The sequence below is a fragment of the Zea mays genome, chromosome 7 (genome assembly GCF_902167145.1).
Source record: "Zea mays cultivar B73 chromosome 7, Zm-B73-REFERENCE-NAM-5.0, whole genome shotgun sequence".
In the NCBI taxonomy this organism is placed as follows: Eukaryota; Viridiplantae; Streptophyta; class Magnoliopsida; order Poales; family Poaceae; genus Zea; species Zea mays.
In genome coordinates this window covers 123,804,992-123,877,080 of record NC_050102.1, presented here as the reverse complement: position 1 = coordinate 123,877,080, position 72,089 = coordinate 123,804,992, and the positions used below count along the sequence as shown (strand labels likewise).

Genomic DNA, 72,089 nt, shown 5'->3' with positions numbered 1-72,089 from the left:
GGTAGTAAGTATGGTTTAGTCATTGTTGATGATTTTTCTCGATTCACCTGGGTTTTCTTTTTGAGTGATAAAGGTGAAACTCAAGAAATATTGAAGAAATTCATGAGAAGAGCTCAAAATGAGTTTGAGCTCAAAATCAAGAAAGTGAGAACTGATAATGGGATGGAATTCAAGAACACAGGTGTTGAAGAATTCTTAGGCGAAGAAGGAATCAAACATGAGTTCTCGGTTCCTTACACTCCACAACAAAATGGTGTTGTGGAAAGAAAGAACCGAACTTTAATTGAAGCAGCTAGAACCATGTTGGATGAGTACAAGACACCTGACAACTTTTGGGCAGAGGCAGTCAACACCGCCTGTCATGCAATCAACTGTCTCTATCTTCACAAGATCTACAAAAAGACTGCTTATGAGCTTCTCACTGGTAACAAACCTAAAATTGATTATTTTAGAGTATTTGGTTGTAAGTGTTTTATTCTTAACAAGAAAGTCAAGAGCTCAAAGTTTGCTCCTAGAGTGGACGAGGGCTTCTTGCTTGGTTATGCATCAAATGCGCATGGATATCGTGTTTTCAACAATACCACCGGTCTTGTTGAAATAGCGATAGACGTGACATTTGATGAGTCTAATGGCTCGCAAGGGCATGGTTCTAATGGCACTGCAGGAAATGAAGAACTACCTTGTGAGGCCATAAAGAAACTTGCCATAGGTGAAGTGAGACCTCAAGAAAAGGATGATGAGGAAGGAACTTTGTGGATGACCAATGAGGTTGTTGATGTGGGTGCAAAGGTGGTGGGTGACAAATCCTCCACCCAAGCAAACCCATCAACCTCAAGTCATCCAAGTCTTGAAGAAAATCATCAATCCCAAAGGATGCCAACTGTGGTAGAAGATGAACACGAAAGTGTTAATGGTGAAGTGCCTCTTGATCAAGTGAATGATGAGGAGGAGCAAATACAAAGACAACCATCAGTGCCTCATCCTAGAGTCCATCATACCATTCAAAGGGATCATACGGTGGACAACAACCTGGGTAGCATCAGGAGAGGGGCAACTACTCGATCTCGTTTAGCTAATTTTTGTGAATTTTACTCGTTTGTTTCCTCTCTTGAGCCACTTAAGGTTGAAGAAGCATTGGGTGATCCGGATTGGATAATTGCCATGCAAGAGGAGTTGAACAACTTCACCCGGAATGAAGTTTGGTCCTTAGTTCAAAGACCCAAACAAAATGTGATTGGGACAAAATGGGTCTTTAGGAACAAACAAGATGAACATGGCATGGTTACAAGAAACAAAGCACGGTTGGTTGCCCAAGGTTACACTCAAGTGGAAGGACTTGATTTTGGGGAAACATATGCGCCGGTAGCAAGGTTAGAGTCAATTAGAATATTAATTGCCTATGCTACTAACCATGATTTCAAGTTATATCAAATGGATGTCAAGAGCGCATTTCTAAATGGACCACTACAAGAGAGGGTCTATGTGGAGCAACCACCTGGCTTTGAAGATCCAAAGAAGCCAAACCACGTTTACCTACTTCACAAGGCACTCTACGGGCTTAAACAAGCCCCTAGAGCTTGGTATGATTACCTTAAAGATTTCTTGCTTAAAAATGGTTTTGAAATAGGAAAAGTAGACTCTACTTTATTCACTCGCAAAATTGACAATCAATTATTTGTTTGTCAAATATATGTCGACGACATTATATTTGGCAGTACTGATGAAACTTTTTGTGAGGAATTTAGTAGGGTTATGACAAATAGGTTTGAGATGTCCATGATGGGTGAGCTCAAGTACTTCTTGGGTTTTCAAGTTAAACAACTCAAGGAAGGAACCTTTCTGTGCCAAACCAAGTACACACAAGACATGCTCAAAAAGTTTGGCATGGAAAAGGCAAAGCACGCCAAGACACCAATGGCTTCAAGTGGTCATCTCGACTTAAATGAAGAAGGTAAAACTGTAGATCAAAAGCTTTATAGATCAATGATAGGATCTCTACTATATTTATGTGCATCTAGGCCAGATATCATGCTTAGTGTGTGTATGTGTGCTCGTTTTCAAGCAAAACCAAAAGAGTGTCACTTAGTGGCCGTTAAGAGAATTTTGAGATATCTAGTTCACACCCAAAATCTAGGTCTCTGGTATCCCAAGGGCTCCTTTTTCGATTTATTTGGCTACTCTGATTCAGACTATGCTGGTTGTAAAGTAGATCGAAAAAGCACCTCGGGGACTTGCCAATTCCTTGGGCGATCCCTGGTGTCTTGGAGCTCTAAGAAGCAAAACTGTGTTGCACTTTCCACTGCCGAGGCTGAATACATAGCTGCTGGTGCTTGTTGTGCTCAGTTGCTATGGATGAAGCAAACCTTGAGAGATTTTGGCTGTGATTTTAAAAGAATCCCATTACTTTGTGACAATGAGAGCGCCATTAAACTAGCCAACCATCCCGTGCAACACTCTAGAACCAAACACATATATATAAGACACCATTTTCTGAGGGACCACGAAGCAAAAGGAGATATCGAATTATGTCATGTAAACACAGAAAATCAACTAGCCGATATCTTCACAAAACCACTCGATGAGACTAGATTTTGCTTTCTTAGGAGTGAGCTAAATATCTTGGATTCTCGAAATGTGTCTTAAAAACTAAAATTTTGATCAAGTTTGATGGATATAAATTGATTGTTTGCGCAATATGTCATGAGAAATACTTTCAATTGGTATTTTATCATTAAAATCACTCATGTCATATTTGCTAAATGCTATTATAGCCTTTCCGGTCAATATTTGAAAACAGGTTGAGTGAATCGGCTGAGTAGGTCACTCAACCAGTTTTCCCCTGGTGGTAACCGGTTGAACCGGTTTTCTGTCTGCTGACCGGCCGGCGCCTCCCCTATTTCTCTCCCTTTCCTCTCTTCTCTTCTTCTCAGTTCCTCTTTCCAACCGACGCCGCCCACTCTTTTTCCTCTCTCTCCTCCACACTTTCTCCACTCCAAAACCCACTTGTGCCATCCAATCTTTGGAAGCTTTTGTTGGAGATTAGTTCATCTTGGTGTTCTCCATCATCTCTCTCGATCTTGTTGGGATTTCTTGATTCAAACTCCGGATCGAGGTATTGCCCTATTTCATTTCTTTATACTCGATCTTACCCGTTCTTGATTATCTAGTGTATCATTCGTTGGGTACATTTTAGTTTAAGTGCTTGCAACACTTAGATTATCTTCATTTGTCACGAACATTGTTAGAGTTTAGCGGTTTGATATTGTTCGTTGTAGTTGAACCGCTCGCATGAACGGTTGAAGTGCATGCTCAATATCATACGTGTCTCTACTCAAACGTGTTTATTAAGATCTTTGCTCATCATAGGTTCTATCTTCTCTGTTTAAGGATGGTGCGTAGGAGGAATCCTTCTGTGGTTGAATCCGACTCCTCTGATGACCAAGAGATTCATGGAGATACTCCCCCATGCGCAAGATCCAAGCATGGGCGAGGAAGTGGCAACGTCATGCAAGGTGGTGAGGCCTCCGGGTCTCAAGGAGCTTGCGGTCGGACAGCCCGGAATCCCTCCGGTCGGTCCCGACTCGCGACAAATCCGCAGGCTTGGGAAGCAACAAGTGATGATGAGGGCGGGAAAGATGATGAAATTGATCTTCCCCCTGCCCACGCCTCTGTTATTCGAGGTTGGTCCTCCACCGGGCGGAGGCTCGGCGTGCTGGCAATGAGCCAGTGACTGATTTCACTGCCAGCGGAGGTTCTGCTCTCCTTCAGGATATCCGTTTCCAGAATCCTGCATTGCGCATTCGTGATGCCAGGATTGATGGGAACCGTTTTTGGACGCTCTAGCATGTGGATTTTTACAACTCAGTGATCCTCCCCAAGAAACATCAACCCATACTACATCAACGCTATATCAACTGGGAAGGATGTGAGGCTATTGGGGACCCAGAGATGACACAGGCGTTGAGGGCCTGTGAAAGAAAGAGGATGAAGAATATAATGACATTCCAATATGATTGGAATGATGAAGTTATTGCCCAGTTTTACTCAACTCTGTGGATCAAGCTGGCGGATGAGGAAAGTCCATACAACTATCCTTATCTTAACTTCTACATTGAAGGGAGCTAGTACAAGGTGAACTACCGTCGGTTTGCTCACATTCTTGGATTCACTAACAATGATATTTCTGGTGATAAGATCAAGATCCATGATTTCTGCCAACCTACCAGAGATGAAGCCAGAGATCTTCATCTCTCTGAGTCTGGGAAATATTGGGAGTCCACCAACATGCACAAGTATTATAGATACATCAACTCCCTCAGCAGGATGACCCTCATTCCTAAAGGGGGAAATTAGATGAATATTCTTGGAGAGAGTAAGGTTTTGCTCTCATTCATGAAGCCCAGCAGCTCAGAGAGTATCAATGTCTTTGATATGATCTGGCAGGAAATCATCCATGCTGCCTGTTTTCCATTGAAGGGATGTCTTCATGCACCTTTTATCATGAAGATGATTGAAGTTGTGACGCAGTTTCGATATGATAAAGGTACAAGACATCAATCCTATACCCCTTTCTGGATTGATCCCAACAATCCAGCAGGGTGCTTAAGGAAAGCCCCTTCCAGCTCCCGTGCTCATACCTCTGCTGGTTCGTCTGCTGGTCCTGCTGCTGCTGCCGGTGCCTCGCGTCCCTCCCCTGGCCGCGGATCTCCCACGCCACGTGGTCGTGGTCGTGGTCGAGGTCGTGGCCGAGGGATGGGTGTCCGCTTGGCCCACGGGATTGCGGCATTTTTCTCTATGTGCCGGAACATTTCTGCTGATGTACATGAGCTGGCAAGGCGTCAGCGGGAGACTGACGACAATCTTCGTCGTCAAGCTTCCACTATGGGTATGCCCTTTGCCCCTCGCTCGCCTGACGTACCTCTCCATCATCCTCCCCTGGAGATCAATGAGTGGCACCAGCAGGCCTACGGGGTGCCATTTATGTTAGCAGACGAAGAAGAAGAAGAAGAAGTCTATTTTGATGATCGCGAGCAGTTTGCCCCGCCTCCCTATCACGGGGATCCGGGTCAATCATCCTCTCACCCTCCGCCCCAGGATCCTTCTGGCAGTGCTCCTCCCCCGGATCAGTCTGGGGAAGAACACTTTGCCTCTCACCTGGCGCACCACTTCTTTGCTCCTCATCAGCCTCCTCCTAACTGGTGATCTTTGGATTGGCGGCTCTCTCTCTTTTTGGTTCTTGTTGCCAAAAAGGGGGAGAAGGTTTCTTAGCCTGGCAGTACCTTCTATTTATGTAACGAACATTGGTTTGTAATAATTATTTGTCTATCGTATGATGCATGCATGGCTCTGAAGCCATAAACTTTTTTAATGATGTGATGAGATGTGATATCATTATTGTAATAGCAGTAGTAACTTTTCATATCATATGCTATGCAATAATGAGCTTGTATGTGTAATTTTACTCTTTCTATCATCACACTCTATAATTGTGTTTCATCCCTCATTGTTTTGTGTATGGTGTTGATTGTTCTCTCTCTAAATATGTTGCAAATTGACATATCAAGTCAATGTTAATATCATAAAACTAATGCACATATTTAGGGGGAGCTACACATACACAAAGGCTTTTATCTCGCAAGTACTTGTAATTTTTAATTTTTATCTCTACTCTAGTTTGTTTTGGCATCAATCACCAAAAAGGGGGAGATTGTAAGTGCAATCAACCCTAATTGAGGGTTTTGGTGATTAAATGACAAAACAAACAGAGATTCTAACAAGTTTGCTCCTAGCATGTACACAGTAATTCTACAGACAGGAGAAGCACAGATCTTACGAGCATAAAAATAGAAAGCATAGTGGATTTAAAATTCCACATCAAATGGCGTGCTCCAAGTGCTTAGAAACATCGGCGGTGCTCAATTTATAATTCTTGAATCATAGGAATCGCCGTGCAATTAAGAGGGATCCGCGATGGTTAAGTAAGTTATGCAATGAGCTAAGTTCAAAATCCCTTGAAAACATCTTCGAGAACATTTTTCCAGATCATGAATGCCCTTGAGAAAAACAAATTTTACTTCCCACAAAAACTCCACTTTTGTTCTCTTCAAAATACTCAAAATTTGGTTTCAGCCCTGGAAACCAGTTCAGCCGGTCCTGAAACCGGTTCAACCGATTTTGGGACTGCTCCTCTGCCATCCCTGCTCTGACCTGTCTGACAGTCAGAGCTGTCAGAAAAGTCGCTGCAGATCTTTTGGGAAAACCGGTTCAACCGGATTTTTTCCCTACTCAACCGGTTTTGAATCCGGTCGAGTAGGTTAGTGAACCAGGATCTCCCTGGTAGAAACCGGTTCAAACGGTCTGAAAACCGGTTCAACCGGTTTTTACTCCTTTTCTCCCAACGGCTGCCAGCTTTTGGGGGATCCTTTATATACCCCCCCCCCCACACTCTCTCTCTCATTTACTTCTGCCTCTCCCACGAAATCTTGGCTGACCAAACTCCCAACAAGTGCATTCATTTCACCTTTCACACCCGCAATCGCATCTCCTTCAATCATTTGAAGGACCCTTGGTGTGAGGTGAACTCGATCGAACACGCTGTTAATTTCATCTCGATTCTCCTACTCTCTTTGTTCTTGAGCTCGTTGCAAACTTAACCTTATGCGGATTTGTTACTCTTGGAACCTCATGTTCCTTGACGGTTAGAGGTTGCTTGGGAGTCTCCAAATTTGTGGATGACCCCAAGAAGTTTGTATCACCCGCTCTTTGAGCTTATTTGAGAAGAGATTGCCTTAACCCTTGTGGTCGGCTTGTGGAGGATTAGGGTTCGAAAAGACCCGGCCCTTTGTGGGCTCCTCAACGAGGAGTAGGACACCTTTGTGGTGGTTGCCGAACCTCGGGTTATATTGCGTGTTCTTGTGTGTTCTTGTTAAGTGCTTTAAATTCGTTGGTTGGTTCATATTATCCATTCGAGTAGATTTTGTGTAGGGCAAGTCTTTAGCTAAATCCTTCACTACTTCGTATTTGTTTAACAGATTATCTAATCTAAGTTGAGCAGGTTCAAACTTGTTCAGTTGTAATCAAAATCAACTGAACCGGTTTGCACCAGTGCAACTTTAATTTAACCCATTTCGAAGTTTTTAGTGAAAAATTTCAGGTCTAGCCTATTCACCCCCCTCTAGGCTACTTTCAAATATCCAGCCATTCCAATGAAGCTCTTGATTCCTCGAGCATCTGTTGGCGCTTTCTAGTTCAAAATATCTGCCACTTTCTTCGGATCCACAGCCAATCCTTCTTTGTTTATTATGTGACCCAAGAACAGGACTTCATCAATCCAGAACTCGCACTTGCTCAACTTTGCATATAGCTGGTGCTCTCGCAATCTCTGCAATACCATCTTCAAATGATCTGCATGCTCTTCTTCTCTTTGAGAATATATAAGAATATCGTCAATAAATACCACCACAAACTTGTCGAGATAATCCATGAATACACTATTCATCAGGTTCATGAAGAAGGCTGGTGCATTCGTTAGGCCAAAAGGCATAACAGTGAACTCATACAACCCATACTTGGTAATAAATGTTGTCTTCGGAATGTCTGAAGGTCGAATCCTGAGCTGGTGATAACCTTACCTTAGATCTATCTTTGAAAACACGCTGGCTCCTCTCAACTGGTCGAACAGATCTTCTATTCTGGGCAAGGGGTACTTGTTCTTGATTGTGACTTCATTCAGAGCTCGATAATCGATACACATCCTTCTAGTGCCATCCTTCTTCTCCACGAATAGGACAGGGGCGGCCCAAGGTGAGGTGCTTGGCCTAATGTAACCTTTCTCTGACAGCTCATCGATCTGCTTCTTGAGTTCAACCAATTCTGATCCAGATACTCTACAGGCTCTCTTAAAGATGGGAGCGGTTCCAGGAAGAAGCTCTATGGAAAACTCAACTTTCCGCTCAGGTGGCATGCCTGGTAAGTCTTTCGGGAACACGTCCGGAAATTTTGACACCACTTTGATAATCTCGAGTGGATCTGCTTCACTGCTATCAATAGCCATCTGATAACAACTGCCTTTCCTTGGCTCGGGCGGGACTAACTCGGTCATCACTTCCTCCCCTAGTGGGGACATCAACTTAATGGTCCTCTTATCACAACTAATAACTGCCCAGTACTTATCTAGCCAGTTTATCCCTAGGATAACATCTATTCCCTGAGTACTCATTACTATGAGGTTAGCAGGAAACTCTATCCCCCTTATTTTCACACTTATATTCAAGCAAACGTTATCAGCTCGAACTCTACCACCGGCTGAATCAATTTGGATGGGTGTTGACATGGTAGTTGTTGGAAGATTATGTGCTTCTACCCATGATGCAGTAATAAATGAATGCATTGCTCCAGTATCAAATAACACTTCTGCAATATGGAAGTCGACTGGAAACATACCTACTATCATGCCGGGGGTTTCCTGAACTGCTTCAACCTCCAAGTGGTTCAGTTTCCCATGGTTGTAGCGTGGTTGGGAGCGGTTGCCTACTCCAGGCTGAGACACATTCTGCTTTGCTGGGGCACTATGGCCTGACTGCTATTGGGCTGCCTTCTTCGGACATGCATCACCCAATGACCTTGCTCTCCACAGTGGAAACATGCTCTGCCTCTGCCTTGAACTGGGGCTGCTTGACTGTTCTGTTGGGTTGCTGGGGCAGGAAGACAAGGTGTCTGCTGATTCTGCCTCTAGAACTGACTTCCTCCTGACTGGTTGTTCTAGCAATTCTGCTGCTGACACTGAGGGTATTGCTTATGAAACTGCTGCTGCTCAGGCGGGCGTTGGTTCTGTCTAAACTATTGAGGTGGGTTGCCTGAGAAACTAGGGCGATTGCTGCTCCCAGGCTGAGGCCCACTGATCTTGCGCTTGCGATCCTCCATATCCTTGCGCTTCTTCTCCGTCACGATCGCTCTATCGATCAGGTGCTGAAATGTGGGGAAGGTGTGGTTCATCAGCTGATAATGCAGCGGGTCAACTAAGCCTCTCAGGAAACGATACTGCCTCTTGGCGTCTACATTGACATCTTCAGGAGCATGGCGGGACAGCTGCAGAAACCTATCTCGGTACTCACTGACGGACATAGACCCTTGCTTGAGTGCCAGGAACTCCTCCTTCTTCACTGTCATCAGACCTACTGGAACATGATACTGACGGAAGTTATCTCTGAATTCTTCCCAGGTAATAGTGTCAGGGTTGGCATGGGTGGCGAGATAGGACTCCCACCAAGACTGAGCTGCTCCTCTCAACAAACGGGGACCATACAGAACTTTCTCCCTGTCATCGCATTGAGCGGTGTGCAACTCCCGCTCCATGGTACGCAGCCAATCTTCAGCATCCATGGGGTCAGAAGAGTGAGCGAACACTGGGGATGACCTCTCATGAATTCAGCACGCTTGTCCCTGGGCATCTGAGGCATCTGAGGCTGAGGTGGGGGCTGATGTTGCTGCTGCATAGCGGCCAGAGTCTGATCGATGGCTTGAACCGCCTGAATCTGCATTAGGAACATCTGCTCGATGGTCATCGGGGGCGGTGGTGGCAGCTGTTGTTGCTGGGGTGCTTCATCCTGCGGGGCTTCCTGCTCCTTCTGAGCACGCCTTCCTCCTCTGTGTCTGTTTTCTGATGTCTGTAGAATGCAATCACACATCAGAACTGGTCTTGCAAGCTTGCAGCATAAGAAAAGAGTATGGAATTCCTTCCACAATACTGAACAGATGAACATCTTCACTGATCTCCCACACAAGTAAGCACAGCTTCTCAGATAAAAAGGAAAGTGGAATAAAAAGGGCTTCCCAACTAGATAACTAATTTCATTAACATTTAACAGGTAAACCAAGGTGCAGGGAATACCCACACCCTGGCGACAATCATTACAAAGATCCAAATCCATCATAGTTCATCATGACAAGCATAAAAGCACAGGATAAGCAAACTACCTTGTCTAACTAAGACTAACTAAAAGTAAGACTGAGACTAAGACTAAGATTTCTATTTTAAACTTTCATTACAGGACCTCACACTGACGATCTATGGTTCTAAATTTATCTTGGTCCTGCAGTCGGGGTTGCCATAAACCTGGTGTCCACGCTGAGGTGAGTGGTACGGGTGCTGAGTCCCGATGGGAGCGAGGGAGCCATCCTCCAGGTGACGACGCTCCGCGCGCTCAGCTCGCAGCTGGGCGATCTCAGCACGAGCCCTACTTAGCTCGTCTAATGCATGGTACAGCTCCGTGTTTAGCACGACAGCTAGGTTGACTGTGCTGCTCAACCTAGGGTTGTCCTCACCGACATGTGAGACAACCCCGCCTCCTGTGCTGCCAGATGGACGGCGGGGGTGATACCTCAGGTTAAGACCGTCAGCTACCCCACCGAACACTGAGCAGTAGCGCGAAAGCGCACGCCGTGTGGCATCTTGCATGGCCGTCTCAGCTGAGTCCCGCTCAGAGATAGAGTAGTGCTCTGAGTAGACCTCCGCACCCCGGAGACTGTTCTCCGGACGACGCACCAAGCAGGTTACCTCCCAGCGGTCCGGGTAAACCCCGCGACTATGCTAGAAGACAACACAGCGATACTCGATGGACCAAGTACGCCGGTCGAGTGCCTGGCGTAGCAGGGTGTCGAGCGCGTCGTGGAAGTGACACCCGCGAGCAGCGTCGCGAGTGATGGGTCAAGCGACCCATCCTTCCGGCTCCTGCTCGGCAGAAAGGTCGGTGCTGAAGCTCGAGCTGCTGTCGCCACCTCCGTCGTCGGGGTCTCCTCCGACAGCTACTCCAGCGGCTGGGGCGCTCAGTGGTGGTGCAGGGGGCGCCTCCAGCGGGAGCACAGGGGAGCATCTCCTCACAGACTCTATCTCCTGATGAAGCGAGAAAGAAGAGCCCTGCTGCTCCAGCTCCTGTCGTCGACGCTCCTGCTCCTCGTGCAGGCGGTGGTGCAGCCTCTCCAAATGGCTAGACTGACCAGTCACTAGACGGCAAAGTGGACGCTCAGCGAGACGAGAGGGCAAGAAGAGGATGATGGACTTCCGTGCGGTGTGTCTAAGACGAGCCATCTACAAAAGACACCATAAGCATAAGAGTGAGAATAGAACTAATATGACCAGCAAGTAAACCATAAATAAATAAGGGATTAGAATAAAACAAGATTTTCAGCAAGGTATAATATATATAGTAGAACATAGGTTTGGTCGATATGACCAACTTTTGAAGGGATACCAAATTCAAGGTGAGAATACGGGTCTATAATCCTTAGTACGAACATTCTACTCTAGGTTAGCGATCCTACAGTCAGCACAGCTTTGATACCACCTATGTCACACTCGGTTTTAGAAGGCAAACCGAATGCGAACCATGTACGTGCCAGGATCAGCAATTCACGCACACAGTAGTTACATAACTGGACATCATCACACAGTGCTCAAATAATAATATAAAGGGAAATAATAGTCGATTACATCATATGTCTGAGACATTCACATAGTCTTTAACAATAATCAAAGTGCGAAAACGAAACATAGATACACGCGGCCTTCACAGGCAGCCGACTGGGGGTTGCCGCTAACCCACGCCTAAAACTCGTCGTACTCTTGGAACTCCTGGAAGTCTTCCTCCACGGCTTCATCTTCTCCTGAGCAGTGGTTGCAGCGAGGACAACCTGGGGGGATTTGGTGTGTAGAGCAAGGGTGAGTACACATCAACATACTCAGCAAATGTCATGTTTGGCTGTAGTGGACTAGCTTTATGTGGGGTTAAGTCAAGCAGTTGCTTTTAGTTGGTCAGGTTATTATTACTATTAGAGAGAGCCAGATTTTAGTATTAACCCAAGTTGTTAACCCAAAAGTACCCTTTCCAAACGGAAAGAATACCACTTACCATTACCATAGTCATAAACATCATCCTCGTCACCACCTGTAATCCAAACATCTCTAATCAAGTATCAGTTTCATAACACTCTACAGAGGTTGCGCACTTTACCCACGAGTTGTGATTCCCTTTCTGCCCGGAGAGAGCTACTCCCCATTGACCACTACCTAGGAGGCCTAGCAGGGTATCACTACGTAGCCTTTACAAAGATTCCCCGAGGTTGTAGCCGCCCGTTAGGTTTCCTAAATGTACCGCACTCCTCCCCAAGGGGTAAACCAACCTTGGCAGAGTGAGCCGCATACACCGAGCCCCATTAATGGCACGACGGTGAAGCGAACTACACCCCGGTTCCTCTAATTATTAAGCTAAGGGCGTCCCATTCCACCCTCATGGTTGCACTGTTTTCCCGGGTGGTCATCCAACGAACAGGTCCTTACGAAGAGGCACTCAAGAAACCGCTCGAGTCCCCTTAAATGCCACAAGTATATCATCATAACAAAAAGGGAAAACAGCGTATCATAGATAATCTCATCATGTTCATTGATTAATGTGAAGCACTAGCATAAAGCTAAACCAAAATAACCCAACTCAAATAGGTAAGCAAGGACATGATAAACAAAGCTAGTCAATCCTTAGGTATAAACTGTATAAATGCGGAAAGTGAATTATAGAATGTATAGGACATAGATGGGTCAAGGGACACTTGCCTCCACCAACCAGCTGCTGCTCAGGGTCTTCTCCTGCGAGCTCTTCGGACTCCGTAACCAGACCGTTATCTATGTGAATGCAAACATGTCCTTGAATTAGGAAATAAATAGTACACCATACAAGAAAGCAGATCAATTGAACATGCACATGACATATGATTTGCATTCGTAATTACGAGAAACAGAAAAAGGAATTCACAACGGCTAAAGTTAGAGTCGAGAAATACTACGTGTAGGTTTTCGCGAATAATCATTATAACATTTAATCCTACCTAGTCATACTGATAGGTATTAATCACATGCACTAATAGAGTTACAATTATTCCAATTGACCGACATTAATTAAGTCGTCGTTTAACTACGTGAGATAATTAACATGATCAATTCTAAGTGGAGTTCAACTACATAAAATAATCAACACGCTCAACGCGCATAAAATACTCGAGGGGTAGACAGGGCGTCTAGGGGTAGACGGGCACATCGCATGCGCGGCGAGGCACTACGCGCCGTGTCGGGCGAGCAGACCGCGCCGTGCCGGGGCCACGCCGCGCCAAGCCAGGGCGAGCGCGCCGGGACCACGCCGAGGGCGGGCGCGCCAGGACCGGGGCCACAACCGCGCTAGAGGGCAGCGGCCACGCCGCGGGGAGGCGGGAGCGCGCGTGCAAGGGCCGCGCCGGGCACGCCGCGCGCAGGCAGCAGGGAGCCTGCGGCGGGGCGGGCACGCCGCGCGTGCAGGGCGGGGGGCGCGCCATGGCCGGCCGTGACGAGCACTCGGGGCTGCGCCGAGCGCCGCGCCATGGTCAGGCCACGCCACGGCCGCGCCAAGCAGGGGGTCGGGCACGCCACGCGGGGAGAGGGCCGCCGAGCCGGGCGGGCGCGCCGCGCGGGGAGGGGGGCGAGTGCGCGCGTAGGGGCCACGTCGGGGCAGGGGGCCACGCCGGGGCTGTGAACATGGCGGGGGGCACGCGCCATGGCCGCGGCAAGCAGGGGCCGGGACCGGGGAAGAAGAGGGGGGCGAGGAAGATGAGGGAGATGGGGAGGCGGGGAACTCACCACGGGGACGAGGACGGAGCGGACGGCGATTCCGAGCGGCGAGGGCGTCGTGGAGGGGAGAGAGAGAGGCGTTGGGCGACGTGGGAGGGAGAAGGGAGCAGGGGCGTCGGGCTAAGCGGAGGTGGGCACGTGCGGGCCCACCGGCCAGTGGTGGCGGCGGCGCTAACCGCCCATGCGCGCGGGGGACGTGGGGGGGCTGGGTCGTGCGCCGCAAGGCCGGCCTAGGACAGGGGGAGGGTGGGCCACGCGCGAGGGGGGGAGCCGCGGCTGGCTGGGCCGCAAGGAGAAGGGGAGAAAAGGGAAGGGAAAAATGTTTTCCCCTTTTTAATCTATTTTCTAAATGCATGATTTCACAAATTCACCCAACAAACAAAATAGATGCATGGTCCGGCATGGTGCAACAACCAAAAGATTTAACCCTATGGTTTTTCTTACACAAGATGCCGAGCTAATTCTCGCTAGAACTTTGAAAAAGAACAAGGCATAGCGAGAAGAAAAAGAAGAAAGAAAGGTAACGCCCGAATTTGGGGAGTGCTAGAGAAAGAAAAAATTCAACTCTAAAATTCGGGGTGTTACAAGACTCTAAAATAAGATATATTGGATTTGTTACCAGTTAGGAGTTCATACAAAATCTTCTAGAGGAGTCAGTGTAGATATAACTAGTTGATGTATGGCAAGTTGTGTTGATCGCGTCTGCCCAAAACCGATCTAACGTATTATACTCTTTAAGCATGGTCCTTGCCATATCGATCAAAGTTCTATTCTTCCTTTCCGCCATACCATTTTGTTGTGGTGTATAAGAAGATAAGTCGTGCTTGATCCCTTCCTCATCAAGATATTATTGGACTTGTGTGTTCTTAAACTTCGTTCCATTATCGCTTCTAATCTTCTTAATTCTTAAGTTGAACACATTTTGAGCTCTTCTCAAGAATCACTTTAACGTGCCTTGGGTCTCACTTTTGTCCTGCAAAAAGAATACCCAAGTAAAGCATGTATAGTCATCAACAATGACAAGACCATACTTACTCTCGTCGATGCTTATATAAGCAACAGAGCCAAATAGATCCAAGTGCAATATCTCTAATGGTCTTGATATAGTCATTACTTTCTTGGTATGATGACTTAGTTCCAACTTGCTTTCTTGCTTGGCATGCCCCACATGGCCTATCTTTCTCAAAGCAAACATTGGTTAGTCCTAAAATGTGTTCACCCTTTAGAAGCTTATGAAGGTTCTTCATTCCAACATGAGCATGGTCTTTGCAATCAAGCATGCATCGAGGTTAATTTTATCATTCAAAAATCTACTAGATAAAGCTTTCCCTTTAGCACACCCTTAAAGGCATTTGAACTATCACTTCTTCTAAAGACCGTAAAACCAATATCGGTAAATAAGCAATTATAACCAGTTTGACATAATTGAGAAATAGAAAGCAAGTTATAGTCTAGGTTATTCACCAATAATACATTAGAAATAAAGTGTTTGGTGGTGTAGCAGTTTTACCTAAATCATTTACCTTTCCTTGACTCCCATCTCCAAATGTGATTGCATTCTAGGAGTCTTTGTTCTTTCATAGGATGAGAACATTTTCTTCTCACATGTCATGTGGTTTGTGCATCCGCTATCAATAACCCATCTTGTGCCCTAGGATGCATAAACCTACAAAACTAGTTTAGGCTTTTGTTTTAGGTACGCAATCCGAGTTGGGTCCTTTGAGGTTAATTACATGAGATTTTGGTACCCAAACACAAGTTTTACCATTATTGATCCTAGGCCCAACATGAGTAGCAACAATTTTACCAGATTTGCAAGATAACACATAGGAAGCATCAAAAGTTTGACAAGGAACAAATGGACCGTTTGATGTATTCTTTTTCTTAGCATTTGACATATGAACAAATTTAGCATGAGGAACATGATCCCTATGCCTTGCATGAGATGCTCTTGCAAATGAATTGTGAGAAGTGCTTGCAATCAGGGCTTGAGAAACATAGACATTTTTAACATGAGCATTATGAGCATTATCACAAGAAGAATGGACATTATGAATTATATGTGTTTTCTCTTTCTCCTTAATGAATTTTGAGAAATTATGGCCATTATCTTGGATCTTAGTGTTCTCTTTTGTTCCCTTTGGAAACCAACACTATCCTTGATCATGGGATGTCTACCACTCAAATAGGCTCCCTTAGCATATTTTAGTTTCTCTAATTCATCCTTGCAAGTTTAGCTTGAATAGATAATTTAGCAATTTCATCATTCAAGCCAGCAATCATAGTAATATTAGAGATGCAAGAATCAATATCAACATCTTTACATCTATTGTCAATTGAAACATGTTCAATAGAAGATGAAAATGCATGACATTCATTCAATTTCACAATCTTAGCATTCAAATCATCATTAGCATATTTAAGACTAGAAATTGAATAATTGCAACCAACTAGCTCTTTAGATTAAAAAAATGTTTTCTCCTTCATGAGCTAGGGCCTTTTCTAAATTGACAAGTTTATTTTGTTCATGAAAGAGTAGGTCCTATTGCTTCTCTAAGAATTCACCCTTCTCATTGATGGATTTAATTAATTCATTGATTTTGTCAATTTTAACTCTATCAAGGCCTTTAAAAAGCATACTCATATGTTCCTCATCATATCTAGAGGAAGTATATTTAGGAGTATCTCTAGATTGCACCTTTTTCTCCTTCGCCATCAAGCAAGTGTGGTGGACCTTGGGGAAGAGAGAAGACTTGTTGAAGGCAATTGTGGCGAGGCCTTCATCATCGGAGTTAGAGGAGCTAGTGACCGAATCCCACTCCTTGCTAATGTGGGCTTCACCTTTTTCTTCCTATAGAATTTTTTCTTTTCTATCTTCTTCCCTTTCTTGTCCACTTCCTGGTAATCATTATCATTATATGGACAATTAGCTATAAAGTGACTAGTCTTACCACATTTGAAACATGTATGCTTCCCCTTGGTTTGTTAACATTGTTCTTCCGGTCCTTTGACACTTGCTTGAACCTCTTGATGACAATGCCTCTCCTCATCATTGAGGTCAGCCGCCTCAATTTATACCACTTTCTTAGGGTCTCCTCCTTCTCATTTGTTGCCTTGAAGGCAACGACCTGTGGTTCATTGGATGAGACGTTCCCTTGAGCCATGTCTTCAATATACTTGGAGTCCCTTACCAATACCTCATGGCTAAGGAACTTTCCAAGCACTTCCTTGGGAGATATTTTCTTATGCATAGGATTCTCAAGAACCAAAGATACAAGAGTAGCATTGTGTGAAGTGAAAGATCTTAACATAAGTTTTACCACTTCATGGTCCATCCACTTCTCGCTCCTAAGGTCGCTGACTTGATTTATTACCAGGATTTTAAGGTGATTTTACATCTCTTGCATGCCTTCTCCCTTAAGCACAGAGAATCTCCCTAGCTCCCCTTCTAGGAGCTCCATCTTGGTAAACTTAGTGATCTTGTCACCTTCATGTGCCATCTTTAGAGTGTACTATATATCCTTGGCGCTTTCCAAGCCATTCATCTTATTGTATCCTTCCTTACATAGAGAAGCAAGTAATATTGTGGTGGCTTGGGAGTTATGGTGAATGATTTCTACCATCTCCATAGGATTATAGTTCTCATCGTCAATGTCGGGGATCTCCATTCCTATCTCAACAATATCACAAATACTTGGGTGGAGTGAGTATAAATTACTCTTCATTTTATGAATCCACCAAACATAATCCTCACCATCTAAGTTATGTGGTTTACCAAGAGGTATAGAAATTAATTGGGCATTTGAATTTTGAGAAATAATAGAATGGTTAAATGGAGTGTGATTAAAACTAGATTTAGCCATCTTTTGTTGGTGATGACGTTTGGATGAAGATTTGCCACTACTTGATGGTGACTTAGATGAGTTTGTCTCGTAGTAGACGATCTTCTTCATCTTTTCTTTTTTCCACCCTTCTTCTTGTGGTTCGAGTCGGTGGGTTTCTCATTCTTATTTGTGGATTCTCCACTTTATTCTCTTTGTTGTTGTCCACCTCCTTCCCCTTCATCTTTTGGAATTCATCTTGCAACATCGCTTTGGGTTGTTAGACCCTCAAATGAAGTGTTGGCCGCTGATACCAATTGATAGTTTCTTAGAGGGAGGTGAATAAGCAACGCCTGTATTTTTACAACTTAAAACAAACTCGAATCCCAAATTAGTTGTTAGCTCAAAATCTAGATCAAATGGCGTAAGGCAAGAGAGAAGTTCTTGAAGTTGATCCTCTTCTTGATTGCGGAATTAATACAAGAGCAATACCACAAGTAAAGATATAGAAATAACTTAGAGAGAGAACAAATTGCAGAAAGTAAAGAATACAAGGCACAACAATTTGTTTACCGAGGTTTGACTCTGAAGAACCTACGTCCCCATTGAGGTGTCCCAAAGGACTAGGTCTCTCTCGACCTTCTCAAGCGATCTAAGGATCAAGCTTGAGCCCTTGGTTCCTTTGATTCAATGTTCCTTCTTGCAAGGTACTCTATAGAGATTGGAGACTCTTGCAAGACATACACAATGAATGGGAGTTCGAACTCTAGTGGAAGCAAGAGGGCGGAGGAACACACACAAGAGCACAACAACAACACTAAAGAACCAAGAACACACACAACTTGCAGCACATCTCTCTCTAGGCTACTCTTGCAAATCTGGGTACTTGGATCTCTCCAGAGTGTTGCTCTAATGATTAGGAATGAATGTGTTGCTCTTGAGTGAATTGGGTGCTCGACTAGGCTGATGGGAGGGGTATTTATAGCCCCAAATGCCCCCAAAGAGCCGTCGTGCAGATTGCAGAAAAATTGCTTTCTGCGAATGCACCAGACTGGTCTGATGCACCACTAGACCTCCATCGTTTGCCCGCCATCAATGGGATTTGTCTCGGATAATCCTTCTTGAGGAGCACCCGCCCCTTCCGATGCACCACTAGACCGATCACATGTTAACTAGTCGTTGAGATGATCATCGAGAGTTGAAGTAGCCATTGGACCAGATGGTCCGATGCACCACCAGACTAGGCTGGTGTGCCATCCGCTCGAGTACACCAGTTCCAGACCTCTCTGGAAAAGTGGTTTGGTGCACCCCTGGTGAGCCCTCGAAGCGCTAGGTCAAAACTCCATTTTTAGGAGCTCTCTGACAAAGCGGTCTGGTGCACTACCGAACTGGTCTGATGCGCTAGGCCACCAAAGCCCTTCTGCAGGGCTCTCTACGCACTCGGTCCAGTCCACCACTAGACCGATCTGGTGCGCCACAACATATCTCAATCTTGGTTTCTTTTGAATTTTCTTCTCTAATTCAATTTGGTTGTCTTTGAGAGATTTCCTATAACTTAGACAAACTTGTTTAGAGTATGTCTAGTTGGTCTAAGTCATAGATTCATACATGTAGCTCATCTCCAACTTAGAATCCATATTATAGCTCAAAACAGACACCAAAAGGCACTTTCTCCAAATACTGACTTTCTAAACACATTTAACTGCTCAAAAACATACCTGAGGGCATTTAGAACTTATCCAAACCTGTGAACTACTCATAGCTCACCTCATCCAAGTTTTACCCTATTTTGCCTCTGTTTGAGCAGTAAGTCAAGTTGGATTCTGTAATCTGACACTTATGAACCTACAAGTACACACTTAGCAAAATAGTTAATACTCAGAATTGAGTTGACCAGTAATCACCAAAACTAGGCTAGAAATGGTATATAACATATTTCCCTTTCACCTATAAATGACATGTGGCATTCGTTTACTATTTTAAATGGGCTAAACGGCCATTTAGATGAAGAGATGGTCATGGACATAGGATATATGAGCATATTTATATCTACTACTATAAAGCATTAACACCCACCGTAGTCATGCTTATTCCTTTCTGTTCATCTTTTTGTACTCTCCGTATTTAAATGTAAATAGAAACAATAGCAATGTACATACACACCTAACTAGTACAAGTAAATATACCACTGTCTGCATCGATCAAAAGTAAGTATCCTGGTCCTGTTTGAAACCCCTAGAGCTAATAATTAGTCAGCTAACAAATTGTTAACTAGATTGAGCCAACTAATAAACTAATTGTTAGCTTTAGCTAGGATATTAGTTAATGGTGTTTGAAACCTTTACAGCTAATTTTAGCAGCTATAGTTCTAGAGGTTCTAAGGCCCTGTTTAGTAGCTAAGAGCATCTCCAACAACAAACCCTAAAATAGAGTCCTAAAATTTGAATTAGAACCATATTTAGAATATTTAGGGTCTCAAAAGAAATGTTTACTCCAACAGTCAGGCCTTAAATAATGCTATTTAGGAAATAAATCATAATATTAGGAAATAAATGGTTGGAGATTAAGTGGAAATGAGGATATGGCTCCAGTATATGGGTACTATATTTAGGACCCGAGAGACCGAGCCCTATAACCATTTGATGAAATTTTATAAAATAGAGCCGCTGTTGGAAGGATGTTTTATTGTTTTGAGCCCTATATTTAAAATAGGATCATGTTTAGAGCCTCTCTTGGAGATGCTCTAACAAATTGTTAGTTGGGTTGAGCTAGTTAATAAACTAATTGTTAGTTGTGAGTCAACTAAGTATATTAGCTAAGGTGATTGGAAGCTAATTTTAGCAGCTAAAGTGTTGTTTTGTTCGCGAAATATAATGTAAATGATAATGGTAACGATTCACACTCGAATACTGGCGGCAACAAATTTTAATAAAGCGGTATTCATTTATAGTGTAGTATTGATTACGGTTGGACTTAAACAAACATGATTTAACGTTTTTTTTTTTACCCATTACGTTAACAATATGTGAACCAAATGTTACCTAACTATTAACTTCCAAACAATACCTGCACATGGCCTAAATGATATAACCCAAAAATAGATTCGCTGCCTTGAGCCGGGCGGTGTCTGCTTCAAGGCCCATGAGACCATGGAAGGACAAGGGAGGCAGAGGACCCGCTGAACGTTGGTATTGGGCATGCCCATGGCCATGGGCCATGCATGAAGAAACAAACGCCGCGTCCGAGAGCCACCACCGGCGCGGCGGCGCCACAACAAGTATGGCTTACGTTTTTCCTCCCCGTCGAAGCAAAAACAGGAGCGCCGATGAGCATAACGAAATCGAAGCTGCACATTCTGCCAAATGAAAATATCACTACTTCTCTCATCATGCAATTGCTATTCCGTTGCGTGAAATGCAGTAATTTGACCATTTCATTCAGTTTGTTTAGCCTTTTTTCGCAAGGATTTAATTCGTTTAGCAGGCACATGTAAATTCGCTGTGATACTCTGAAACGTTTGCGAAAAGAAGCGTCGGCACCATTTCCTCACTACATTATAGAAAAAGAAAAGATCACAAATAATCGGATCGCCCTTAGTTGTCGTTTTCAGAGCAGATCGGGGGGTGCCTTTCTCTGTGCAAGTTGAATTTCCAAGGATAGCAGCAGCCTTTGAATACGCATGCATGGGGCATACGTGTAGATGAAAAAGTCAGAAGAATTAAGCCTACGGATCACCGTTCTGAACGATTTCCTCTAGCAATCTCAAGTACTACCAGATGCACCAACTAAAGAATGAAACCGTGTTATGCAGCACATATTTCAAAAGTCAACAATCACCGATCAGATTATCTTAACGTACAGCGTGATGCTTCAATTCCCTCGAGGTCACTCGTCAGTTCGTACTTACCCTCACAACAAAGCTAAGCCCCCACTGACTTGGCTATGGTCAACACTTTCTTGATTGGTTCTGGACGGACGGAAATCTCATGCTTCAACCCGCAGGATTGCCAGCAGTGAGTTCATTTTGACCTTTCTCCTCGCAATTATATTACCACTTGAGGGCCAAAGATTGGCTTGGTCAGAGATCCTGTCGGTTGTTACCAGGAATTTCCTTGAATCTCTGAGCAGCTATCAGCTTCCCAATGCAGGTATTCCAAAACCCATTGAATTCTAAATTTGTAAATAGAATGTCAACTCTTTCACAAGGAAAGGGAAGAAATAATGGAAGGATAAAATGTTAATTCAGAGCTTACAGCAGTCCAGATCATTCTTGGTTTACTCGCTAGGGATTTCCTTGAATCTCCACTGCCACCGGCTTCAGCATGTAGGTAATCAGATACGTCCCACGTTATATATTTGAGGTTAGCACCTTTCACAAGAAAAAAAAAAAGATATGGAAGAGTTTTAAATTGTATTTCAGAGCTTACAGAACTGAAGCGTAACTGGAGCAAGTCAAAGCAAATAAAAAAATCCAGACCTATAAGATTTTCCATATAAGACTGCATTGGCACACACACATTCTCTAAAACTTGCACAGCTTAAGGGCATGGAGTTAGCAGCTAGAACCACCTCCTTTGTGGTGTTCTTTATCCTCAGTTTTGCTCAAAGAGCTCCCACAAGTGAAGCAGCAACACTCAATGTTGGAGTGATCCTCAACTTGCAGTCATTGGTGGGTAAGATGGCACGAACCAGTATTTTGATGGCCATGGAAGATTTCTATGCAGTTCACAGGAACTATACGACAAAGCTGGTCCTTCACATCAGAGATTCCAGTGCAGACAGTGTCCAAGCTGCATCAGAAGGTAACCTTTGGGTTATATGTAACTGTCAATAAATTTTACTGGGTGGAAATTATGAAACAAAAACACCAGTTGTATTTTCTTTTGTGTACTCTCTCTGGCCCAAATTAGTATTCGTCTTAGCTCTTGATTTTTATGTTTATATTCAAATGGATGATGATAAATCTAGACACATATACAAAACACATGCATCAATTATTGTATGAATTCAGTAAAAGTCTAAAATGAATTTTAATTTGGGACGGAGGGAGTATCATAAAGAGGTTAATCCATTTTGGTCCATAGTAAACACATTGAAGGAGCAGGTTCTAGTGTATTTTAACAACAAACTATCTATTATGTGCTCTATGTTAGCAGCTGGCGAGTTTGCACCACCAATGTCTGAAAAACCTGAATCCAATCATCCACCATTATCCTAAGAAATGTCTAGACAGCATATGTCATTGCATCATCTCTACTTGAAATCTATATTATTAACCACAGTAGAATCTTCATATATGTTCTTAAAATGATTCTTTCCTAATTCAAATTATACAGCTGTTGACCTGCTGAAGAATTACAATGTCAGAGCCATAATTGGACCACAAAAATCTTCAGAGGCTACTTTTGTGGCTAATCTTGGGAACAAGAGTCAAGTACCAGTTATCTCCTTCACTGCAACTAGTCCCACACTTACATCTGGCTCCATGCCTTACTTTTTGCGTGCAACACCAAGTGATACAGCTCAAGTGAACTGTATTGCTGCTCTAATTAAGGGATACGGATGGAGAGAAGTGGTACCGATCTATGAAGACACAGACTATGGTAGGGGTATCATACCATACTTAGTTGATTCCCTCCAAGAATTTGGAGCTTCTGTACCTTATCGTAGTGTGATCTCTGTATCAGCAAGCAGTGACCAAGTTGAGCAAGAACTCTACAAGCTAATGACAATGCAAACAAGGGTCTACGTTGTGCACATGTTATCCTCAATTGCCTCTACTCTCTTCATGAAGGCCAATGAGTTGGGAATGATGAGTGAAATGTATGCATGGGTTTTAACAGATGGGATTGCGAATATCATTGACTCACTCAACCCTTCAATTCTTGATTCAATGAACGGTGCACTGGGTGTCAAATTCTATGTGCCTAAATCAAAGGAACTTGATGACTTCACTCCAAGATGGACTAAGAGATTCAAACAGGACTACCCAAATGATCCGTCAGCTCAGTTAGGCATCTTTGGACTCTGGGGTTATGATACTATTTGGGCATTGGCACAAGCAGCAGAAAAGGTTAACATGGTCGATGACATGTTTCAGAAGCAGCAGGACAAGAAGCCATCAACATGTTTCGGAACTCTCGGTATCTCTACTGTTGGTCCAAAACTCATAGATGCAATCTTACATAATACGTTCAGAGGCCTAAGTGGAGACTTTGACCTTAAAAAGAGGCAGCTACAACCTTCCACATTCCAGATAATTAACATTGTTGGAAGAAGTTCACAACAGATAGGCTTTTGGACAGCAAAGCATGGAATCATCAGAACACTGGATCAAAATGGATCAAAAACAACAAATGCAAACTCTATGCCTGAACTTAATCCAGTGATTTGGCCAGGAAAAGTATATGTTGTGCCAAAAGGATGGCAGCTTCCTACTAATGGAAATAAGCTCCGAGTAGGTGTAACGTCTAGTGGATATCCTGAATTTATGAAGGCAGAAAGGGATCCTATCACCAACGCGACAATTGCTACCGGATATGCCATTGATGTATTTGAAGAGGTGCTGAAGGGACTACCATATGCAATACCTTATGAATATGTAGCGTTTGATTTTGAAGGGGCGAGCTATAATGATTTTGTCTACCAAGTTCATCTTGGAGTAAGAAATTTCTATTCCCATTTTGGTAGTAAGAACAAGGTGCATATATTGGTTATTTTCTCTGGAGTTCTTTTTTTCAAAAATGCTTTTTTAAGAATTTAGCAATTACAAGTGAATTGGTGCTAGAATCATATATGCAGGTAGACAATTAATAGGATGTATAAAAAGTGAAAACTAAGGCAATAATTCATTGTTTTATTAGCACAGATCTAAAACCATATTTATTCAGCATTATTATTTGTATGAATCCACTAGATAAGGCATAACTCACTGGATATTTATTCAAAGCATAACAGCAATATAAGTCGCTTTCAGTTTGCAAAAGAATGACACAATGTAAGTTGTAACTGTTGACATTATCTGTTTTGTTGTCCAGAAACCCTAATAATTGTCAGTGTGCAAAGATCAAGGAGTTACATACTGATCATTCAGTAATTCAAGTAAAACTAACATCATTGTATTTAATAACACCAAAGGTCATGTTAACAGGTATATGATGTGGCAATCGGAGATATAACCATCAGGTACAATAGAACTTCCTATGTTGACTTTACCCTACCTTACACCGAGTCTGGAGTAGCAATGATTGTGCAAGTGAAGGATGACACCAATAAGAACACATGGGTTTTCTTAAAGCCATTAACTACTGATTTGTGGCTTGGAAGCATCGCATTTTTCATTTACACAGGGATTGTCATCTGGTTATTGGAGCGACGAATCAATAATGCTGAACTGACTGGTTCATTTTTTCGCCAGCTTGGGATAGCAATATATTTCTCCTTTTTTGCAGATAGTGAGTGATGATATCTGAACTTCTTTTCGTTCTAACATACTGCATTGTGTGGAAAAGAGACATAAGTCTGACTTTTATATTTACTAAAGTTAGGATGAGCAGGAAGGTCAAAATAAGTAAAATATTCTCCTATATTATCACACAATTCATTTTTCATAAATGTTTGAAAAATACATTATTTAGGAAGTACAAGAAGGATATTTTCATAACAAGAAGCGTTCATATTTAATTTGAAGTTCCTTATTTGGCAGTTTCCCATCATTTTGCAGGGGAGAGGATAGACAGTATTTTATCTAGATTGGTTGTCATTGTATGGGTCTTTGTACTTCTTGTGATTACGTCAAGTTATACGGCCAATCTATCATCAATTCTCACTGTACAACAGCTTCAACCCACAGTAACTGATGTTCATGAACTCATTAGAGAAGGTGAATATGTAGGGTATCATAATGGTTCTTATGTGGGGAATCTATTAGAAGTACTTGGCTTTGACAGAACAAAGATCAGGGCATACAAAACTTCAGAAGATTTTGCTATGCACTCTCTAAAGGGGGCAAAAATGGTGGTGTTGCTGCTGTCATACATGAAGTTCCCTACATCAAGCTATTTCTTGCAAAGCATTGCAAAGGTTACACAATGGTTGGACCAATTTACAAATCCGAAGGCTTTGGCTTTGTAAGTTAACTACACTAGATATGTTTATTTGTATGCTATAGCAAAATGTATACTTTCAAGCTTCTCGGGATCAAGAAACAGAGAACTACTGAAAAATACTTATTAAAACAGAGAGCACATTTGGAAATAGGAATATAAACTAATGCACTTTCTAAGAGCCTAAGACCCCAGAAATAACAAACAGGTCTACTCAAACAAGGCCAGGATGGATAGTTCTGCACGATCAGTTATCACAAAAGGGACTATATGAATATTCAAGTCATACAATCACTTGTAAGAAACTTTTTGTTATTATAGGAAAATTATGGTAACAGAAACCATTGAAAAATGTTGCGAGTTAATGCACTGACGACTGGCAGCTATTTGCTATTATCTTTCTTGCTATTACAAACTGAATAATGGCATGCAAAATCTAACTTATAAATATATGTATAAGATAGTATGAGCAAACATAATGGAAGTCATGCAAAGGTAGTTTGGGTGGGTTGGGGTTGGGTACCTTGGGTTTGTAATGGTTCTCTCTCTTTACTGAAATGGTACACAACTCTCCAGCACATTGATAAAAAATAATTAAATGAAAATTGTTCAAGAGAACTTCGATAAAAAATAAATCTGATCCTAATCGGGATGAAAAAGAATTGGAAATAATATTGCAAAACATAAACAGCCAGGTCAGGATTTTCCCATGTTTGTGCAATAGAACAGTTAAGTGCCAGTTGCAAGTGAAATTGGTTTAAAGTGGCAACTTTAATGTTTTTAAAGAAAAAAAATCGGAATAATGCAGAAAATGATATTGGACAGTGACAGAATTTCTCATACCTGCTTTCACCCCTAATCCTAATAAACTAGGAAAAGGAGAAGCAACATCCATTCACCAGCTTTTAAAGATACCATCCACAGATTTATGTTTATTATAAATCACTCAAATTTGAATCTGGAAATAATAATGATAAATGTAACCACAAAAATGAATTTGCAATAACTGGAGACAAAAATGAAATTCTTTAACCTTACCCTTTTTTGGATGATTATTGAGGATCTTAGAATGCTAGCCATTTTAACTTTTAGAAGAATTAACACATTCCTTAATCAATCTGTATATTGCTGAAATTAAATTAATTGTTGATTAGGCATTCCCCAAGAGATCCCCTATGATCAATGACTTCTCCAGGAGAATCCTCAGCATAACAGAAGGAGATGTCATCATTCAGATAGAAAATAAATGGATTGGGGATCAACATGTCTGTCAAACTGATGGTGCCATCGCCAGCCCCAGCAGTCTAAACTTCAGAAGCTTTTCTGGACTCTTTCTGGTCACAGGTGTTGCTTCAACTTCTGCCCTTTTTATAGCCCTCATGATGTTCCTCTACAAGAATAAGCACAAGATAAGGGACAGTATAAGTCGAGTCCAGACTCGTGGAGGATATGGATCTGCGCATGCAAACAGACAGAATCAAGAAAGAGAAGTAGATTCCAACCAGGCCCAGAGCATGCACGTGACAGTGCCAAATGATCTAGAAGACGATACATGCCAACAAGAGATAGAAGTATCCATAGAAATCACTAGTCCTGTTCTGGATTCCCATCGAGGCCAGGCTTTGCACAGTGTTGCGCAATGAGCCAATGACAGGTCACCATAATCCAGATTTGTCCCACCTCCATTCGCCATAATTTACCATTAGACAAGCACACGCGCATGTACATCAACCAGACATAACTGTAATCCAAGACCGTCAGACTAAATAAACTAGTAAGATGGTTATTCACATGTTTGTACAGGATTAACTAGCCCTTATACATTCAGAGATGTAAGCATAAGAACTGTTGTAAATTTAGAGGAATAAGTGACATGCTTTCTACATATTTAAATAGATTAAATATTCTAATTCCGAATAAAACAAGAATATAACTCAGACAAATGCCATATGTAATTATTGCAGCAATGAACAGTAGCAATTCTAGAACATGTAAACATGTAAAATAGCTACTCAGATCCATTTTATAATTAAACATGGCTTGCAGATGAAGAAGGCAGATTAAACTAATAAACATGATTGTTTATCTCAAAATATTGCTCTCAAAATAGCGGGTTGCTGCACTAAACAGCCCTCCAACGCTAAGTGGTGATCAAAGATCCTCGACTAACGTGACAGTCCTATCTTACCAAATCAGGGTTTTAGATCAAATATTATAAGCCTAGAAATCAAGCATGAATATCAAGATCAAAACAGTGTGCACAGGAATTAAGGAACAATAATGAACTTAAATAATCAGCCTGCACAATATAGTGAAAGAGATGACTAGGCACAAATAATATCAATGCTGAAAATTAACAACACACTAAAACCCAGACTGTCACGTTGTCTCACTACACCGCTATCATCATTGAGCTAATAAATCCGCCCACAAATTGTGCAATCACACCCAAGTAAATAATACTAGCAGATTGCACAAAATTACTCAATAAATAAATAGAGGCAACGGGTAACTCACAGCACGTAGATTGTCTACGTGGGAAGACCAGCTCAGCGAACACGAGGTTCTGTCCCAGAAAACCAATTCCGCCGCCCACGTCCGGACCTGCACGGCGGGAGGTTGACGGAGATACTAGAGCCGCTGCCGGAGTCGAGGGAGACGTCCTCGACACCAGCCCTAGAAGATGAACACCGCGCTGCAGGGAGCCCAAGCACCAGGCCACGGTGGACAATAATCAGAACAGACCGAACACCACACAGGCGCACGGATCGAGCAACAGGGCACAAGAGAGCCACCAACGCAGCTCTACTCTCTTCCACTCCCAATCACCACTGGCAAGAATCACCACAAGAACACCAGGAACGAACAAATCGCTCCAAATCGCGACTGTAACTGAGAGGGGAAGAAGAACAGAGAAACTTGCGTCTCTGCGAGCTGGCCTGAACAGGGGGCAAGACGCTATACTTATGGAGCCGGGCGAGCAGCAGGTGGTTGCAGAGGAGCAGCGGAGAAGCCGGCCGGCCGTGCGAGCAAGCCGTAGGATACGGCTGGGCGTTGAACGCCGCCGCCACCAGGCGCTCGGCCTCATCCCTATCCGCTGAAACCGTCCGCTCGACTCTCGTTCGCGTCCGTCCATTTCCCACGGGCATAAGCATCCGATCCCTTAGCCTCTCAGCCGCTCGCTCAACGCGCATACGCGATGGGGATAGCCCAGCCGGCTGGGCTGCTCGGCAGCGGCCTGCCAGCGGCCCAGCTCGGCTGGCATTTTTCATTTTTTTTCAATCTGAAAATAAAAGAGAAAATCTCTCATAAATGAACAGCAATCCCCACCATTTTCACTCTTATTTTCTGATCAATGTCAATGAGCTCCCGTACTGTTTATATACTACTTTTCGGCAGAGGTACTTGTTAGGTTTGAACCAAAGCCTATCCCAGTGTACTCCAACCCTGCACGAGTAAGCGGAGGACTACGCCTTGATCCACAAACCCTAGTGTGAGAATCTTCGCACAAAAGGCACATAGTACTAGGCAGATTATCTGCTTCTCTTACGGGGCAGGGCGTTACGGTCATGCCCTTTAATATCTATTCATGAGCTCACTAGAGAGAAAACCCCATTCTCTCCTGGACTGCGACCCCACAGTCAGCTCATATAGGTGAAATCGTTAAGGAAATTATGTAGGACAATTTCCCTGCTTATAGCATTGACTTCATTAAGAGCATATCGCTCAACCTGCCATACAATCAGAGCACAGCAGCTCATGAGACTCTTTATCTTTTGTGCTCTTGGTTCCACAGTGCTTCGTTTCCTGGAGCCTGGATCTCGGGATCTCCGGTCACACAGGACAGTTATCCGCAGTTGAAACCGCTAACAGGGTACGAGTCCCATTCCAATGCACGCTGCTTGGATTGGCTTTTGAGCCAGTCCTTTGGTGAAAGGATCAGCAAGGTTCCTTTCAGACTTGATGTAATCTACGGTTATTACACCCGTCTCTCTAGCATGCCGACATGAATCAAGTCGTCTTCTGATATGCCTCGAGGATTTTTGGTTGTCCTTTCTACTGTTCACTTTTAGCAACACAGAAGTGTTGTCACAGTATACTAGGACAGCCGGTATCGGCTTTGCTAGCATTGGAAGGTCTGACAACAGGTCTCTCAACCATTCAGCCTCCAATGGTGCTGAATCAAGTGCAACTAATTCAGCCTCCTTGGTGGAACGTGTCGACACTGATTGTTTAGACGATCTCCATGACACGGCCCCACCAGCTAAAGTGAACACATAGCCACTTGTAGACTTCATTTGATCCGAGTCAGAGATCCAGTTTGCATCACTGAATCCTTCAAGTACTGACGGAAATCCGGTATATTTAATACCAAGATTCATCGCTCCCTTCAAATACCGAAGCACTCTGTACAAGGCTACCCAGTGTCTATCTCCTGGACTGGCCGAATAACGAGCCAGTCTGCATACTGCATATGAGATATCTGGTCTAGTTGCACTGCTCAGGTACATGAGAGATCCGATGATCTGTGAATATAGTAGCTGGTTCACAGGCTCGCCTTCATATTTACTGAGCGTGTAGGATGGATCATAGGGCGTGGTGACTGGTTTACAGTCCATATGTCCAAAGCGAGTCAGGACCTTTTCCACATAATGGGATTGTGACAAAGTAATCCCATCCTCACCCTTTATCAGCTTGATGTTCAGTATAACATCAGCTTCACCCAAGTCCTTCATATCAAAGTTCTTGGAGAGGAATAATTTTGTCTCCATGATAGCCTCCAAATCGGTCCCAAATATCAATATGTCATCAACGTATAAACACATGATGACACCTTTGCCCCCAGAGAAGCGATAATACACACACTTGTCGGCTTCGTTTACACAAAACCCGGCAGTGGTCAGAGTATTATTAAACTTCTCATGCCATTGTCTGGGAGCTTGCTTCAGACCATATAAGGATTTAATCAAGCGACACACTTTGCTCTCTTGTCCTTTAACCACAAATCCTTCTGGTTGCTGCATATAAATTTCCTCTTCCAGCTCTACATTTAGGAATGCTGTCTTTACGTCCATTTGATGAACAAGAAGTTTATACGCAGCTGCCAACGCTAAAAGCACACGGATTGTGGGCAATCGAGCCACCGGAGAATAAGTATCAAAATAATCCTCCTCTTTCTTTTGAGTAAAACCCTTAGCCACAAGACGGGCCTTGTACTTTTCAATAGTACCATCAGGTCTCCTCTTCCTCCTAAAGATCCATTTACAGCCCACAGGCTTGCAACCAGCTGGGAGATCAGTTATCTCCCAAGTTCCGTTCGAGATGATTGAATCCATCTCGCTACGGACAGCCTCCCTCCAGTACTCTGCATCCGGAGATGTATATGCCTCTGTGAGGGAGCGTGGTTCTTCATCCACTAGATAGATAATATAATCATCACCCAGAGACTTTTCAGTCCTTTGTCTCTTACTCCTCCTTAACTCCAAATCTGGAGTCTGGTCATGGACACTCGAGGGCAGAGAATATGTCCGAGATGGACCATCTGGGGCTACTACTTCCTTATCCCGCATAGGGAAGATGCTCTCAAAGAATGTCACATCCCGAGACTCCATTATTACATTTACAGCGATTTCGCTTGTCTCGGAATGGACCACTAGAAATCTATAAGCTGCACTGTTATGTGCATAACCCAAGAAGACGCAATCTACGGTCTTAGGGCCTAGCTTTCTCTTCTTCGGCAACGGGACATTCACCTTTGCAAGGCAGCCCCAAGTCCGAAGATGCGAAAGATCTGGCTTCCTTCCTTTAAATCCTTCATAGGGTGTGGCCTCACGGTTGCGAGGCGGCACCCTGTTCAGGACATAGCATACTGTGAGTACTGCCTCGCCCCACCATATGTCAGGCATCCCCGAACTTTGCAACAAAGCATTAGCTAAGTCACACACCGTTCGGTTCTTCCTTTCAGCTACCCCATTTGACTGAGGTGAATATGGAGCAGTGGTTTCATGAATGATTCCACACTCTTTGCAGTACTCATCAAAAAGGTTGGAAAGGTATTCACCTCCTCTATCAGACCGTAACCTTTTAATTTTCTTGTCTAGCTGGTTTTCAACTTCAGTCTTATAGATCTTAAAGTGTTCTAGTGCTTCATCTTTAGTTCTGAGTAAGTAAATATAACAGAACCTAGTAGCATCATCTATCAAGGTAAGAAAGTATCTTTTACCGCCTTTTGTGATTATACCATTCATCTCACAGATATCTGAGTGAATTAGTTCTAAAGGAGTGGTACTTCTGCCTTCAACCGTATGAAACGGTTTTCTGGGCTGCTTAGCTTGCACACAAATACCACATTTTACACCTTTAACATGTTTATATTCAGGAATTAAAGACGTGTCACTTAATCTCTTAATGGCCTCAAAATTCACATGACACAAACGGGAATGCCATATATTATTAATGGAATCGTTATTACAGACCACATTAACATGGTAAGAAGAATGATTATTCAAAACAGAAAGACGGAACAAACCGCCTCACTCATATGACTTTCCAACAAAAGTACCAAACTTAGACAGGACCACTTTATTAGACTCAAACACTAATTTGAGACCCTGTCGACATAACAGCGACACTGAAATGAGGTTCCGGCTCATCGAGGGCACATAGAGTACGTCCTTCAGCACGAGCGTCTTTCCTGAAGTTAACTTCAGGTAGACCTGTCCAGTACCTCGAACTGCTGCCGGAACACCATTTCCCATCAAGACTGGTGCGCTGTTGAATCCCTGGAATGAAGAGAACATGGATCGATCAGCACAAATATGAACAGTAGCACCGGAATCCATCCACCAGTCATCTGATGGACTTGCCATAAAGGCCTGAAGTGCATACCCTGGGGTGGAGTTAACCACCACGTTCCCTTCTTTGCGCTGAGGTGGAGGACCTTTTCCCTTCCTAAGTTTGCACCTCCGAGCTGTATGCCCGGAGACACCACAAACGTAGCAGATAAAGTCCTCCTTTTTCTTCTTCATCTTTTTGGACTTAGGTTGGTTCATATTCTTCTGTGGAGAGTTCTTCTTCTTCTTCTGGAATTTTCTATCTCCACCCTTCTCAACAACGTGAGCCTGGAGTTGCTGGGATGGCTTGTTACTGGACCTCGCACGCTCTTCCACATTTATCGCAGCTGACAACTCAGTGAGAGTCATTTGCTTCTTCATGTGGCGGCGTGAAGTCACAAAGTCTCGCCAAGAAGGCGGGAGCTTTGCCAGTATTGCATTCACCTGAAAACTGTCTGGTAGGACGCAGCCATATTGGACCAAGTCCCTAACAAGGAGTTGAATCTCCTGTAGCTGCTCCATAACAGACCTTCCCTCAACCATTTTATAGTTGAGGTAGTTTTCCGTTGTGAATGACTCATTGCCATTGTCAACTTCAGAGAACTCGTTCTCAAGATCAGTCCATAGACCCTTAGCGGAGGTAAAAGCAGAGTATACGTCAAATAAGCGGTTCGACAAAACGTTCAGCAGACGAGACAAGCATGCCTCATTGGCTTCGTCCCACTTGGCCTTCTCCGCTAGTGCGGTGGCCTTCGCTGCATCATCAGAATCATCTGATGCAGCCTGGGGAACAGCCGACGTCACTACCCAAAATAATTTTAGGTCAGTGAGCCACATGCGAGTCTTAATCTGCCAGCGCTTAAAGCTAGCGCCGTCGAACGCTTCAGGCTTAATGACATCAGAACTGGAGGCCATTATACGAATTGGTTTTCTGGATTGTTGAAAATTTAGAGGAATAAGTGACATGCTTTCTACATATTTAAATAGATTAAATATTCTAATTCCGAATAAAACAAGCATATAACTCAGACAAATGCCATATGTAATTATTGCAGCAATGAACAGTAGCAATTCTAGAACATGTAAACATGTAAAATAGCTACTCAGATCCATTTTATAATTAAACATGGCTTGCAGATGAAGAAGGCAGATTAAACTAATAAACATGATTGTTTATCTCAAAATATTGCTCTCAAAATAGCGGGTTGCTGCACTAAACAGCCCTCCAACGCTAAGTGGTGATCAAAGATCCTCGACTAACGTGGCAGTCCTATCTTACCAAATCAGGGTTTTAGATCAAATATTATAAGCCTAGAAATCAAGCATGAATATCAAGATCAAAACAGTGTGCACAGGAATTAAGGAACAATAATGAACTTAAATAATCAGCCTGCACAATATAGTGAAAGAGATGACTAGGCACAAATAATATCAATGCTGAAAATTAACAACACACTAAAACCCAGACTGTCACGTTGTCTCACTACACCGCTATCATCATTGAGCTAATAAATCCGCCCACAAATTGTGCAATCACACCCAAGTAAATAATACTAGCAGATTGCACAAAATTACTCAATAAATAAATAGAGGCAACGGGTAACTCACAGCACGTAGATTGTCTACGTGGGAAGACCAGCTCAGCGAACACGAGGTTCTGTCCCAGAAAACCAATTCCGCCGCCCACGTCCGGACCTGCACGGCGGGAGGTTGACGGAGATACTAGAGCCGCTGCCGGAGTCGAGGGAGACGTCCTCGACACCAGCCCGAGAAGATGAACACCGTGCAGCAGGGAGCCCAAGCACCAGGCCACGGTGGACAATAATCAGAACAGACCGAACACCACACAGGCGCACGGATCGAGCAACAGGGCACAAGAGAGCCACCAACGCAGCTCTACTCTCTTCCACTCCCAATCACCACTGGCAAGAATCACCACAAGAACACCAGGAACGAACAAATCGCTCCAAATCGTGACTGTAACTGAGAGGGGAAGAAGAACAGAGAAACTTGCGTCTCTGCGAGCTGGCCTGAACAGGGGGCAAGACGCTATACTTATGGAGCCGGGCGAGCAGCAGGTGGTTGCAGAGGAGCAGCGGAGAAGCCGGCCGGCCGTGCGAGCAAGCCGTAGGATACGGCTGGGCGTTGAACGCCGCCGCCACCAGGCGCTCGGCCTCATCCCTATCCGCTGAAACCGTCCGCTCGACTCTCGTTCGCGTCCGTCCATTTCCCACGGGCATAAGCATCCGATCCCTTAGCCTCTCAGCCGCTCGCTCAACGCGCATACGCGATGGGGATAGCCCAGCCGGCTGGGCTGCTCGGCAGCGGCCTGCCAGCGGCCCAGCTCGGCTGGCATTTTTCATTTTTTTTTTCAATCTGAAAATAAAAGAGAAAATCTCTCATAAATGAACAGCAAGAACAACTAGGCAATGTACCCTAAAGGAAACAGGAATCTAGCATGAGTGCGTGCAAATGCGCCCGCGAGCTTGTGCTCACCTAACTTCCCATGGGCGTCGTTGAGCAGGAACAATCCTCAATTCCTCATCGCCTCCCGCCAGGCCGCCACATCTGCATTCCTGCCGTCGCATGCTGCAAAGTGCAGGGCCCCCCTCCCGCCCGATAGACTACATCGTGGCCTAACCCTCCACAACAACCATAGATGTTTAGAAAACAGGTGGCCCGTTAGCGCGGCACGAAACACGTTTTTTTAGTACGACACGAGCCTGGCACTGCACGGCACAGCACGACACAGATTAACGCGGGCCCAGGCTCAGCCCGGCTTGGAGAGCTGCTGGGATTGACAGACATCTGAGCCCGTTGGGCTGGCCCAACGACCCGGTGGATGATAGACTTAGAAACCGGCCCGCTACAATTTGGCGGCAAGCTGGCTCACCATAGCCATTGGCCCATTGGCCATTAGCCCCCTTCCCAGTCCCCACTCGTCGCACTCTGCCGAGTCTCCAACCTCTGTCGATGGCTGATCGGCGATCCAGCGCCTCCGTGGACTTGTCCTCCTCCTCCCTCTCGGTCTCGGTACACCACACGGTACCCCAACTCGAACACTACGACGCTGGATCTCGGTGCTCGTGCTCATGCTCCTCCTGTCCTCCACTCCTCCCCCTCTCTAGTCTCTACCCTGACCTCAAAGGCGCCAGCGACGTGAACCGGTGCTCTGGATCTGCTGCTCATCGGTGAAGGTAAGGTAATGACATTAAGCTATAACCCTAACTTATTCCAGTTGTCTGGATCTGGTATAATTTGCTTATTCCCATGCAAGTGTATGTCGTGTGTTGCCTTGAACTGTGAGAAACCAGTGTGCGTCGGCTCGATCTCCACAACGAGTCGGCGACGGAACCGGGGCTCCAGATCTACTTCTAACGGCGGCCTCATCTCTGCGTTCGGCACAGAGGTAAGTAACCTGATATGCTCGGCACAATGATGAACTGGTGTTTAATGGAAACCCTAACTTATTCTGGATGTTCGGACCTGGTCTTTTTTACTCCTAATCATCTTATTCCCTTCATCCTTTTCCTTTGCAAGTCTTCCACGTGAGTTGTCTTGATCCGTGAGGAACTAGTGCTTTTGGAACCGATGCTTCGGATCTACTGCTAACGGCGGCGAGTTCTTCGTGTCCGGTGCAGAGGTAATCGATCTGCTTGGTGTGTGATCTGTGTAGTAGTCCAATGAAGTCTAAGTTTCTCCAATGAAGTCTAAGTTTCTTAAGTATTGGAAGAATATTCCTATGCTCTATGTATTTGCTTTTATATTAGATCCTAGAGCCAAACTAAGGGGTTTCAGCAATATCTTAAGATTATTATCTGGGCTATATGATACTGACTACTCACTTTACTATACTTGTGTGAAAAGTGAATTGTGTACAATGTTTAACAAATGTGATCTGAAGTTTGGTGCAGTTAGGAAATAAGTGCCTCCTCCTCCATCTGTCACAGGTAAAAGAAAACAAAACTGGGGATTAATTTATGGATCTGATTGTACCTATGAGTTCTCATATCCTGGTTCTAGCACACATAACTTTGGTAGTGGAACATCAGCATCTGCTTTGCTTCAACAAGCACACTCTAGTGCTGGCCTTAGTTCACTTGACACAGAGTTGTCCTCCTACATGGCCAGTGACACTTTGCAGAAGTTTGATGAGAACTTCAATATCCTAAATTGGTGGCATGAACATAAGTTGTCCTATCATGTTCTCTCCATCTTAGCTAGGGATGTTATTTATGTTCCTGTTTCAACTATCTCCTCAGAATCTGCATTTAGTCTCTGCGGCTAGATAATCGAGGAACGACGAAGGCGCCTAGCACCAAAAATGGTAGAGATGCTTCTTTGCATGAAAGACTAGGAACTTGGTGAAGATAGAGGGCAGCACTGTACACAGGACCAAGAACTTGAAGATGCATTTGGAGGACTTTATCTTGATGACCCTTAAGACTTTTATCTTCCTAGTTCCTACTCTATTCTGTTGATTTGGACATCTGGTGATGTAAGTTGTGAGTTGTAATTGAACAACCTTGACATGAACTATTAAATTAGAGTTGGGCTGGGATGTACTCTTTTTTCCTTTGTAGGGTTTTTTCACGGGGAGTGAGTTTTTACCTAGAAAGGTTTTTAATGAGGCAACCATTGTACGAACTGCTCTAATCCTTTATTTAGGATCTACTCTTTATCTCAATTGTGTGTATGTGCAGGTGTGAATCAGTGTATACTTCTGATATGTATATTTCTGTGTATATTTCCGATCTATATATATATATGTGTGTGTATATCTCTACTCTCTACTAATCCTTATGACGATAGTGTAGACTTGGCACAACCATGCCCCCGCCTCCATCCCCACAGTCCAATTGCAATGCCATTCTCGCTCACGCCTAGCGCCGGATCCGCCCCTGCATGCCTCATCTGTCATCCATCCTCACGCCCCGCATGCCTCGCTCCCGCCACCGCCCCCGCCATGCGCGCAGCCGCCTGCGCCCAACAACCATGTAGGATCCTCGCTCGCGCATAGCGGCCAATAGCCATACGCGCCGCCTACGACAACGCCGGATCCGGCCTTCCTACGTACCTGCTCGCCACGGAGATCATCGGCTATGGTGGCCACTGATGAGGACATCACTTCTATACATACAATGAATGGACCGATAACACGATCTCGTGCACGACAGCTAAATCTCTATGTACGTTCTACCCTAGTCAATTGTGTTTTAGAGCTTACGCTTTGGGTCATGGATGTTTTGATGATTAGGTACATTGGAGAGGACCAGCAAGGACTTGGAAAAGGCCAAGGTGTTGAGGAGGAGCAGCAAGGGCGGCCACAACAGGAAAGAGATCAAGTCCGACTCGGCTGCGACTCCATCTCGGGTTCTAGGACCAGTCTACACTAAAATGGACGCCCAGGATGCATCTGGACTCCGATTGCGACGGACTTGATATGGTGGGAAAGATAAGGAGATTATCTAACCAACCCAACTGGTTCCACCTTAAAATTCATCCGGAGTCAACAGGAATCATCGAAACAATTCAGTGTTCAGATTCTGTTTTGGTGCTACGACACCGTCTGTTAGGCCGTTGGGCCGTGTACCGCGTCGAAGCCCATTAGGGGTGAGTCCAGGGGTCACGCACGCCCTAATACTCTATTTATTCAGCAGCCGCCGCCACATTAGGTTTTGGGTTTTGCTTAGATTAATTCTATCATCGAACAGTGTCGCTGTCATCGGTTTGTGAGACCCCATCTCGTAATCAATACAATTTTGGTTGCGTTTCTTTCCTGTTCATGCTTGTGTTCTTGATTGCGCTTGCAGATATAAGCCTTCATGGAGAGGTCACTCGTGTGTCACGGGTGATAACCAACGGAGCCGTGGTGTAGTGATTGCGAGGAACCGTTCGCTCAGAGCCTTGGATCATCGACGTCGAGATCTCCACTCAATCAAGTTATCGTATCTCATGGAAGATCGGGTCGCGTCTACTATCAATTGGTATCAGATTTCCAAGTTGCCCGTGAGATATAATCCTACCTTTAGATTAGTTTTGTTTCGTCCCATAGTCCACAAAAAGCCAAAAAAATATAATTACGATCAGTTTATACCGACGTAAAACCATCGTCTTAACCTTTGCATAATTCAGTTTTAGAGTCCGCAGTTCTGAGTTCGTGTTCTAGGTTGAGTTTGGTTGCTGGTTTAGATTTGTTTTAGTTCAGTTTGATTCTGTCTATCCGCTTCCATCCTACAAAACCGACCATATCTACAAAACAGATCCTATCTCTAAAACCGACCCTATCCACAAGACAGATCCTATCTCTAAAACCGACCCTATCCACAAAACAGATTCTATATCTAAACCGACCATATCCATAAAACAAATCTTATCTCTAAAACCGACTCTATCCACAAAATAGATCATATCTCTACAACCGACCCTATCTACAAAATAGATCCTATCTCTAAAACCGATCCTATCCAAAAAAAAATCGAACCCCCCACCCTTCCAACACCTCGCTAGAAACCCTGATTCGGAGTCCAAACTTAAAACGGTCATAACTTTCGCCTCGGAACTCGAATCGGGCCCATTTTTTTCAAATCGTACAAAATTAAATTTTGCATTCAATTCTTTCCGGCTTGGCCGGATTCGCTGTTTTTAAAATTCCCAAATTCGGCTTGGAAATAGGACTTCTCATTTTCCAAACATTTATTCCGATTTTAGGGCAAACTTGCAAAAAAATCCAGAGGACACGTCATTGCACAAAAAAATCTGAAACTTGGTGTGTTATCTTATTATGTGCTACTGCAAAATAGAAAAATATAAAAAAATATTTGAAAAAAAAAATCGCAAAAAAAGAAGGGTAGCACATAACCAGAAACGCTAGTGTTCTGTGTAGCTCTGTGATTATTTTGCCCCAAGCCTGTTTTCTTGCTGCACCCGTATACTTGTACCTCCTTTCTTGTGCCTTGGTCCAACTGTTCTATTAAATTTTCTAGGCCAGCAACTAGGACGAGTACTTGGAACACTTATTCAGCATTGCTATCTGTTACTGACTTGTGTGCCACATATATATATTTAGTCAGCCTTCCCAGAACTCCAGCTTTCTCTCGAGCAGAACAGGTACTCCTTTGCAATCACACCCACGCTCGTTGGACAGTCACACCGGTCATCGTTTGCCACCTGCAGTGCTGGTAAGAACGTTGTAAGAGCGGGGTAAGACGCTTCATAATTTGTATTCCACCACCACCACCATGAGAGATAGTTGTAGGGTTCACATTGTTTGTTGCCTTTTTGTCTCTGTTTTGTGCTAACAATGACAGGACCAAAGAATCAAATGGACAAGGACAAGTGGCTTAAGCTTAACGACGATGAGTGTGTCTCTCAGCTGGAATTGAAGGAGATGATGTGCGCGATGACTGAAGCTTTTAAAAAATACCAGGACTCTGCGGCGACATCCTATGAGCAACTTGATCGACGAGTTGCTGAACTTGTTACACGCATGGACGTACTGGAGGCTCGTCCCCCACCGCCAACTCCAGCCCCAGCTCACTCTCCTGTGGACGACGACGACGATGACGACGATGTTTATGCACCGCTGCGACAACGCCTCACACATAATCGACAAGGTATGGGAGGTAATGGTAGACGTCGTCATCATAATCCTGAACCAGACCATGATCCATTTGCTAAGATTAAGTTCTCTATTCCACCGTTCATGGGTTCTTATGATGCTGAAGCTTACTTAGACTGGGAGATGATGGTAGAACAAAAATTTAATTCTCATCTTGTTCCTTAGCAGCATAGGGTTAGACAAGCCACTAGTGAATTTAGAGATTTTGCTATCATTTGGTGGAATGAACTTGTTAACACACGTGCTGCACCACAAACATGGAATGCGTTAAAAGAGGAGATGCTGAAAGGGAAATAGGCTTACACCTTTTCCCAAATTGATTTTGGTGGTTGAAATGCCCAACACAAATAATTGGACTAACTAGTTTGCTCTAGATTATGAGTTCTACAGGTGCCAAAGGTTCACAACAAACCAATAAAAAGACCGAGAAATGATTCAAATATTGAGAGCTAAAGTCAACCGAAGTGTGCCCTGGTCTGGCGCACCGGACTGTCCGGTGTGCCAGGGACTCCAACTCCGAACTGCTCACCTTCGGGAATTCTGGAGGCCGCTCCGCTATAATTCACCAGACTGTCCGGTGTAGCAACGGACAGTGTCCGGTGGCGCACCGGACTGTCCAGTGTGCCAGTGGAGCAACGGCTACTTCGCGCCAACGGTCGTCTGCAGAAGGCATTAAATGCGCTACAGTGCGCGCCAGAGTCAGAGCAGAGCCAGATGGCGCACCGGACAGTGAACAGTGCATGTTCGGTGCACCACCGGACTGTCCGGTGGCCCAGAAGACAGAAGCTCCAACGGTCGGAATCTAACGGTTTGGTGACGTGGCAGGCGCACCGGACAGTGTCCGGTGGCGCATCGGACTGTCTGGTGCGCCATGCGACAACAGCCTTCACCAAACGGCTAGTTTGGTGGTTGGGGCTATAAATACCCCCAACCACCCACCATTCATGGCATCCAAGTTTTCTGACTTCCCACACCTTACAAGAGCTATAGCATTCAATACAATACACACCAAAAAGAGATCAAATCCTCTCCCAAGTCCAAAGATCATTCCCAATCAATTAGTGACTAGTGAGAGATTGACTTGTGTTCATTTGAGCTCTTGCGCTTGGATTGCTTCTTTTTCTCATTCTTTCTTGTGATCAACTCAATTGTAACCGAGGCAAGAGACACCAATTGTGTGGTGGTCCTTGCGGGGACTTTGTGTCCCGTTTGATTGAGAAGAGAAGCTCACTCGGTCTAAGTGACCGTTTGAGAGAGGGAAAGGGTTGAAAGAGACCCGATCTTTGTGACCACCTCAACGGGGAGTAGGTTTGCAAGAACCGAACCTCGGTAAAACAAATCATCGTGTCTCGATCTTTATTTGCTCACGATTTGTTTTTCACCCTCTCTCTCGGACTCGTTCATATAACTAACGCTAACCCGGTTTGTAGTTGTGCTTAAGATTATAAATTTCAGATTCGCCCTATTCACCCCCCTCTAGGCGACTTTCAATTGGTATCAGAGCCCGGTGCTTCATTAGAGCTTAACCACTCGAAGTGATGTCGGGAGATCACGCCAAGAAGATGGTGATCGGTGGTGAGAAGATTGCTACAAGCCACGGGAAGGCTCCATCAGAGGAGTCCGCCAACAACAAGAAGGATGGATCCACTTCACGCATTTGATCGCACAAGAGTGGCGAGAAGAAGAAGAAAATGAAGAAAGTGGTCTACTACGAGACCGACTCTTCATCGCCCTCTACATCCGGATCTGACGCCGCGTCCGTCACTTCTAAGCGCCAAGAGCACAAGAAGTATAGTAAGATCCCCCTACGCTACCCTCGCATTTCAAAACATACTCCATTACTTTCCGTCCCATTAGGCAAACCACCGACGTTTGACGGTGAAGATTATTCTAGGTGGAGTGATATGATGAGATATCACCTAACCTCACTCCACAAAAGTATATGGGATGTTGTTGAGTTTGGTGTACAGGTTCCATCCGTAGGGGATGAAGATTATGATGAAGACGAAGTGGCCCAAATCGAGCACTTCAACTCACAAGCCACCACTATACTCCTCACCTCTCTAAGTCGAGAGGAGTATAATAAGATGCAAGGGTTGAAGAGCGCCAAGGAGATTTGGGACGTACTCAAGACCGCACACGAAGGAGAGAGGTGACCAAAATCACCAAGCGGGAGACGATCGAGGGGGAGCTCGGTCGGTTCAGGCTCAACCAAGGCGAGGACCCTCAAGTCATGTACAACCGACTAAAGACCTTGGTCAACCAAGTGCGCAACCTCGGGAGCTCCAAATGGGATGAGCATGAAATGGTCAAGGTTATTCTAAGATCACTAGTATTTCTTAATCCTACTCAAGTACAATTAATTCGTGGTGATCCTAGATATAAGCTTATGTCTCCCGAGGAAGTTATAGGTAAATTCGTGAGCTTTGAGTTAATGATCAAAGGCTCAAAGAAAATCATCGAGCAAGGCGACTCTTCCACGCCCGAGGCACAACCGGTCGCATTCAAAGCGACGGAGGAGAAGAAGCAAGAGTCTACATCAAGTAGACTTCCAATCGACGCCTCCAAGCTCAACAATGAGGAGATGGCGCTCATCATCAAGAGCTTCCGCCAAATCCTCAAGCAAAGGAGGGGAAAGGACTACAAGTCCCGCTCCAAGAAAGTGTGCTACAAGTGTGGTAAGCCCGGTCATTTTATTGCAAAGTGTCCATTCTCAAGTGATAGTGACAGGGGCGATGACAAGAAGGGAAAGAGGAGAGAAAAGAAGAGATACTACAAGAAGAAGGGCGGCGATGCCCATGTGTGCCGCGAGTGGAACTCCGACGAGAGCTCCACCGACTCCTCCTCCGACGAGGACGCCGCCAACATCGCCGTCACCAAGGGACTTATCTTCCCCAACGTCGGCCCCAAGTGCCTCATGGCAAAGGACGGCAAAAGGAAGAAGGTAAAATCTAGATCCTCCACTAAATATGCATCCTCTAGTGATGAAGATAATTCTAGTGATGAGGAGGATAATTTGCGCACCCTTTTTGCCAACCTAAACATGCAACAAATAGAAAAGTTGAATGAATTAATTAGTGTTATTCATGAGAATGATGAACTCTTAGACACTCAAGAGGACTTCCTAATTAAGGAAAATAAGAAGCATGTTAAGGTTAAGAATGCTTATGCTCTAGAGGTAGAAAAATGTGAAAATTTATCTAGTGAGCTAAACACGTGCCATGATATTATTACCAACCTTAGAAATGAGAATGCTAGATTAATTGCTAAGGTTGATTCAAATGTTTGTGATGATTCAATTTCCAATCTTAGAGATGATAATGTTAGTTTACCTGCCAAGATTGAAGAATTGAATGTCTCTCTTGCTAGCCTTAGAAATGAGAATGAGAAATTAATTGCTAAGGCTAAAAACTTAGATGTTTGCAATATTACTATTTCCAATCTTAGAAGTGAAAATGACATTTTGCATGCTAAGATTGTTGAACTAAAATCTTGCGAACCTTCTACATCTACCATTGAGCATGTTTTTATTTGCACTAGATGTATAGATATTAATGTTGATGCTATTCATGATCATATGACTATGATTAAACAACAAAATGATCATATAGCAAAATTAGATGCTAAAATTGCCGAGCACGAGCTAGAAAATGAAAATTTTAAATTTGCTCGTAATATGCTTTATAGTGGGAGACGCCCTGGCATCAAGGATGGCATTGGCTTCCAAAAGGGAGACAATGTCAAACTTAATGCCCCTCCTAAAAGATTGTCTAACTTTGTTAAGGGCAAGGCTCCCATGCCTCAGGATAACGAGGGTTACATTTTGTTCCCTGCCGGTTATCTCGAGCACAAGATTAGGAGAATTCACTCTAGGAAGTCTCACTCTGGTTCTAATCATGCTTTTATGTATAAGAGTGAGGCATCTAGTTCTAGTCAATCAACCCATGCTAAATTGCCTAAGAAGAAAACTCCTAGTGCATCAAATGAACCTAGCATTTCATTTAAGACTTTTGATGCATCTTATGTTTTGACTAACAAATCCGGCAAAGTAGTTGCCAAATATGTTGGGGGCAAACACAAGGGATCAAAGACTTGTGTTTGGGTACCCAAAGTTCTTGTATCTAATGTCAAAGGACCCAAAACCGTTTGGGTACCTAAAATCAAGAACTAAATTTGTTTTGAAGGTTTATGCATCCGGTGGCTCAAGTTGGATCATCGATAGCGGGTGCACAAACCACATGACAGGGGAGAAGAAGATGTTCTCCTCCTATGAGAAAAACCAAGATCCTCAAAGAGCGATCACATTCGGGGATGGAAATCAAGGTTTGGTCATAGGATTGGGTAAAATTGCTATATCTCCTGACCATTCTATTTCCAATGTTTTTATTGTAGATTCTTTAGATTATAACTTGCTTTCAGTTTCACAATTATGTAAAATGGGTTACAACTGTCTTTTTACAGATATAGGTGTTACTGTCTTTAGAAGAACTGATGATTCAGTAGCATTTAAGGGAGTGTTAGAGGGTCAGCTATACTTAGTAGATTTTGATAAAGCTGATCTCGACACTTGCTTAATTGCTAAGACTAACATGGGTTGGCTCTGGCATCGCCGACTAGCACATGTTGGAATGAAGAATCTTCACAAGCTTCTAAAGGGAGAACACATTTTGGGACTAACAAATGTTCATTTTGAGAAAGACAGGGTTTGTAGCGCATGTCAGGCAGGGAAGCAAGTTGGTGTTCATCATCCACACAAGAACATCATGACGACTGACAGGCCACTCGAGCTCCTACACATGGATCTATTTGGCCCGATAGCTTACATAAGCATTGGCGGGAGTAAGTACTGTCTAGTTATTGTGGATGATTATTCTCGCTTCACTTGGGTGTTCTTTTTGCAGGAAAAATCTCATACCTAAGAAACCTTAAAGGGATTCTCGAGACGGGCTCAAAATGAGTTCGGCTTAAGGATCAAGAAGATTAGAAGCGATAATGGGACGGAGTTCAAGAACTCACAAATCGAAGGCTTCCTTGAGGAGGAGGGCATCAAGCATGAGTTCTCTTCTCCCTACACGCCACAACAAAATGGTGTAGTGGAGAGGAAGAATCAAACTCTATTAGACATGGCAAGGACCATGCTTGATGAGTACAAGACTTCGGATCGGTTTTGGGCGGAGGCGGTCAACACCGCTTGCTACGCCATCAACCGGTTATATCTACACCGAATCCTCAAGAAGACATCATATGAACTCCTAACCGGTAAAAAGCCCAATGTTTCATATTTTAGAGTCTTTGGTAGCAAATGCTTTATTCTTGTTAAAAGAGGTAGAAAATCCAAATTTGCTCATAAGGCTGTAGAAGGCTTTTTACTAGGATATGATTCAAACACAAGGGCATATAGAGTCTTTAACAAGTCCTCTGGATTAGTTGAAGTTTCTTGTGACATTGTGTTTGATGAGACTAATGGCTCTCAAGTAGAGCAAGTTGATCTTGATGAGCTAGATGATGAAGAAGCTCTGTGCGTCGCGCTAAGGAACATGTCCATTGGGGATGTGTGTCCTAAGGAATCCGTAGAGCCTCCACAAGCACAAGATCAATCATCTTCCTCCATACAAGCATCTCTACCAACCCAAGATGAGGATGAGGCTCAAGATGATGAAGGAGAAGATCAAGAGAATGAGCCATCTCAAGAGAAGGGCATTGATCAAGGGGGAGATGCCCATGATCAAGATAAGGAAGATGAACAAGTTCCAAGGCCACCACACCCAAGAGTCCACCAAGCAATCCAACGAGATCACCCCGTGAACACCATCCTCGACGATATTCAAAAGGGGGTAACTACTAGATCTCGTGTTGCTCATTTTTGTGAACATTACTCTTTTGTTTCCTCTATTGAGCCACACAGGGTAGAGGAAGCACTTCAAGATTTGGATTGGGTGGTGGCAATGCAAGAGGAGCTCAACAATTTCACAAGAAATGAGGTATGACATTTAGTTCCACGTCCTAATCAAAATGTTGTAGGAACCAAGTGGGTCTTCCGCAACAAGCAAGATGAGCATGGTGTGGTGACAAGGAACAAAGCCCGACTTGTGGCCAAGGGATATTCACAAATCGAAGGTTTGGATTTCGGTGAAACCTATGCACCCGTAGCTAGGCTTGAATCAATTCGTATATTACTTGCCTATGCTACTTACCATGGCTTTAAGCTTTATCAAATAGACGTGAAAAGTGCCTTCCTCAATGGACCAATCAAGGAGGAGGTCTATGTTGAGCAACCTCCCGGCTTTGAAGATAGTGAGTACCCTAACTATGTATATAAACTCTCTAAGGTGCTTTATGGGCTCAAGCAAGCCCCAAGAGCATGGTATGAATGCCTAAGAGATTTTCTTATCACTAATGGTTTCAAAGTCGGAAAAGCTGATCCTACACTCTTTACTAAAACACTTGAAAATGATTTGTTTGTATGCCAAATTTACGTTGATGATATCATATTTGGGTCTACTAACGAATCTACTTGTGAAGAGTTTAGTAGGATCATGACACAAAAATTCGAGATGTCTATGATGGGGGAGTTGAAGTACTTCTTAGGATTTCAAGTGAAGCAACTCCAAGAGGGCACCTTCATTAGCCAAACAAAGTACATTGAAGACATTCTAAACAAGTTTGGGATGAAGGATGCCAAGCCCATCAAGACACCCATGGGAACCAATGGGCATCTTGACCTCGACACGAGAGGTAAATCCGTAGATCAAAAGGTATACCGGTCGATGATAGGTTCCTTACTTTACTTATGTGCATCTCGACCAGACATTATGCTTTCCGTATGCATGTGTGCAAGATTCCAAGTCGATCCTAAGGAAGTTCACCTTAGGGCCGTAAAATGAATCTTGAGATATCTAGTTTATACTCCTAAGTTTGGCCTTTGGTACCCCGGGGGATCCGCATTTGATTTAATTGGTTATTCCGATGCTGATTGGGCAGGGTGTAAAATTAATAGAAAGAGCATATCGGGGACTTGCCAGTTCTTGGGAAGGTCTCTGGTGTCTTGGGCTTCAAAGAAGCAAAATTCTGTAGCTCTTTCTACTGCTGAAGCCGAGTATATTGCCGTAGGCCATTGTTGCGCGCAATTGCTTTGGATGAGGCAAACCCTTAGGGACTATGGTTACGAATTAACCAAAGTTTCTCTTCTATATGATAATGAGAGTGCAATCCGCATGGCGGATAATCCCGTTGAGCATAGCCGCACTAAACACATAGCCATTCGGTATCATTTCTTAAGGGATCACCAACAAAAGGGGGATATCGAGATTGCATACATTAACACCAAAGAACAGTTAGCTGATATCTTTACCAAGCCATTAGATGAACAAACATTTACCAAACTTAGGCATGAGCTAAATATTCTTGATTCTAGAAATTTCTTTTGATGTTTTGCACACATAGCTCATTGATATACCTTTGATCATTTATCTTTCATGTGCTATGACTAATGTGTTTTCAAGTGTATTCCATGCTAAGTCATAGACTGAAAGGGAATTGGAGTCTTCGGCGAAGAAAAAGGCTTCCACTCCACTCCAACAAATCACTCATCCTTCGTCGTCGCTCCGCGCATCTCTCCAACTTTGGTATAATCTTCACTCATATGTTATTTACCATCGGGAGAGAAAGTTACAAGGGCTTATATTTCACTCAAGTATCCGTTTTTGGCGATTCATGCCAAAGGGGGAGAAAGTATTAGCCCAAAGCAAAAGGATCGCACCACCACCAATTTCAAAATTCAAAGTTGTGTTAAGAAAAGATTTTTCAAATGGTGATTTTTCAATTTGGTATCTTATTTTTGATAGAATTTCAAATTGGTACAACCCTTTCAAAACTAATATCTAAAACCCTCTTGAACACTAAGAGGAGGATTTGATTGAGGGGGAGTTTTGTTTAGTCAAAGGAAAAGCATTTGAAACAGGGGGAGAAAATTTCAAATCTTGAAAATGCTTCTCAAAATCTTATTCCTTTACCTTTGACTATTTGCAAAAGGACTTTGAAAAAGATTTTACAAAAGAATTTGCAAAAACAAAATATGTGGTGCAAGTGTGGTCCAAAATGATAAAATTAAAGAAATCAATCCATGCTCATCTTATGAGAATTTATTGGTTCAATTCTAAGTAACATTTGCACTTACATTCTGCAAACTAGTTCAATTATGCACTTCTATATTTGCTTTGGTTTGTGTTGGCATCAATCACCAAAAAGGGGGAGATTGAAAGGGAAATAGGCTTACACCTTTTCCCGGATTGATTTTGGTGGTTGAAATGCCCAACACAAATAATTGGACTAACTAGTTTGCTCTATATTATGAGTTCTACAGGTGCCAAAGGTTCACAACAAACCAATAAAAAGACCGAGAAAGGATTCAAATATTGAGAGCTAAAGTCAGCCGAAGTGTGCCCTGGTCTGGCGCACCGGACTGAACTGTGGCAGAACCACCCGAATTATTCCAGCTTAAGTGCCTAAGTCACGCCTCAGGGGCCGTAACACACTTAAATCGGAATAACCCGTCAGTCCCTCAGATCTAGTCTGATAGAGCCACTTAACCAGGATCAAATTCCACAATCTCACTCGAAGGTGAGTCACAGAAGAAATACAATAAAACAGGAAACCTCAAATTAAGTACGGAGTTATTACATAAATCGGAGTTTTTGGAGTAGCAAATAAAGTTCACAAATTAAAGTGCAGCGGATAATCGATGTCGTCGGTAACGAGGAAATGGGCAAGGCCTAGCCCACTACTCCTCATGCTCCTCTCCTGCCGGAGCAACATCCCACTCGACCGTCCAACCCGGTGGCAGGGTGGTAGGCCAAGTCACACCATCAACTACATCCTGCATGGTACCTGCAAAAATGGTGCCACAAGCAAGGCTGAGTATACTAATACTCAGCTAGACTTAACCGGTGTGAGGAGTCTACTCCTCTACCTCTAGACTATGCAGCTGTTTGGCTGAGGGGTTTGGTTTGCCAAAAGCACTAGCTGTTTCTACAATCAATTTTTTTAGCTTTTCAAATTCTACCATCATTAACTTAGCTAGGGTTGCTCCTTCTAAGCATACATGGTAACAAGCAATTAGCTCAATCAACAAGTTATCTCATGTAACCCACATTTCACTTCTTACTCGATGCAGTACAAGGAATCAAGCAGTCTCATTAGCTGCGAGAAGCAGACGATTCGAATCGAGTTTTAACCTTGCAAGGTAAACCTAAACACACGACATGTCAGGGTACTCCGACCCCACACATGTCAACCGTCCCCATCGATTCCCCGTTCGCGTCCAGGCCTCACCGCCTTGGCATACAATGCTCCACTGACCCCGGCTGCCGCCGTGCAGTGACCGCACTTGTACCCACCATAGCTAGCATGGGAGACCCTGTCTCAGGTCGCATGAGGGATAAAGTCCGCGCCCGGCTTCACTCAGGTACTAGGTTTACCGGTTACCATTTTTCCCGGCATGTGCTTAGTACGTTCAAAAGCTTGACTCAGGTATCCACACATTAATCCTTAATTCATTGTTCCCGTCTCATGGACAAGGCATCCTCCCTGGATCCAAGTCCATAGACCAACATATATCCCATTATCAAGATGAATACAATCAATTCCTGACCTCGCGCGAGCGCTAGAAAAATCACTCGACTTCTACCGAGATCCTGGTTAGCAAGCAGCTACTCGACCTGGCATACTAGTATTCATCTCAAAAAGGAGTCCTAAGTTCATGCAACTAGAGGTTTCAAGCAACTCCTACACTTAAGTGCACATTACAGTCCTACAAGCATTAAGTGTAGTAAAGTAGCATATATTAACATGGTTATGCATAAAACCGGGGCTTGCCTTCAATTGCTGGGGCTGCGGGGAGATCCTCAATAGCAGCCTCTGAAGCCTGCTCCTGGTCCTCCTCTTGGACAGGTCCTTGCTCGGGGATGAGCACGTACTCTCCGTCGGCAAGATTACAATCTAATGAATGCAATGCGTAAGATATATGCATGATACAATATGTGCTTTAGAATTTACAACTTTTAAAGATGTAGGGTCTTTTGAATTTAAACAAGTTAACCTTACTTATGTAAAACCTTTTAGTGGTATACTTGGTAAATTGGGTTAGTTTTAATGGGATGAGGTTTATTCCTCCTTTTCTTTTCTTTTATTCTTTTTAATGCTTTGGAGTAGGTTTGAACTACAAGTTGCTTTTATAAAATTCCAAAAATTCTGCAAAAATTACAGTGGCTTGCTACTGGTGTATGATTCTCTGTCTCAAAATTTGGGGTTCAGAAAGTAAATGGTTTTTTCTGGACAAAATTACCAAATTTTAGGGCAGAAGGGGTACTTTGAACTACAACTATTATTTAACAGTGGGTAATTCTTTAAAACTTATTTTTGCTGGCTTTTAGGTGTCATAACATGACTTGATACAAATTTCTAGTCATTAATACCTTTTAATTCTTTTCCTATGGTTTTCTTAAGGTTTCTAGCCAAAGGGGTGCTTTCTACTACCACTATACTTGAAAAACATCAAACAACAAAGTTCTTATTTTTCTTAGCTAGTATTTTGTGCAAGAGCAATCATTCTGGAGTTTGGTTTCTTTTTGCTTAAGGGAAGGGGTGGTATGCATTATTTGAGCTAAATGGCCTTTCTCACAAATTACTAGCAAAAGGTATGGGTTCACTTCTTTTTCATGGGTTTGCATTTTTCTCTGGTGGTTTATCTCATCATGGACTTAGCTAATTTTTGGTTGCCCATTATCTCATAAAAAGGGGTTGCTTATGATTTATTGGGAAAATGCCTTATTATCATTCTGTATTTATTTTCCCTACTTAAAAAGTTAGGCTGGGGTGCTCTGTATTTTTGTAGTGGGGCTCTGGTGGTTATAAGTTCACTGGATTTTTGTTAACCACTTTGGTTATAGTTTTGCAATTCTAATAATTGATTTTCAGTCTACATAAGGCTAATTAAAGCATCTTAATTAGAAACTGGTCCTAATTAATGGTCTCTGCATTTTTCCTAGGTTCTTGGTTGCATAAGTAAACTAGGAAAAATATTACTAATCACTGTTCAACATTTTCTAATGCTTTTCTGATTTTCTCTAAGTTGTGGACAAAATGGCTTTAAATGAATAACTACATCATAATCTCTAATGCTGGGGCTCCTACTATTTTTAAACAATGTCTAATTAGGGTATAAGCATCTACAAATTTTCTTAAGCTCAGCACAGAAGAAAAACTAATTTTCCTTAATTAAACAAGGTTTAGGGGGTTTCTGTTTTTAATTTTAAGCTCTAAAATTTAGAACAGAAAGCATATGGTTCAATAATTTTAAATGATAGATCATAATATTCCAGAGCTAGCAAAATTGGTTTGACAGCTTTTCATTAAGATTTCATCAAGTTATGAATTTTCTAAGTTCTTTTGGTTATTTAAAAGAATAACAGAATTGATTAAAGGGAAAACCACTTTGCACTGGGGTCCCTGGCGGTTTTTCTAAGTTTTCCTTCGCGAATCAGTCCTTAGGTTACTATTCACATGAGTCGCTGACAATACAGAAAACCCCTCGGGTTCTACAAAACCTAACCCGAGGTCCTTCTTCTACCTCAAACAGTAGCCGCGGCGAAGAAAAGGGCGGAGGGGCTTACCGGCGGCGAGACTGTTCCGGTGAAGTGGTCGAGGATGAAGGGGAGGTCGCGGGGATCACAACGGTGTGCGGAACGTCGACGGAGATGGCCGGAGTTGGTCGGTCCACGCGCGCAGGCGGGGATGCTCGTCGGCGGCGAGGAGACCGGCCTGGTCACGGCGAGATAGTTCAATCAAATAGGTCAGAGAGGTCCACGGGATGCCAGAGAAGACATGAGCGAAAGGAATTGGGCGGAGACTCACTGGATAGCTCGGTCCACGCGCGGCGGCGGAAGACCGAAGTCCGGTGAGGTCGATCTCGGGCCTCCGGTGAAGTCCGGTCGGGTCCGAGGGCTTGGTGAGCTTCACGGGCTACTGGCGGAGCTAGCCGAAGCACAGGTTGGGCTGGAGGGCGGCTGGAGTGGGCTGGCCACGGCGGCCGTAGCTCTGGCGGCAATGGCGGGCGGAAATACGCTCGCCGGAGCTAAGGAACGGTGGCTGGCCGGTGAGGGTGAGTGCGGGGCGAAGAGAGGTGCGCCCGGGGAGGCTTTATAGGCGCGGGCGGGCACGGCCGAGGGCGTGGGCGCGCGGCGGACTTGACCGGACGCCGGGGCGAGCGCGCGCGCGGGTTGGGCGAGCTCTGGCGTGCCGACCAGGGTCGAACACGTGTGCCCGTGCGTTCTACCCAAGCTCTGGCGCGTGTGGTCGCTCATCCGAGCCTGCTCTCGCCTTGGTCAGTGCACGAAACCTCTTCTCCTCCCTACAAGCTACCATTCTTGTGTGGAGGTCATAGGATTTTGCCTAATGGTTGCAGAGATATGGAGCCAGGAAATCTGGTCTGTCTCCCTGCCCAAACCCGAGGCAAATCCCAAGTTTTGTCGTGTCTAGGGCTCGCGTCCCAATGCCATCTTCTGGCACACGACAGAGGGGTTAGTTAGACACAATTTTGTCAATGGGGCCATTAGGATTCGAGTTAGGGATCAAGGTGAACATCCCTGATCTTTGGCTCAAGGTCTGAATTTCAGAATTCTGAAATTCAGAATTCCCAATGAGTCCCAACAAAAGAAGCTTGATTTGGGGGTTTTCTTGAATTATTTTGGCTAAGCTTTCTCAATCTATCTTGTTGCTTATCAAATATACTTTAACTTATATAATTGGCTCAACTCAAAATTTTAAACTTTTCATTCCCTTTTGCTTATTTTCTTGAATTTTGTTCATGGGGTTCACTTAGAGTTCTTAATTAGGGTTGCACATTCTTACCTTTTCAAAGACTCAATTGTTTTGATCATGACACTTTTAAACATATACTTGGTGAATTCTTTATCACTTAAGTTATTTTGATGCTCATGCTTACTTTGGTTCACATAAAATAATGGCTCTTGGTGTGGCTTTTTAAGAGAAACCCTAGGTGACACTGGGGTGTCACAGCCTTCCCCCCTTAAAGGAATCTCGTCCCGAGATTCGGGCCAGAGTCCTCCCGGGGTGAAGCGAAGGGTGAGACTGATAGGAAAAAGGGTGATGATTGTTATTATTAGGGCAAAACTGCTCTTCGAATGTCATTCTCTTTGCAACTTCAGAAGGAAGTCCTTTTAAGTTTTATCTTTTAGTTACTTCATTCTGAGTTAAGATCATATTTTTGGAAATCAGATTCGAAAGGCAGGAGGAGGGGTTGGGGGTGATTACATACTAGCTTCCTTGGGTAGGCAATCGGGGAAGTTGGATCTTAAGAATTCCTCGGTTTCCCAAGTAGATTCCTCCTCTGAGTGATTACTCCACTGGACCTTAAACATCTTGATTGATTTAGCCCGAGTTGATCTTTCCTTGCAATCCAGAATCTTGGAGGGGTACTCTTGGTACGAGAGATCTGGCTCTATCTCCAATTCTGGCTCTGCTAGAATCTCAGTCGGCAATCGAACACACTTCTTTAGCTGAGATACATGGAATACGCTGTGAACGGCAGACATCTTTGAAGGTAACTTCAGCTTGTATGCCACGGGTCCACATGCTTCAATGATCTCATAAGGTCCAATGTAACGAGGGGCTAACTTGCCTTTGATCCCAAACCTATGCACTCCCTTGGTGGGTGATACCTTGAGGTATACAAAACTTCCCACCTCGAACTGGAGAGGTTTCCTTCTTCTATCATGATAGCTCTTCTGCCTGGCCTGAGCAGCTTCTAGATTCTTCCTGATCAGCTTGACCTTCCTTTCGGCTTCAGTCACCAAATCAGGTCCAAAAACTTCTCTTTCACCAGGCTGAGACCAATTGAGTGGTGTCCTGCACCTTCTCCCATAGAGAGCTTCAAAAGGTGCCATCTTTAGGCTGGACTGATAACTATTGTTATAAGCAAACTCTGCCAAGGAGAGGTGCTTATCCCAGTTCTTGCCACAATCGATCGCACAAGCTCTCAGCATATCTTCCAGAATCTGGTTTACTCTTTCCGTCTGACCATCAGTCTGTGGGTGGTAAGCTGAACTCCTGATTAGCTTGGTTCCCAAAGACTCTTGCAATTGTTCCCAAAATCTGGCAACAAATTGGGCTCCTCGGTCAGAAACAATGGTCCGAGGTAATCCATGCAAACACACGATCCGGTCGATATACAATTCTGCATACTTCTGAGCCTTATCAGTGGTGTGCACAGGAAGAAAATGCGCCACTTTCGTCAATCGGTCCACAATAACCCAAATTGAATCATGATGACGAGAGGTGTTGGGCAGACCCACAATGAAATCCATGCTGATATCGTCCCACTTCCACGAAGGTACGGACAGTGGTCGCAAAGCTCCAGCGGACTTCAAGTGGCTTGCCTTTATCCTCTGACAGGTGTCACACTCTGATACATACTGGGCTATCTCCCTCTTCATTCTGGTCCACCAGTATAAAAGCTTCAAATCATGGTACATCTTGGTGCTTCCCGGATGCATAGAGAATTTGGAGAGATGAGCCTCATCCAAAATTTTCTTCTTGAGATCCTGGTCCTTAGGAATTACCAATCTGCCTTTGAACCATAACACACCTTTCTCATCCTGGCGGAAACAATTATACTTTTCAACCTTCTGATGGAGATTCTTCTTGATAATCTGCACTCCCTTGTCACTGAGCTGGGCCATGATAATCTGGTCTTGCAAAGCTGGCTCAACAGAAATGTGAGACAAAGAACCAGAAGGAATCACTTCAATTTGCATCTTGCTCAACTCATCACACAAGGTGTTAACACGAGAATCCATCAGAATACAGTTGCATTGCAACTTCCGACTCAAGGCATCAGCTACCACATTAGCTTTCCCTGGGTGATAATGTACCTCCAGGTCATAATCCTTGATCAGCTCTAGCCATCTTCTCTGCCTCATGTTGAGATCAGCCTGAGTAAAAATGTACTTAAGGCTCTTATGATCAGTGAAGATGTTGCAGTGGGTTCCCATCAGGTAGTGCCTCCACATCTTTAATGCATGAACCACTGCTGCTAACTCGAGGTCATGAGTGGGATAATTCTGCTCATGAGGTCTGAGTGCTCTTGAGGCGTAAGCAATGACTCGGTTGTCTTGCATCAAGACACAACCTAGCCCGGTGCCAGAGGCATCGCAATACACATCAAAAGGCTTGCTGCTGTCGGGTTGCGCCAATACCGGTGCTGTGGTCAGATGCTGCCTCAATGCATGGAAGGCATCTTCGCACTTCTGACTCCACACAAACTTGACTTCTTTCTTCAGCAACTCAGTAATAGGCTTCGCAATTCGAGAGAAGTCCGGAATAAATCTTCGGTAATAACCGGCCAATCCCAGAAAACTCCGAATCTGGCGAACAGTCGTTGGTGGCTTCCAATTCATCACCTCTTGCACTTTATCAGGATCAACAGCTATTCCATCCTGAGAGATAGTGTGACCCAAGAATTTGATTTCCTTTAGCCAAAAATCACACTTGGATAGCTTGGCATAAAGGTGGTGCTCTCGCAGACGTTGAAGCACTACATGCAAATGCCCGACATGTTCTTCTTCGCTCTTTGAGTACACCAGGATATCATCGATGAAAACCACCACGAACTTATCCAATTCCGGCATGAAAACAGAATTCATCAGATACATGAAGTATGCTGGTGCATTTGTCAGCCCGAATGACATCACCAAGAATTCATACAGCCCATATCTGGTTGAGAATGCCGTCTTCGGAATATCACTTGCTCGTATTTTGATCTGATGGTAGCCAGAGCGAAGGTCTATTTTGGAAAACACCTTGGCCCCGACCAATTGGTCAAAGAGAACATCAATACGAGGCAAAGGATACTTGTTCTTGATAGTTACCGCATTAAGAGGGCGGTAATCTATACACAGCCTCAAGCTTTCATCCTTCTTCTTCACAAATAGTGCTGGACATCCCCAAGGCGAAGTGCTTGGGCGAATAAATCCCTTATCCAGCAACTCTTGCAACTGCTTCTTCAACTCTGCCAACTCAGCGGGTGGCATTCGGTAGGGCCTCTTGGAAATTGGGGTCGTTCCCGGTTGCAACTCGATGGCGAATTCAATATCCCGGTCCGGTGGCATTCCTGGCAATTCATCAGGAAAGACATCTGCATACTCACAGACCACTAGGATCTTCTTCAGGGGTAACTCCGTCATAGAGAAAGCACATGACTGAGAAGAACCCTGACTAGGCAGAATCAAAGTGAAATTCCCGCAGAAAGGAGAATTAACTTCCACGGTACGACTGGCTACATCAAGCACAACTTGGTGCAAGGTCATCCAATTTGCTCCTAGAATAATGTCCACATTTTCCAATCCCAACACAAGAAGAGTGGTTTTGACAATGTGGCTTCCCAGTTGAATAGGCACACTTTGGTTTAATTGATTAGTTGCAATTTTACCCCCAGGTGTGACTATCATGAATGACCCTTTTGAGTGAGAGAATGGCAGTTTGCAATTAGCACTGAACTTTTGGCTAATGAAACTATGAGATGCACCAGAATCAAACAGAATTAAAGCAGGTTGATTATAAACTGAAAAGGTACCGGTCATGATAGGAGCTCCTTCTGGCACTTCCTCTAGAGCAGTGAAGTTGAGCTTCCCTTGCCTGACTTGCACCTTCTGCTTTCTTCCCTTGTCTTGATTCGGTGCTGGCATCTGCCTCTGCTGGTTCCTGGGACAATTCTTGGCATAGTGGCCCACATTGCCACAAGTGAAACACTTGTTCCCATTGCCCTGGCGGAACTGCTGCTGCTGCGGAGGCTGATTGTTCCTTGGGGCGGGAGCTGGATAGCGGTTGGGTGCCGGCTGCTGCTGCTGCTGAGGTGGCCTGATCACCCATCTGCCTGCCTGCTGCTGAAAACCCCTACTCTGATTGTGAGAAACAATCCGGAACCTCTGAGCCTGAGCGGATGGTGCTGCCATTGGTGCCTTCCTCTTCTTCTCTGCCCGGTGAGCAACAATGCAATCCTCCTGAGAGATGGCCATGTTGACCAACTCATTGAAGCTATCGGCCCGGACAGTGTTGAGTCGTTCCCGCAGCTTGGTATTGAGACCCCTGCGGAAGCGATCCCTCTTCTTTTCATCAGAATCAGCATGATACCCTGCATACTGGCATAAGTCGTTGAAGGCTTGCGCATACTGCAGTACCGTGCGGGTTCCTTGATTGAGGGCCAGGAATTCATTCAACTTCCGATCAAGAATGCCAGCTGGAATGTGGTGTCCTCTGAAGGCAGTCTTGAATTCCTCCCAAGATACTTCATGATCAGCGGGGAGCATAGCACGGAAGTGGTCCCACCAAGTCCGAGCTGGGCCGCGAAGCTGCTGTGCGGCGAAGCGAGCCTTGGCTTCATCAGGGCAGTCTCCCGTGAGAAGGGGAAACTTGGACTCGACGACGCGAAGCCACACGTCGGCGTCCAACGAATCCTCTGCCTTGGTGAACAAGGGTGGCTGCGTGCTCAGAAACTCCTGGTATGTTGCCATAGCCGGAGGTCGCTGATGCTGGCCTCCACCATGATGCTGTTGGTGGGGCTGGCGCTGCAAGAGCTGTCGCAGAATCTCATTCTGCTGGGCCATCAGCTCCTGCACTGTGGGAGCTGGAGGAGGTGGCGGGGGAGCTTGCTCATTCTGCACGCGACGCTGCCTCGCTGCCATCTGAAAACAGAGATTGTCGCCATTGTTATCCCAACTCACATTTCCGAACGACAACATATCATCTCATATGGAAGAAAAGGCCATAATCATAATATTAGGTTCGAAAGTGAAGATAGCATGGTGACAAGGATCCCACAGATATCAAAAGTTTACAGGGTTACATTAATCAGGGGAAAGTACCCATAAGCCTAGTCCAAAATGTGATACTACTAAGCTCGCATAGGTTTCTATCCGCCTAAAAATGTCAAAGCGACTGCTTAACCCTGGGCGGTGGAAGCGACACTGGATACGGGTGAAGGAGGTATCGCGGAGGTAGTCCCATTGGCACCAGGGGCTGGTCCTAGCTCCTCGGGAGCCTCTTCTCCCTCGCTTCCTGCTTCATTGGCCTCCATCTCCAGGTGGTGCATGTCCAAGTGGTCATTGGCTTCCTCGAGTTCCCTCTGCACGTCGTGGAGCTGGTTCTCCAAGACATCAATAGTGTTATCTCGGATCTCCACTTGCTGCTCCAGGGTGGTAATACGCTGGCTCAGCCTTTCCACCTGCAGATCCTTCTCCACCAACTCTGTGGATAGGTCGACCACAAAATCTTCCCGACTGTCGAGAGTGAGCTTGGCAGTCTGAGCGGTGTTAGCAAGAAGTGTCATAGCATCGCTCTGAAGGGCCTGAAGGCGGTACAGCGCACTCATGCACTGAACAGTGACCCTCCCAACCAAGTCAGGATACATTGCCCACACATCCTTCACATGGCTCACGCGGTTACACCACATGGGATCATCCTTCTTCTCAGCAGGGAAGAGTCCCAAGGGGTGCATCACCATCTCCAGGGGATGGTAGCCACAGAAAGTCGTCAGAGTCTTCATGGCTGCTGCCTCAACGGTGTCGTCCGTCCTGAGTCCAATCGTCTCAGAGTCAAGAGAACGCCAACCCGGCTGAAGGGGATGAGCCTCCAAAGTTAGCCAGACCCGACAACGAGGTACCCGATGCTCCTCATACAACTGCACCGTGTACAAAGGGGGCGTAGGGTAACCGGCGGAGTTAAGCACTTCCCACAAGATGGAAGGAAAGCCATCGCGAGAAAGGAAGTCAGAACTGAAACGAGAGTCTCCTCCACTGGCGGGGGTGGGTGAATTCATCTGCGGAAGGGAATCAAGATAAAGATTATGGTGGAAGGAAAAAAAGAAAAAGAGAGCCCGGATGATTTTGAAGAAAAAGGGGTTAGCTCAATTTTAATTCCTCTTTATGTTTTATAATGCATGCATGCGGAAAGAAACGTTGCCTCTCAAAAGGGAAATAGGGTGCCTTTTTAGGGCATCCTAAAATATAAGTATTGGCCCACAGGGCCTAATTAATTAGCCACCTATTTCTCCCTCTATGCCTAAGGCCTTTCGTCCTAGGTCTAGCGGTCTAGTCCTGACGATCCGTAGTAGTTTCTAGGCAAGTTTTAGATTTTGAAAATCGGTATTCATGGTTTATTGTCCTTCTCTGTGGTGGAATTTGCTCCGATACCAGCTGTGGCAGAACCACCCGAATTATTCCAGCTTAAGTGCCTAAGTCACGCCTCAGGGGCCGTAACACACTTAAATCGGAATAACCCGTCAGTCCCTCAGATCTAGTCTGATAGAGCCACTTAACCAGGATCAAATTCCACAATCTCACTCGAAGGTGAGTCACAGAAGAAATACAATAAAACAGGAAACCTCAAATTAAGTACGGAGTTATTACATAAATCGGAGTTTTTGGAGTAGCAAATAAAGTTCACAAATTAAAGTGCAGCGGATAATCGATGTCGTCGGTAACGAGGAAATGGGCAAGGCCTAGCCCACTACTCCTCATGCTCCTCTCCTGCCGGAGCAACATCCCACTCGACCGTCCAACCCGGTGGCAGGGTGGTAGGCCAAGTCACACCATCAACTACATCCTGCATGGTACCTGCAAAAATGGTGCCACAAGCAAGGCTGAGTATACTAATACTCAGCTAGACTTAACCGGTGTGAGGAGTCTACTCCTCTACCTCTAGACTATGCAGCTGTTTGGCTGAGGGGTTTGGTTTGCCAAAAGCACTAGCTGTTTCTACAATCAATTTTTTTAGCTTTTCAAATTCTACCATCATTAACTTAGCTAGGGTTGCTCCTTCTAAGCATACATGGTAACAAGCAATTAGCTCAATCAACAAGTTATCTCATGTAACCCACATTTCACTTCTTACTCGATGCAGTACAAGGAATCAAGCAGTCTCATTAGCTGCGAGAAGCAGACGATTCGAATCGAGTTTTAACCTTGCAAGGTAAACCTAAACACACGACATGTCAGGGTACTCCGACCCCACACATGTCAACCGTCCCCATCGATTCCCCGTTCGCGTCCAGGCCTCACCGCCTTGGCATACAATGCTCCACTGACCCCGGCTGCCGCCGTGCAGTGACCGCACTTGTACCCACCATAGCTAGCATGGGAGACCCTGTCTCAGGTCGCATGAGGGATAAAGTCCGCGCCCGGCTTCACTCAGGTACTAGGTTTACCGGTTACCATTTTTCCCGGCATGTGCTTAGTACGTTCAAAAGCTTGACTCAGGTATCCACACATTAATCCTTAATTCATTGTTCTCGTCTCATGGATAAGGCATCCTCCCTGGATCCAAGTCCATAGACCAACATATATCCCATTATCAAGATGAATACAATCAATTCCTGACCTCGCGCGAGCGCTAGAAAAATCACTCGACTTCTACCGAGATCCTGATTAGCAAGCAGCTACTCGACCTGGCATACTAGTATTCATCTCAAAAAGGAGTCCTAAGTTCATGCAACTAGAGGTTTCAAGCAACTCCTACACTTAAGTGCACATTACAGTCCTACAAGCATTAAGTGTAGTAAAGTAGCATATATTAACATGGTTATGCATAAAACCGGGGCTTGCCTTCAATTGTTGGGGCTGCGGGGAGATCCTCAATAGCAGCCTCTGAAGCCTGCTCCTGGTCCTCCTCTTGGACAGGTCCTTGCTCGGGGATGAGCACGTACTCTCCGTCGGCAAGATTACAATCTAATGAATGCAATGCGTAAGATATATGCATGATACAATATGTGCTTTAGAATTTACAACTTTTAAAGATGTAGGGTCTTTTGAATTTAAACAAGTTAACCTTACTTATGTAAAACCTTTTAGTGGTATACTTGGTAAATTGGGTTAGTTTTAATGGGATGAGGTTTATTCCTCCTTTTCTTTTCTTTTATTCTTTTTAATGCTTTGGAGTAGGTTTGAACTACAAGTTGCTTTTATAAAATTCCAAAAATTCTGCAAAAATTACAGTGGCTTGCTACTGGTGTATGATTCTCTGTCTCAAAATTTGGGGTTCAGAAAGTAAATGGTTTTCTCTGGACAAAATTACCAAATTTTAGGGCAGAAGGGGTACTTTGAACTACAACTATTATTTAACAGTGGGTAATTCTTTAAAACTTATTTTTGCTGGCTTTTAGGTGTCATAACATGACTTGATACAAATTTCTAGTCATTAATACCTTTTAATTCTTTTCCTATGGTTTTCTTAAGGTTTCTAGCCAAAGGGGTGCTTTCTACTACCACTATACTTGAAAAACATCAAACAACAGAGTTCTTATTTTTCTTAGCTAGTATTTTGTGCAAGAGCAATCATTCTGGAGTTTGGTTTCTTTTTGCTTAAGGGAAGGGGTGGTATGCATTATTTGAGCTAAATGGCCTTTCTCACAAATTACTAGCAAAAGGTATGGGTTCACTTCTTTTTCATGGGTTTGCATTTTTCTCTGGTGGTTTATCTCATCATGGACTTAGCTAATTTTTGGTTGCCCATTATCTCATAAAAAGGGGTTGCTTATGATTTATTGGGAAAATGCCTTATTATCATTCTGTATTTATTTTCCCTACTTAAAAAGTTAGGCTAGGGTGCTCTGTATTTTTGTAGTGGGGCTCTGGTGGTTATAAGTTCACTGGATTTTTGTTAACCACTTTGGTTATAGTTTTGCAATTCTAATAATTGATTTTCAGTCTACATAAGGCTAATTAAAGCATCTTAATTAGAAACTGGTCCTAATTAATGGTCTCTGCATTTTTCCTAGGTTCTTGGTTGCATAAGTAAACTAGGAAAAATATTACTAATCACTGTTCAACATTTTCTAATGCTTTTCTGATTTTCTCTAAGTTGTGGACAAAATGGCTTTAAATGAATAACTATATCATAATCTCTAATGCTGGGGCTCCTACTATTTTTAAACAATGTCTAATTAGGGTATAAGCATCTACAAATTTTCTTAAGCTCAGCACAGAAGAAAAACTAATTTTCCTTAATTAAACAAGGTTTAGGGGGTTTCTGTTTTTAATTTTAAGCTCTAAAATTTAGAACAGAAAGCATATGGTTCAATAATTTTAAATGATAGATCATAATATTCCAGAGCTAGCAAAATTGGTTTGACAGCTTTTCATTAAGATTTCATCAAGTTATGAATTTTCTAAGTTCTTTTGGTTATTTAAAAGAATAACAGAATTGATTAAAGGGAAAACCACTTTGCACTGGGGTCCCTGGCGGTTTTTCTAAGTTTTCCTTCGCGAATCAGTCCTTAGGTTACTATTCACATGAGTCGCTGACAATACAGAAAACCCCTCGGGTTCTACAAAACCTAACCCGAGGTCCTTCTTCTACCTCAAACAGTAGCCGCGGCGAAGAAAAGGGCGGAGGGGCTTACCGGCGGCGAGACTGTTCCGGTGAAGTGGTCGAGGATGAAGGGGAGGTCGCGGGGATCACAACGGTGTGCGGAACGTCGACGGAGATGGCCGGAGTTGGTCGGTCCACGCGCGCAGGCGGGGATGCTCGTCGGCGGCGAGGAGACCGGCCTGGTCACGGCGAGATAGTTCAATAAAATAGGTCAGAGAGGTCCACGGGATGCCAGAGAAGACATGAGCGAAAGGAATTGGGCGGAGACTCACTGGATAGCTCGGTCCACGCGCGGCGGCGGAAGACCGAAGTCCGGTGAGGTCGATCTCGGGCCTCCGGTGAAGTCCGGTCGGGTCCGAGGGCTTGGCGAGCTTCACGGGCTACTGGCGGAGCTAGCCGAAGCACAGGTTGGGCTGGAGGGCGGCTGGAGTGGGCTGGCCACGGCGGTCGTAGCTCTGGCGGCAATGGCGGGCGGAAATACGCTCGCCGGAGCTAAGGAACGGTGGCTGGCCGGTGAGGGTGAGTGCGGGGCGAAGAGAGGTGCGCCCGGGGAGGCTTTATAGGCGCGGGCGGGCACGGCCGAGGGCGTGGGCGCGCGGCGGACTTGACCGGACGCCGGGGCGAGCGCGCGCGCGGGTTGGGCGAGCTCTGGCGTGCCGACCAGGGTCGAACACGTGTGCCCGTGCGTTCTGCCCAAGCTCTGGCGCGTGTGGTCGCTCATCCGAGCCTGCTCTCGCCTTGGTCAGTGCACGAAACCTCTTCTCCTCCCTACAAGCTACCATTCTTGTGTGGAGGTCATAGGATTTTGCCTACTGGTTGCAGAGATATGGAGCCAGGAAATCTGGTCTGTCTCCCTGCCCAAACCCGAGGCAAATCCCAAGTTTTGTCGTGTCTAGGGCTCGCGTCCCAATGCCATCTTCTGGCACACGACAGAGGGGTTAGTTAGACACAATTTTGTCAATGGGGCCATTAGGATTCGAGTTAGGGATCAAGGTGAACATCCCTGATCTTTGGCTCAAGGTCTGAATTTCAGAATTCTGAAATTCAGAATTCCCAATGAGTCCCAACAAAAGAAGCTTGATTTGGGGGTTTTCTTGAATTATTTTGGCTAAGCTTTCTCAATCTATCTTGTTGCTTATCAAATATACTTTAACTTATATAATTGGCTCAACTCAAAATTTTAAACTTTTCATTCCCTTTTGCTTATTTTCTTGAATTTTGTTCATGGGGTTCACTTAGAGTTCTTAATTAGGGTTGCACATTCTTACCTTTTCAAAGACTCAATTGTTTTGATCATGACACTTTTAAACATATACTTGGTGAATTCTTTATCACTTAAGTTATTTTGATGCTCATGCTTACTTTGGTTCACATAAAATAATGGCTCTTGGTGTGGCTTTTTAAGAGAAACCCTAGGTGACACTGGGGTGTCACACGAACAGTGTCCGGTGCACCAGGGACTCCAACTCCGAACTGCTCACCTTCGGGAATTCTGGAGGCCACTCAGCTATAATTCACCGGACTGTCCGGTGTAGCACCGGACAGTGTCCGGTGGCGCACCGGACTGTCTGGTGTGCCAGCGGAGCAACGGCTACTTCGCGCCAACGGTCGTCTGCAGAAGGCATTAAATGCGCTACAGTGCACGCCAGAGTCAGAGCAGAGCCAGATGGTGCACCGGATAGTGAACAGTGCCTGTCTGGTGCACCACCGGACTGTCCGGTGGCCCAGAAGACAGAAGCTCCAACGGTCGGAATCCAACGGTTTGGTGACATGGCAGGCGCACCGGACAGTGTCTGGTGGCGCACTGGACTGTCCGGTGCGCCATGCGACAGCAGCCTTCGCCAAACGGCTAGTTTGGTGGTTGGGGCTATAAATACCCCCAACCACCCACCATTCATGGCATCCAAGTTTTCTGACTTCCCACACCTTACAAGAGCTATAGCATTCATTACAAGACACACCAAAAAGAGATCAAATCCTCTCCCAAGTCCAAAGATCATTCCCAATCAATTAGTGACTAGTGAGAGATTGACTTGTGTTCATTTGAGCTCTTGCGATTGGATTGCTTCTTTTTCTCATTCTTTCTTGTGATCAACTCAATTGTAACCGAGGCAAGAGACACCATTTGTGTGGTGGTCCTTGCGGGGACTTTGTGTCCCGTTTGATTGAGAAGAGAAGCTCACTCGGTCTAAGTGACCGTTTGAGAGAGGGAAAGGGTTGAAAGAGACCCGGTCTTTGTGACCACCTCAACGGGGAGTAGGTTTGCAAGAACCGAACCTCGGTAAAACAAATCATCGTGTCTCGCTCTTTATTTTCTCACGATTTGTTTTTCACCCTCTCTCTCGGACTCGTTCATATAACTAACGCTAACCCGGTTTGTAGTTGTGCTTAAGATTATAAATTTCAGATTCGCCCTATTCACCCCCCCTCTAGGCGACTTTCAGATGCGAGCTCGCTTTGTTCCCCCTTCTTATAGACGTGATCTTCGAAAAAAAATTGCAACGCTTAGATCAGGGAGACTTGTCGGTATAGGAATACTACCAAGAGCTTCAGAAAGGTATGCTACGATGTGGGGTAGTTGAGGATCCGGAGGATCAACTGGTTATGTTTTATGGGGGATTGAGGCGGGAGATTCAGGATATTATTGATTATAAAGAATATCATTCTATACAACGCTTGTTCTATCTTTCTATGTTGGCAGAAAAAGAATTGCAGAGTCGTCAACAGCGGAGGAGCAGCACTTTCGCGCCACACCAGCCACCGGCGCCAGCCAAGGTGTCATCCTGTTCGGACGTACGGACGTCCACATCTTCCTCCACCAGCGGCACACGCAGCACCGCACCTTTGGCATCACAGGGACACGACAACAGCAAGTCCTTGGTGCATTCGGGTGTTGCAGCAAAACCTGCTACGACCACCTCTTCCACAGGCCGCTCCTCCGACATCAAGTGCCACCGCTGCCAGGGACTTGGCCATATTCAGCGAGATTGCCCCAGCAAATGGGCATATATTGCTACTGGTGATGGTGGGTATGTTAGTGCTTCTGATGTGGAAGATGAAGATACTGTTGGAACCAACATTACAGAGACTTATGATGGTGATGAAGAGGTTCTTGGTACAACAGCGACCGAGACCGATAAGGCCTTGATTGTGCAACGAGCTTTGAGTACCACGGCTAGTGACGACGACAACAGACAGCGCCACAACCTCTTCAACATGTTCCTCATCGTCAAGGACTGTCGTGTACATACCATCATTGACGGTGGTAGCTGCAACAACTTAGTGAACGTTGAGGTGGTCAAGAAGCTTGGCTTGACCACACGAGAGCATCCCCACCCTTATCACATTCAATGGTTTAACAACAGCGGTAAGTTCAAGGTAACAAAAACAGCAAGGGTGCATTTTTCTATTGGCTCTTACCATGACTTTGCTGATTTCGATGTGGTGACTATGGATGCTTGCTCTCTTTTACTGGGACGTCCTTGGGAGTTTGATACTGATGCTATTCACCATGGTAGATCTAATAAATATACTTTCATGCATAAGGGAAAGAAAATTGTGTTGCTTCCTATGACTCCCACTGAAATTGTCCACTTTGAACATGAGAAAAAGACTAATGCTAAGCAAAAAGGTGTTTTGAACTCTGAAAATCAGCAACCTATTAAGCTAAAAACTCCTACTTTGCTAGCCACTAAATCTGATCTTGATGAGTTACATGCCTCTGTTGGACTTTGCTATGCCTTAGTGTGCAAAAATGTTTTCTATTCCATGATACGTCTATTGCTTTGCCACCGGCTATTGCTAACCTTTTGCAAGAGTATATGGATGTGTTTCCCTCTGAGATACCCCTGGATTACCACCTGAGTTGCCTCCAGATTTTCGGGTTAGTTCCACCTTTAACATTTCAGATTTGAAGCCATATATGGGTGACGAAGATGAGATCGAGTCGAGGACTACTCCAATTCAAGAGGAGGAGGATGATGAGGACATCACTTCTATACATACAATGAATGGACCGACAACACGATCTCGTGCACGACAGCTAAATCTCCATGTACGTTCTACCCTAGTCAATTGTGTTTCAGAGCTTACGCTTGGGGCCATGGATGTTTTGATGATTAGGTACCTTGGAGAGGACCAGCAAGGACTGGGAAAGGCCAAGGTGTTGAGGAGGAGGAGCAAGGGCGGCCACAACAGGAAGGAGATCAAGTCCGACTCGGCTGCGACTCCATCTCGGGTTCCAGGACCAGTCTACACTAAAATGGACGCCCAGGATGCATCCGGACTCTAATTGAGACGTACTTGATATGGTTGGAAAGATAAGGATATTATCTAACCAACCTAACTGGTTCCACCTTAAAATTCATCCGGAGTCAACGGGAATCGTCGAAACAATTCAGCGTTCAGATTCTGTTTTGGTGCTGCGACACCGTCTGTTGGGCCGTTGGGCCGTGTATCGCGTCGAAGCCCATTAGGGGCGAGTCGAGGGGTCACACACGCCCTAATACTCTATTTATTCAGCAGCTGCCGCCACATTAGGTTTTGGGTTTTGCTTAGATAATTCTGTCATCAAACAGTGTCGTCGTCATCGGTTTGTGAGACCCCATCTCGTAATCAATACAATTTTGGTTGCGTTTCTTTCCTGTTCTTGCTTGTGTTCTTGATTGCACTTGCAGGGATAAGCCTTCGTGGCGAGGTCACTCGTGTGTCACGGGTGATAACCAACGGAGCCGTGGTGTAGTGATTGCGAGGAACCGTTCGCTCGGAGCCTTGGATCATCAACGTCGAGATCTCCACTCAATCAAGTTATCGTATCTCACGGGAGATCGGGTCGCGTCTACTATCAGCCACGACTTCGCCTTCGCTCCCTACGGGGCCTACTGGAGGGCGCTGCGCAAGCTGTGCAGGCTGGAGCTCCTCAGCGCGTGTAAGGTGAGGCAGCTCGCGCCCATCGGGGACAGCGAGACCATGTCCCTCGTCAGGGAGATCCGTCGCCGTTCTTGTGGCGCCCGCGGCGAGCCAGCAGCAGCAGTCAACCTCGGCAGCCTGCTGGTCTCCTGTGCTAACTACATCACTGGGCTGGCGACCTTCGGAGACCGCTTCAGCAGCGAGCACAAGGCGAAATTCCTGTCAGCGATGGCGGTCGTGCTGAGCAGCGGCTCCGGTTTCTGCGTCTCCGACCTCTTCTCGTCGATGCAGTTCCTGGATGTCGCCACCGGGGTGCGACGCCGCCTGCAGGTGGCGCATGAGCAGCTCGACAGGTGCTAGACCAGATCATCGAGGCGTGCGAGGCGAGGCAGAAGGTCAAGAATGCTGAGGCGGTGGAAGACGACAATATTCTGAGCACCATGCTTAGAATCAAAGATGAGGAGGAGTTCGACTTCCCGTTCAACATCACACACATCAAGGCAGTCATCATTGTAAGTGTTCTTCCCTTTCCTTTGAATGGAACCTTATAAATAAAATATGAACCTCCTATCCTATATATGTAGGATTTATTCATAGGAGGCACCGAGACGACTTCGTCTGTGGCTGAGTGGGTCATGTCCGAGCTCATGAGGAACCCGGAAGCCATTGCCAAGGCCCAAGTAGAGGTTCGGCGAGCACTCGATAGCAAGAACCCAGGCGACCACGAGTCGCTCCTGGGCTGCCTGAGCTACATCGGCATGGTGATCAAGGAGACGATGAGGCTGCACCCGTCGCTCCCGCTCCTGCTTCCCCGCCTCTGCAGCTATGGCCATGTGGGGGAATGATAGTCGAATGAAATTTGTTAGGGTGAGTGGAGTAATTTCCTTTCATATTCAAACATACATTCCAGTTACATAATAAAAAAAATTGACGTTTTGTTCTCTTATATGTCTTATGTGTAGGATGCAAAGATTCTTCGGAGGAACTTTTTATCGAACTATTAAGTTACGAGGATAATTCGTGCGGATATGTCATCCCGGCAAATATACAACAGAGAGTTAACAATATTGTTAAAAAAGATTAGATTAGCGTACAAGGTGTCTACATATTTACTTATGATTAAGCATTATATATTTACTCTTTAGAAATTATTTGTGCGATTCAATTTCAATCTATTTGGATAGACATATTTATATCATTCTGTATCTATGTTTAATCACATATTTTGTCGTCACTATTGTACTCATGCCGCCCGTCGTCAAGGCACTAAGTCCATTGGAGGGTCACAATTTGTGTTCCGTGGCATCGCACGGGCACATTCCTAGTATGTATATATATGTGTCTACTGTGTGAATGTGCAAGTGTGAATGGATAATGGTTCTAGTATTTACCGTGCTCGGGCTGGCACGGCCTTTTTCATGGGCCTCGGGCCAGCCCGACACGATCGAATTGAAACAGTGTCGTGTTCGTTTGTATATATCAGCCTGTCGAGTGGCACTGGTACGGTCCGGCACGGTTAAGGGTTCGAGCTTATCCGTATCAGACTTAAATGGACCGGACCGAAACGTGCTCGAGCTAGGCCGAACCGTGCCGCCGACATCTATAGCAGCAACCCGTCAGCTGGTTACACAGCACCGCCAAAGGACCATGGCTCCCTGCTTCAGTTCTGGCGATGGTGTCCGGCCGACGCCAGCAGCTCCATTTTGCTGTGGCTAATGAGCCGATTTGTGCTGGACAGTGGACAGGCCACAGGCCTGACTCACAGAACTCAAAAGAATCCAAGAGGTCCTTGAGCGACGCATGAGGTCGATGAAGGATTCCTCACCCGTGTCGATAACTGTGATGTGCAGAAGCTCAAGACATCGTCAATGACAGCGAGGCATCAGTCATGACTCATGATGTATTACAAACTCACGTAGTTAAATTAGCACTTCATCTAGTTGTGAAGGAGTACGTGATAGTTCTAGAAACATGCATAGCCAACTGTGACAGCAAGACTGCAAGAGCACAACTAAGGTCGGTAGATGACTGAAATCTTTCATAGTTAGAGTTTAATCAGGGATGAAAATCTCTTTCAGGGCTTGTTCGGTTACACCAATCTAGAGGGGGATTGGAGAGGTTTAAATCTCCGTCTAATCATTTTTAACTAAAAGAGGATTTAATCTCCTCTAATCCCCCTCTGAATTGGTGTAACCGAACATGCCCTCAGGGCGTGTTTGTTCCCACGTTCTATATTTAGTGACTAAAATTTAGTTACTTTTAGTCCCTAAAATACTAAATAAGATGATGAAAATAGGTCTTTTAAATAAGATTTTTAGGGATTAAAGTTTAGTCACTGCATGAAGTTGAGGATGGTGACTAAACGAACCAAATACCCTATTAAAATTTGGGATGGAAATGAGAATCAAAGGCCCGTTCCCCAGCCCTAACCGTCTATATCGCCCACTCCATCATCTGCTAATCACACCACCGACTAGACTATTGATCGTCGTCAGTTCTTATCTACCACAACGATCTAATGCACATCCTTTATCACTAGTCTAGCCACATCAGCAGCATATCAGTTTTTCTTTATAGATTTTTATTATAAATAAAATGTGACGTTTCATTGAAGAAGAAAAAATCATGGAACACATAAATAAGCAAATAAAAATTACAAGGTTTATAAAGATAATTAAAAATTATATTACTCAACTAAAAATCGAAATAATGTTGTCTTGTCAACCTTCAAAGCGGAATACATTGTTGTAGGTATTTATTGTACACATATCATTTACACGAAACGATTCCTTCTAAACTATAGTATATAGTTCTAGAATAGTTATCTCTTTTGTGTGACAATAAAAATGCCATAAAAATGATAACAACCAAGTTTAACACTCTCACACTAAGCATATAGATATCCATCATCACTTTCCTAGAGATTATGTAGCAAAAGAGAATATTTCACTAGGAGTGAGGACGAAGGATCATTGGTGGATATCTTCACAAAGCCTTTAGATGAAGCATGATCTTGTATATCGAGTAATGAACTCAATATTATTGATATAAGTAGTTTCACTAAAAACATGACCTTGTGTTGTCCCTTACATAGCATTATAATAAAACTCATGTTCAATTAACTTGTTATGAACTAAGAGATTGCCTAACTTATTCAAGATATCTATAAAAAACGTGTGAAAAAAGCTTAACTAAGGCTCAAACTTTACAAGCAATAGATTAAATTCCATGTATAAAATTGCATATACATGGATGTTGCTTCATCATTTTTTTGTTAAAGTTCAAGCATCTGTTGTGATTGTTCATTGATAAGGAGAATATTCGACACGTCAAATAGTTTAAACCCCTATTGAATGTTCAATCAAGATTAGTGCATGGTCTGTTTGGTTCGCTGCCTAACTTGCCGCACTTTGCCTAGCTTTTTCTGTCTAAGGTTAGTTCTTCAATTCGGACGACTAACCTTAGGCAGTGTGGCGTAGTTAGTCACGAACCAAACATGCCCTAGATACGCCCTCTACCCAGCCACAACATACATAGGTCACTCCTCTCTTATGATCGACGCATACATCGTGCCAAACAGTTTATTAAGAGAACATCAACATAGTCTTTTAGTCCTAAGCAAGTTAGGGTAGGCTAGAGTTGAAACCCAACAAGATGTCACCAAAAGGGGAAAGAGAGAGGAAGGGGAGAGAAAAGCTTTTGAGACCACTAAAAAGAAAAAGGTCTAACCATGGTTTGGGCACGTGGATAGCTTCTTTCCAAACACTTATATCCAAACTCAACTCCATTGGGATATTCCATTCCTTCAAGTCCCTTTTGATTGCCTCCTCCCATATCAAGTTTGGTCGACCTCTACCTCTCTTCACATTATTGTCATGTCTTATGATGCCTCTATGCACCGGTGCCTCTGGGGGTCTCCGTTGAGCATGCCCAAACCATCTCAACCGGTGTTGAATAAGCTTTTCTTCAATTGGAGCTACTCCTAGACGATCACGTATGTCATCGTTTCTCACTCGATCCAATCTTGTGTGCCCACATATCCAACACAACATACGCATCTCTGTGACACTTGGTTGTTGAATATGTCGTTTCTTAGTAGGCCAACACTTAGCCCCATATAACATAGCAGAACTAATCGCTATTCTGGAGAACTTGTCTTTCAACTTCTGTGGCACTCTCTTGCCACATAGGACTCTCGATGCTTAGCATCATTTCATCCACCCCACTTTGATTCTATGGCTAACATCTTCATCAATATCACTATCTCTCTGTAGCATCAATCTCAAATAACAGAAGGTGTCCTTCTTTGGTACTATTGTTTAAAATTATTTTTATGGGAAAAAGGAGCCAAACCTGTTTGCCGAAGAAGGCCTACGGTTGTCTTCAGCAGCTTCTCACTTAATCTCTTATCTCATCTTAGTGTTCTACACATTCTCAGCCTAAATATGATCTATGCATATGGTGAAGCATCATACCTATGAGGATGATGTTGTCAAGTAACCCTAGTTAGGGTTATGTGGGCAAATACATGCTTTGCCCCTGAGGGATCTCACATCTCTATATAAGGAACTTGTACACCCCCTCACAATAGAGAGATCAGAAAGAGGCCAGAGGCCCAACCCTATATCATGTGTCTCGTGTGTTTCCTCTGTCGTGCTTATGGGAAGGTAGATGGGTCTTCTACAACTTCTTGCGTCTCTACTGCTGACGGGAGGG

General features: G+C 44.5%; 1 protein-coding gene and 1 pseudogene across 1 annotated transcript; both read left to right on the top strand.

Annotated features, from left to right (window-relative positions):
- Positions 1-21,879: 21,879 nt before the first annotated feature.
- LOC103632790 (glutamate receptor 2.8) lies at positions 21,880-27,441 on the top strand. The gene is given in 6 exon segments (XM_020541807.2): positions 21,880-22,271; positions 22,806-24,130; positions 24,620-24,923; positions 25,193-25,449; positions 25,452-25,598; positions 26,729-27,441. Coding segments are annotated over 6 exon segments (2,778 nt in total). The 5' UTR covers positions 21,880-22,015; the 3' UTR covers positions 27,218-27,441.
- Positions 27,442-35,380: 7,939 nt separating this feature from the next.
- On the top strand, positions 35,381-68,218 carry LOC103634134 (9-beta-pimara-7,15-diene oxidase-like; annotated as a pseudogene).
- Positions 68,219-72,089: the final 3,871 nt, after the last annotated feature.